This window comes from Gastrolobium bilobum, unplaced genomic scaffold, assembly GCF_033153095.1.
Source record: "Gastrolobium bilobum isolate Gb01-03AN ecotype WA unplaced genomic scaffold, APGP_CSIRO_Gbil_v1 utg11839, whole genome shotgun sequence".
NCBI lineage: Eukaryota > Viridiplantae > Streptophyta > Magnoliopsida > Fabales > Fabaceae > Gastrolobium > Gastrolobium bilobum.
Genome location: NW_026897141.1, coordinates 76,152 through 137,099, shown reverse-complemented (window position 1 = coordinate 137,099; position 60,948 = coordinate 76,152). Strand labels below are relative to the sequence as shown.

The 60,948-nt window shown below is 34.8% G+C and overlaps 3 protein-coding genes across 3 annotated transcripts; all 3 read right to left on the bottom strand.

Moving 5' to 3' along the window:
• Positions 1-8,643: 8,643 nt before the first annotated feature.
• Positions 8,644-26,132, bottom strand: LOC133304461 (protein CHROMATIN REMODELING 4). The gene is made up of 11 exons (XM_061504498.1): positions 25,994-26,132; positions 24,750-24,990; positions 20,135-20,236; positions 19,238-20,014; positions 18,009-18,116; positions 15,112-17,889; positions 14,373-14,530; positions 13,393-13,507; positions 12,335-12,417; positions 11,086-11,740; positions 8,644-10,988 (listed from the first exon to the last, which is right to left on the bottom strand). Exons 2-11 carry the CDS (start codon positions 24,981-24,983, stop codon positions 8,946-8,948), a joined length of 7,053 nt encoding a protein of 2,350 aa, XP_061360482.1. The 5' UTR covers positions 24,984-24,990; positions 25,994-26,132; the 3' UTR covers positions 8,644-8,945.
• An 11,518-nt stretch (positions 26,133-37,650) lies between these two features.
• On the bottom strand, positions 37,651-41,911 carry LOC133304472 (aspartate carbamoyltransferase 3, chloroplastic). The gene is made up of 6 exons (XM_061504514.1): positions 41,884-41,911; positions 41,155-41,718; positions 40,934-41,073; positions 38,954-39,127; positions 37,979-38,215; positions 37,651-37,884 (listed from the first exon to the last, which is right to left on the bottom strand). Exons 2-6 carry the CDS (start codon positions 41,699-41,701, stop codon positions 37,777-37,779), a joined length of 1,206 nt encoding a protein of 401 aa, XP_061360498.1. The 5' UTR covers positions 41,702-41,718; positions 41,884-41,911; the 3' UTR covers positions 37,651-37,776.
• A 16,780-nt stretch (positions 41,912-58,691) lies between these two features.
• LOC133304470 (uncharacterized) lies at positions 58,692-60,023 on the bottom strand. The gene has a single exon (XM_061504510.1). It carries the CDS (start codon positions 59,909-59,911, stop codon positions 58,949-58,951), a length of 963 nt encoding a protein of 320 aa, XP_061360494.1. The 5' UTR covers positions 59,912-60,023; the 3' UTR covers positions 58,692-58,948.
• Between the last annotated feature and the right edge of the window lie 925 nt (positions 60,024-60,948).

The window sequence follows — 60,948 nt, the reverse complement described above, 5'->3', positions numbered from 1 at the left end:
CATCATTTTGTTCTTGTTACCACCCTTGGGTTTTCCTTTGGATTTAACAAGACTCTTAGAAAAACCTGCACCGACTGCATTCTGTCTAGCAGAGCTGCTAGACGCAGCAAACATGTCATTAAGAGTCTGAAGCATTTCTACTACATTCTTAATCATGTACACTTGCTTCTGCAAGTATTTGGAAAGACTGACAATAATATAGCAGCGAACTACCATATATGCCCTTTCCTAATCTGAGAAATGCATCTTAGTTTCCTTAGACGCATCCTATGCAGGTTGCTATGGCCCTCGCATTGTCAGGACAAATTTTAGCTTCCATGTTTTAGAACAATATCAAAAATTTGCTTTTCACTTATTCGTAGTTGGTACCATCTAGAGGTTTTCGACTCAAAATCATTTCTAAGATATTTTCTGAAAAACATATAAAGCACACAATTACAAACAAATAATGCAATAAACAAAGGAAGTGCGAGTAGATTCTCATAACTACTCTTGTTTATTGTTAACAATCCTTCAGTTTATCTTTACAAGGCTTACGATGGGCAAGTCACTTGTAAAAACCAAAATTGTTATTTGGGCCTTCAGTGCCATTGCCAGAGCCTCGATGGGAGGGTTGACAATTTTACCAAAGTTGAATGTAATTAACCATTGTTTAATTTCAAAATTATCCTTAGTGTCTAAGCATTGCCGACGATGGGTCGTACAATACTTTACTAAAATTTTGAAATTATTAATATTTAATCTAGTGAAATCTGATTATCCTTATCCGATGGGGCTTCAGAGATAACCATTTCACCAATAAACCCACAAATAGAGCCCGCAGGTTTTAAAATTAATTAATTTTTAAAACCTTCACCCATTCAACATTTTTGTTTGAGAATTTTCATAAGCCCAGTCGAATTCATTGTTTAATTTCAAAATTATCTTTAATAACTTAGTATTATCGACGATGGGCCGTACAATACTTTATTAAAATTTTGAAATTATTAAGGCCCAATAAAATCCAATCATGCTTATCCGTTGGGGCCTCACATGATTATTTTATTGATAGGCCCACAATGCGCCTGGAGGTTAAATTAATTTCTTAATTTAAATCTCCTCCCATAGATATTTTAGTCCAATCTAATAAAATCCAATCATGCTTATTCGATGGGACTTCACATGATTATTTTATTAATGGTCCTATAATGCGCTTGAAGGTTAAATTAATCTCTTAATTTAAATCTCCTTCCATTCAACATAAGCAACATTTTCTAATTTTCAAGAATTATTTAATTGAGAGTATCCTTTGTTTGATTTCAAAGTAAGAGCGCCGATAAACGGGCACTAAGCTTAACATAATTTTGAAAGCATTAAGGTCCTGAAATCCGGTCACTTTACGTCAGTGTGTGCTCCAAACAATCATGATACATGAAGGTTGTATGCAGCGTGTGTTATTCCATGACCATTTCAGAAAACCCACAAATTACTCGCAAAATAAAAGAATTCTCTTAGGAAATTTTCTCTAATTATTTTTCTAGATTTAAATCATCCAAATAGCTGACTTAATTATTAATCTAGATTGCAACAATCATAATAATTATCATTTATGAGGATAATTTGAAATCAAAATAATTTCCATAACGATTATTTGTCTTGATGTTAATTATCCAAAATTAATTAATTCAATTATTAATCTAGATTTTAAATAAAAATCATAATAATTATTAATTAATTTCTTAGGGTGATTTAAAATCAAAATAATCTCATAATAACTATCATACTAGTCGCTGAAGACATAATAGCTATTATGCTCATGCAATCATACAAGTTATGCAACAATATGACACCACATATTCTATATGGCATGTTATCGCAATAAAGCATGTTATCAATCATATAATTTATACCAATCAATAAAAGCGTTAAATAATAAATCATAATTACTTTAATGCATGGTCTTCCTATTTTAAAGAAAATTAAATTAAATTAAATTAAATAATACAACTTTGGAATTCGACTTTCGCCTAGCCCATAGTATCTGTCTCAAGCCCCTTTAGGGTTTCATGGGCCCAAAAGCCCAAAGACCCAATCCTTTGGCGAGAAACCCTAGGACGCGAAAGAGAAACCCTAGCCGACAGGTCTGCCGCGCCGTCACCCGAAGTCAAATCAGGCTGAAACTCCAGGGGAAGGACCACCACATAGAGACGAGTGCACCGCCGCCGGAACCACCCAAAAAGGTGGCCGGACGCTCCCTCACTCTCTCATTCTTTGCCGGAGAGTGGCGGACACTCTCAGCCTCTTGTGGAGGCGTGTGGTAGAGCGTGGAGTCTCCGATGGCGGTGATCCACCCACCGTTACGTTAGTCTTTCTGTCCTCTTTCCAACCATATATAGATCTCCCCATTCCGAGATCGATAAGTCCTCGAAAAGTCTTCGACAGTACTGACTGCGCATCTTACTCGCGGTTTCTCGATCTTGAACTTTTACAAAATATTGGAAAAATACACAGAAATTCCGAAAATAAATAAAAACAACAAGGAGGAAACCTAATCATATGGGATTAGCCTCCTTGTTACAAATCGAGAAATACACGAGAGACCCTAACCATGGATTAAAGCATTTTTACCGATTAAAATTTAAACTTTATGAAAATGAATTATAAAATACACATGCTAGATTCATACCATAATCCTAGAACCCTAGGTGCCACATTTCAAGAAGCAAAACTAATTACATGAATAGTGAAACTAGATTCACATACCAATGTACAGCCAAGGCTCTGATACCAATTGTAGGAAATCTTAGATTTATGCGGAAGCGGTTTAGGACCTAGTACATTGGTATGCTTACCGAATCATCCTTGTTTCACAATTACCTTTCGATGCGCAGGTCTCGTGTAGAATCTTCCCTTGTAGGATTCCTCTTCACGAACAGCTCACCTCAGCGCCGCAGCACGAACAACCTCCGTGAAGCTGGACTGTGGCAGATCTTCCAAACTATCTCTCGAGGAGGAAACTATCTCTCGAGGAGGAAGGGGAAGTGTGTGGGCACTGATTAGATTCTGAACTTGCCTCTTTCTCACAAAAAGGACCTTGGAAGCTGATGACTTAAGAGGAACTATTTATATGAGTTCCAAGAAACCCTAGCTCATTGGGCTCTAGGTTCCTTGGGCTCTTCTCATACTAATAACCCATTTAGGCTTTAGTAAAAGAGCAAACCCAACAGTTACCCCTTGTGGTATCTTTTCTATAGACTCTTGCAAGCGTGCTCGTCCTAGATATATCTACCAATTCTTGGTTGGACATTCTCGATCCGTTTGAATCAATCAAATTGTATTTTCAGCATAATATACCTGACATTAATAGGCTGTTGTGCATGCTAGATCAATGTAATTCTTATCATTAGCATGTAAAGATGAACACACTGCTATCATAAGGCTACATGGATATCGAAAAGCGGTACCCCCCACTGGCAAGTGCGATCAGGAAAAGAAATAACCATAACTTGACCACCTTTCTATGGTGTTGGTTGAATGATTCTTGGACTTGAAACCTAGTTAAAGAAGGGTCATGTCTTTTAACTCAATGGGTTGGTACTTTTTGTAAATTAATTACAAAAGCTTGCCACAAAACCTTTGCGTAAACATTTCCTATAACCATCTCATCACGAGCTTCTTGACCATTTCACAAAAAGTATGAAATTAATCTGTTGTGTATATGTTTCATAGGTTAGTCATCATATGACCATACTTGTGTCCTTCAACATCATATGCAATACTTTATTTCTCATTGGGGATGCAATCAATCCATGCAGCAACCTACGAGCTAACTTGTAAAAAAAATTCATACCAATATCAAAATCAATCCTTGAAGTGGTTTAGCCTATAAACAACAATATGAATGTTACTAACACATGAATTTATGATTGAAGTTACTTGCACTGTTAACGTATCTATACCTAACTTCATCAATTGTTTCTACATTCTTGATTTTTTTATTGAAATTACTTGCAATATATCATATGCAAAACACATGATATGCTTGAAGAGGTTGCAAACCAAGATCTTGATTATTCACCGCAAATATCATACTTGCATACTGATAAAAAGTAAGACATAAACATTTTCTTTATGTGACGTGCATACATATTAGTGCCAAGAAACATGACCAATTGTCCAAATTCTCACTTTACACAATAACAAATGCAATTGCCAACACATAATTGTTTCCATTTGCTGTTTTTGCAATCAAAAGTGTCTCCCAATATTTACCGTATAGGTGAGTACCATCAATTTGAATAAATGGCTTGCAACAGTTAAATGCATCATAACATTACTTGAATGTCTAAAACACCTGACGAAAAACTGTGACTTCTATCAAGTTGATTATCAACAAAATGGTCATCAACGTCAAGCTTATATACAAAGCCATGTAAAAATTACAATATGTAATCCAACCATCTAGATAGAAAGGCATAAGACTGATCCCGAACTTCAAAAATCTTGATGATTGCTTTTTGTTTGGTCTCTGTGCCTTCTTATATGATTCATGAAAATCGTACATCGAAGCAAAAATCGTCCTGTATTAATCCATTTTTAACATGTGGCTCTTCCCTTATCACTTCTGCAAAACAAAATACAAATAAAGCATTACCTGCATGTCAAACACAAATAAAGAAAGTGTTAAGACAACTACAAACATATACCTATGATCATTGAACAAATGGAATCACAATCGAGTTGTTTGTGATCTTAAGAAAAAGAGACTAGTTAACACAAGTGTGGTTTCCATTCCATTTATCATTAACCCATTTAATGTCTCTCTTTTGTGAGTGTGCCCTCACCCTCCATGGACTATCATCTTTATAATTTTGACATATCATAATCAATCTAGTAGTGTCACTTTTTTCCACAACAGTTGTTTGATATATCTTCATACAATATTGCTTTATTGTGCCATATGTACATCATGCTTGGACTCAAACTCTTAATTCTTATGCAACTCTTGTCCTAATTTCCAGTTGCTCTGATGCTCCCCGTCAATGTCAAGCCTTTCTTGATCTAGGTAAGCATAATTAAAAGGGTTCGCTTTTTCTACAGTCAATGTAGATAAGTTATCTACATTGAGCCCAAAACGATGTCATTTTGAGGCGAAAATCAAAATATTTTTGTAATTATAATTTATTTCAGGGTTATAATAGTCTTTTTCATTATAATTTTTTAATTTTCTAACTCAAAACGACGTCGTTTTAGCAGCGAATGTAGATAACTTATCTACATTCACTTTAGAAACATTAAAGCCTAATTAAAATATGTATAATGTCTATTATCAGCCCAAAATGGAGTATTACTACCACTAATCCGTTCACATAGATCAATCACATTCATAAACTAAATAATGCAAATAGGTTCAATGAATGATAGATTTCTTACACCAACCTTCCACTAAATGTTGACATCCACCAACAACTCCTGGTGACGGAACCTGGGGCTTATTGTGACATTTGTCGGGATGACAAACATACATGATTCAACATCAAAAACACCATTCACATCGGTATTCAATGAGTCACTATCCAAAAGTACATTTTTTCCAATTTCATCCTTATCATTGTTTATGCACTAAGTAGGATCGTATTTGTCTTCCTCGACTGTCATTTGGCTTAAAATTGCTAGAGGTGGAAGGGAGGAGACATACTCTCTTCGTTGTCAAAATATGGGTTCCTATTTTATTTATTGATTGAATTGGAGGCAATGAAGGCACACCTAAAGAGTTTTCACCTGAGTCCACTTACGCATACAAATCAATAAATCTTCTTTGTGACTAACTAAGAAATGTATCTACCACTTGCGTCACATCATCATCGTCAGCAACTTCTATACCAAGCCATTATCAATCACTAGCATTATGTTTAGTCATCAAACGAGAAACAATTGGATTGTCTCTTGTGGATTGTCTTCTTTAAAATATTATAGGTACAATGAGGACTGATGCACACTTGAATCATCTTAAAAAATGAGACATTCGAGATCGTAGTATTTTCTACCATTGTGGTACACAACAATCATTAATGATTCATGATTGGAACTCATTTTTGGAATTGTGTGGGGTAAAACAGTGACTAAGATTATAGAATAATTATACTATAAGAGTATAGGTATATAGTTGACAATTAATAAGTTATCAACTATATTAGGGGAGGGGGTCTATATAGGGGATGAGGGTAGCTAGGGTAAGGTTGGACGGACAAATACCATTGTGCCACATAGCAACATCCTATGAGCCCAACTGGGTGGGGTAGCATATTTAGGGTGTTAGGTAAAAAGGACGACCACAAATTTGTCATGTGGTGCAGCGTCCAAGTCTCACTTTCATACACAATAGAACCTATTACCGTTGGGCTAGTTCTTGTTGTGTTTGACCTAATAGCAAGACTATGGCCATGGCAAATTGAAAAATAATTTTAAAAACATGATATTTTAATATTTAGATTTTCAAAATGTGGCAAATGCTTTGTTTTCCTTCTTCACACTATCTCCTTAGGTGCCCAAAATTCAAATCATATTCACATCATATGCTATTACATTGTTTTTTATGTTTAGTTAATTGTCCTTCTTTATTAAAGCTAAATCTATTTTTTTGGGTTAATAAATGTTAGCTAAAGTGTGTTGTATTATACAATAAAACTCCGGTTGCCTCATTTTTATTTTTTCAGTATCGACCTGGTAATTAAGATTTGGAATTATGGTATAGGTACATAGAATTGAACCAGACCAATGCACACATTGGACTATATCAATTTAAATTTTTAAGAAATAAAAATAAAAGTATGTCAAATAATTTTTAACAATGGTTAACTCCATAAGTTGGTTTAACTATAAACAAGCATGTAATGTATGAGTAAGCAGAGTGTCATATGTTTAAAGTTTACCTAAGTTAATTACTTGAAGTTTAAGAAGAAAAACAATAATAACAATAGTCAACATTTTTGCATATCAAAATGATATTATGAGAACTAAAATTTTCTTCAATTTGATTAATCATTTCCTCTCTCGTTTATTTTGAAAATCTTTTGAACTTGAGATTAATCTGTGCTCAAAACTCAACCACTAACCAGACTAAGAATAGTTGGGGAAAAGTGGCCAAAGTGCCACTGTTAGAAAAAAAAACACCAAAAAGTCACGCCAACAGTAAATTTTGCCAAAATGTCACGTGGCATATTTCGCTACACTGTGTAGCGAAATATGTGTGCAAATAATTCGCTACTCGGTGTAGCGAAATATGTCGCGTCAGAATGCACAGAATAAAAAATGCCACGTGTCATACAGGGAGAATTTCGCTACACTGTGTAGCGAAATTCTCCTTGTGTGACATGTGGCATTTTTAGTTCTGACGTGGCATATTTCGCTACACCGTGCACACATATTTCGCTACACAGTGTAGCGAAATATGCCACATGACATTTTGGCAAAATTTACTATTGACGTGACATTTTGATATTTTTTTTTGGCCAACAGTAACACTTTGGCCACTGTTCCAATAGTTGGAGTCACCGAAAGGAAAAGCACCAAAACGCGCGTGATAGGTCGTCAGAGCTTATATACACATTTCCCATTAAAGAGTCACTTTAGAACATAATTAGTCATTGGAAAAGTCATAAATGGCTCTTTAATTTTAAATTGGGAGTCAGAAGACAGATATGGGATTTTGATCTGAACCGAATGAAATTATTTCAGTTTCTCCGTTATCTAATACACCATGATGTAGGAATGAGTTAAGAGAACAAAAGTGTACAAGTATGTTAGGAGTTTCTACATTGTTATTATTTTCATAAAGGTCTATGTTTCACACTTGACCAATTTTAACAGGGTCAACTTTTTAAATTTAAATTAACAATTTGATCAGAACCAATTTAATATTTTGATAAAGTATATAAATTTAAATATTACGTATGTATAAGTCATAAAATTTTGAAAATATAAAATTAAAATTAAGTTATATTTTCATTTTTTTATGTTGAAAATTTATATTGATATAAAAATATTAGTGTAGTGTATTACGTAAAATGTATTAATTTAAGTTAAAAAGTTTTATAACTCATCATTAAATTTCGAAAAAGAAATATAAGTTTTAAAATATTATAATTTGACTAAGTCAAAATATAAACTCAATATGAATAATTAAGATCATCTCACAAATAAGATATAAGAAGATTCAATCTCGTCAACATGAATATTGTACCATTATGGCATGAAACTTAACTAACAATAAAAAAATATGTTGCAAGAAAAATATTACTAATATTTCTCAATATAAAAAGGAAAACTTCTTAGAGACCCATTCAATTCAATTACACGAGTCACAAACATTTTCAGCTCTTCTGTATCATTAATTTTAAATACGGAATACATTATTATCTATTTTTATTTTTTTAAAGATATTCCAATCAGTTCATCGCTTCGCGACTAATTTGATTCAGAGCAAGTCCCGAAATCAAGACTTTAAACCCCTCTCAAAGGTTTTAAATAAATAATACATTATTATTTATTAAATTCTCAAAAACAACACTTTTGGAGTTAAAATCACTCGAAGTTGGCATGACCTCCAATCCAAATGCCCGTGTGGTTGGACACAACATGTACCATGTCACTGTAGTACTAACGTTGTTTCCATCGTACTTCAGAGTTCATACTAATACAAGGACAATGGATTGTAAAAAGGGATTATTATATGTTGTTCCAATTGCAAAAAAATGTCACGCCAGACAAAAGGGGCAACAAACAATACCCAGCAAGCAACATTATATTTCATTTTACTTGGAGAAAAAAACTTTACATGTTCTCAACAATCCTATATTTGCTAGTTCACTCACTGTCATACCTACAAAAATTCTAGCGCATTGATGAAAAGGCTTCAGCAGCAAGAAAGAATAAGGTCTCATTTTTTACCTGAGACACTACTACAGTTATGTTTCCTGATCTCTCACAGCATGATCTGAGACAGTTCCCTCAGATGACACCTCCCCTTCATCCGGCCGTTCAACCCGTGAGGGATCAGACTGAGTCTTGCTGGAATCTCCACTGTCAGGGTTTTCTGCTTTTTGCTGTTGAGGTGAACACCAAACTTTTGGTGAGATCTGCCTAGGTTTCTTATTTCTGAAGGTACCTTCTGAGTCTTTGAATTTGGCTCTGCCAACCGGCCTTGGCAATGGAAGCTTGCTCTCAAGAAAGCTTGAAGTACCAGAAACTGATGGAAGATGAGGGCCAGGAGCAACACATGATGCAACCAACTGGAGCACTTCAGGCGAAGGAGACAGTCCTGAGCTTGACTTTTTCGACTGGTGCAGTGACGAATGTGATGGGTCTGCCACTTTTAAATTTAGATGATTGAGGTCAGATTCAATCTGCTGAGGTCCTAGAGTTCCTGTCTGAGAAAGTAGAGGAAATGATGGGCCCAAAGGAGTTGAACTTGAAGCACCATTATCAACAAGGTGGCTGCTGTGTAAGTTCCTGCTGGTTCCAGCAAAATCTGGAAGAACCTGGTCGAACTTATGTGATCTTCTCTTTCTCTTCTTGAGACTACATCTGGGGTCCTTTGGTAGGGAGAGAGGTGGTCCAGGAATCACAAATGGAGGAATTGCAGGCTTATCCTCTCCATATAACATGCGAACTGATTGAGCAATGGCTGATACTGTGGGTGGCAGTTCAGGATCAGGAGGTTTGGCAGGGGAACTCACAGTCACAGCTTCTCGTAACCAGTGGGGAAGCTTGTCTTTTGAAGTACTATTTCCAGCTACTTCCACCCCTTTTGAGTGCAAAAAATCAGGTCTAATGGGGTTGGATAACAATCCTGAGCTACTAGATTCACCATTTACTACATTAATGCGATTATCACGCATATCATTGGGTGATCCATCCAGAAGTACAGGCAACTTTCCACGATTGGTGTTTCCTTGGTCATCCTCCTTTTGTTGTATATCAATGCTGCCTGAGCAATTCAAACCTAAAGAACCCAAGCTACTGGTTCCAAAAGAATTGAGCAGAAATGGTCTCTCAGTCAGTGCATGGGATGAAGTCCCTGGTCTATCAGATGTTTCAGCAGAAGCATCTTCAGGAAATTTTGCTCTGCTTTTATCATAACTCCAAGATGGAAGAGCTGCAAAGTGATCATTTTGCAAACTAGCACGATCCAATGTTCTGAAATGGGGTAGACTGGATGCAGAATCACCTATCCCTAATTTCATCTCAGTCAGATGGTTTTGAAATTTTGGTGGCAAAAGAAATTTGCTCCCATGCAAGGCCCTTTCCATCATTCCATCAGAGATTGGAAAATGTGCAGATTTAGCAGCCTTTGTCATCTTGGATGATCTTTGCACAGGAAAAGCTGGCCCCTGAAAGACCTTTACTTGTTCCTCTTCCCACCTCACTGATAAATCTTCAGATGTTTTGTACTTTGAAAACTTTAACTTGGGATCTCTGAGCATAGTATCCCAATTACCCCTGCCATGCCTACGAACACCAATCCAGAGGGAATCAAGTTCGTCTTCAGACCACCCATCTGATTTTGACTTCTTTTTCAATAAATTACTTGATCCAGATCCAGATCCAGTTCTCATCATTATGTTTTCAAGCACCTTCCTATGGTTTTCTGGGAAAGATGAGAATGTGGTTGGCCTTTGTCCCAAACCCAAGGTGGGGGGGAGCGCATCCTTGTCTTGCTGATTATATCTGAATAAATCTTCAGGGGGAATTTTGAAAGTAGGTAATGCTGGCATTGTTGGAAGGTCTTGCATAGATCCATTCAAAGCTTCAAATCTGCCTCCTAATGACAAATTAGGCAAGAGGTCCAGATGTGAATTTGGCATGCTCTTAGATGTTACTGGAAATCTGCCCAGCAATCTTTCATCAAATGGCAGGTTTGGCAGGGCCATCTTCTCCTGAAAAGCAGAGAATCTAGCACCTGAATTTTCAAATGCATCAGATTCATTTCCATGCACAGATGGTGGAAACTGCAAAAAAAAAAAAAAAAGGATGAATCTATTATGACAGATGCATAAAGCCAACCACAATTGACAATAAAATCCACATGGCATTAAGAGAGCATACTGGAACAAATGGGAGACTGTTATCGGGGATGCTATATTTGAAACTTTGCTGTAAATTTTCTGTTGATGCATCTGACAGTCTGGTATTTGTTGCCGTTTCCTTACTTCTGACCTCAGCATCCATGGATGTTCCAGAGCAAGGGGCAAGACTGAATGGAAACTCTTGTCTGGTTCCATGTCTATTTTGTCTCCAATTCAACTTTGAAATGTTACTTTCTGATGATTCTATTTGGTTAGCATTAGGAGCACAAAGTCCCAAAACAGGCAACAAACCGGTAGTAGGCATAGAGTTTGTCATGTTCAGCCCCCCCTTACTATGGTGATTTTGATGGAAAAAGTCGGGTAGAGAATGGCCTGGATTATTGACAGAAACATCAAAGGGACTGCTCAATATATGTTGTGGAAGCTTGATCCTTGATAAGGAGTCAATGTTGCTATTTTGAGCTTCAGAAAGTTGAGTAAATTTGCTGTCCTCTAAGTTGATAGAAGGCCCCTCTTTAACTGAATGCATTGATCCAGCTCCAAGACCTCCACCCTTAGCATTGGCTGGAGAATGCGTGAGCAACTCGGTACCTGGAGGTCCCATAACAGGATGTGATCCTCTAACTGCATTCCTCCGAGAAAGCCGTTCCTTCTGCCGAGCACGGAGTTTAGCACTGTTGACCAATAGATAGTGTAAATATTCAGCATTGAGGGACCATTTAATCATAAAGCTAAACACCATTGCATATAACAGCACCAGCCAGAGGACATGGTATCTCGGTCCGTGTGTTTGAAAATTACCAACTAGAGTGAATAATTCAAAACTCAATCATCAGTACTAAAGGAGGAGTACCAATATACCATGTATGGCTTAATGTTTGAATGTTCAAACTACCATGATCACTTCATCGACAGCATGCAGGACTTAAGAGCTCAGGTAAATCATTTTCAAAAGTTAAAATTACAGTATCAGAGGTTTCTATTTACATATGCATTATTTTTTCTATAAAAGAAACTACCTAATAGAGAAAAGAGAGGAGGAAATCCTTGACAATGTACCAGAAAACTCAAAGAAAAACACACTCCTTAATACAAAATGCTTTCCAATCCCCCTGCATACTGTCAAAAGAAACCCCCTTGAAAGAAGCCTAAGCAGACCACCAAAAAGAATCCATAAAAACAAACTAACAGTACTGAGGAAATTCATCTCTTATAACCTCATTTAATAACTGTAAAGTAATATAGAAATTTCGAAAAATAAAACATACAATTTTGCCTTCAGGGCCCGTCCTGCTGGTGTATATTCACGCTCAGGCTCTGGTTCTGGCTCTTTTTCCTCCTCACCGCCACTCTGGTTCAACAAGTACACCAAGAGAAAACATTAAAAAAAGAAGAAAAAGAAAATAGAAAGACAGAATTTCAACCAGGAAGACTCAAAATGTAGAGAAACTAAAAATACCAAAGCTAAGGAGGTAAAACAGATGACCAAATCTCAAATTTCAATACTGGCATAATCAAGCAAGCAACCCTCAAATTGTGAACAGGGGCCTATTTATAAACACAAACTAATATAATACTAAGCTGGAAATAAATTGGGACAGCAACACCCCTGTCCAAATAAAGAAAGAAAGTTCTAATTTGCAAGATCAAAATTCCCATATCAAATGGAACACTACCATCCAATAGCTATGCATGTTTTTGTCAGGAGAGTCACATGATTACACTGAGAAACCAATTCCACACTAGCTATAAACTTGAAGGTGCCAGACATGTTTTAGAAAGTCATGAACAATGTTAGCAACTGGCGATTCCAATCTGTAATCACAAAGCTAATTTTTGAATCATATAAATGCTTAATGTAATAATTTTAAACTAGAAATTAACTAAACGACTAACCATAAGTCTCAAAAATTAAATTGTAAGTCATAACAAAGTCACATTAAGTAACTGCATAAGGCCTATGTTTCAAAAACCAAAACAGAAAAGAGATATTTAACTCAGAAGGCATAAAAATAGCAAAACGCTATAGACCCAAAACTAATATCTGATGAGAAAATTTAGTGATTTGGAAAAACCAAAAATAATTCTTCTAAAAGCATTTGATCGTTGAGAAAGCTGGAAGCCTAAAACCCAACTTAACAAATCCTAAATTTGATTAGCTTATTTATCTGATAAAGGCATATTTGAGGATATTTTGAGATTTTATGCATTAACAAACCCTTATCATCATCTCCTGCCAGTGGTATCAGAACCAAATACATAATTAGAAAATCTAAAGCTTATTAACACTTGGGCTTTACTTACAAGCATAAACGAAGCAAATTACCTCACTCATTGTTTCACTTGTGTGTGGAGCATATGCTTCCCTATAAGAAACAGCTTTCCTCTGCCGCTTCCCTCGACCAAGAACTGCTTCCTCCTCACTTTGATATTTCTCCCACCTACAAACCAGATTTAATGCACAAGAAAATTTAAGCCAAGACATAATAGTCACAGCACTTAATAGCTTTATGTTGTCAAAATGCAAGGCAATGCCCTTGGTTTACCTAAAATGTTCTAATTTTTATATTTCTTATAATCATAGCTCCTTTACCATCATGTGCTCAAAGAGTTCATTGCTTGCTGTTTCAGTTCTCACAAATAATTATATGTTAGGACCAAGTTGGCTTGAGCCAAAAGGAATATCATGCGAAGGGCATGTCAAAATGCAACCCACTCCTAGGCCTTCTGCCTTCATTTGACCACTTAAGCTTCTATACAAGAAAGCAACTTTTACTAATAGAGAAAATTAAATACAGAACACGAGGATCAGGAAAATTCCTCAAAGAATGTAAAAGTAGGAAAGTGAAAAAAAGAAAAAATACATCACCTCAAAAAATGTACCTAATTTCTCGGCATATCTGATATACAGAAGTCCTTAAAGAAACCGTGAACAGAAACCAAAATAAACAACACCTACGCCTTATCCCACTATGTGGGATTGGCTTAACAGAAACCCACAGACACGAGTAAAACTATCTTTTATACTTATATCATAAAACTCTGGTTTGCATTTCCGGTCATTTCTGACAAGGAGGGATTGTCCTCATCCACATTTAAGAGTGCTCTTCAGCAACAAAGGGCAGCTCTCACCTTTTAAGTTTTGAGTTATGTCTCAAAGTTCTTAATGGTTCTTAAAATGATATTTTTATTCTTATTAAATAGGTGTATTACTTATCCAGCCAACAATTATTCATACAAAACTTCAAATTGTTAAAAGTAAAATATGACATAAAAAGAGGATGCAACCAGATAGAAGCTCCTTACCTCACACGCAGTAGTCTGTCCCATTCATTTTCTTCATTGCCAATCACCGCATTATCCTCTTTCTTCTCAGAATTTTGTGTACCCATATCATCAGTCCCTTGAGGAGGCGATTCACCCACTACATGTTCTTCGGTTGGTTCATCATTCCACTCAAGGGCCTGGGTAAGTTCGAAAATTTCAATCACGATAAGTAATCTTCATTATAACTAACTCTGCATAAGAGCACTGAGATACAATTTAAGAAAAAAAAATGAAAAGCGAAACTTAGCCATTCAATTAACAAAGAACCAAATTTATGAGAGAAAGAAACTTGTATCATATTAAAAATAAATGGAATGAATATACAGAGTATTAAGCACAAAGGGAACAGAAACATCACCAAGTTCCACGATTAGATTGTACACATGTTAACCACAGATGTAACTTCAAAGGACTACATATAGAACCAAGTACAACCATTGAAGATAGAACAGGCAAACTTAAATCATTTTTTAATCATTCAAACTACAAATATGGTTTTACAAAACAAAGATATGTACGAAAGGGAAAAGAATAAGCTACAAGGGAAAGAGAGATGGGGGGATGGGGAAGGTCCTTGTCTAAACACATACATGCAAAACAGATTCATGTCACAAAATGCACCATATGACTATGTTTATTGGTGAGATTTTAGGTTCAAGCCAAAGATTAAAGAAACAATTATATACTTTATCAAGTAGATGATAGTCAATTACTTCACCTTTACTGAACCCAACATATCATTCTCAGAATCCCCTTCAGCAATATCAGTAGAACCATCTTGAAGGTTTGACCGATCAAGCAATTTTAAAATTGCATTTTCATCCCACAGAATCTTGCTGCTGCTATCTGTACACTTATCCTTGTATACGTCTCCCAGACCACCAGTCCTCTTCCGATGTTTATGTTCTATATCTGGTACTGCCTCATCTCTGTTACAATTATTATTTTCACTTATATCTTTCCCATTCAGGCCAGGAGAATCATTGAAGAGTTCTTCAGTTCCCCATTTTATAATATCTTCCACTTCTTTTTGAGACCCAGACTTATTTACAAAAAGTTGATCAAGCATCAGTTTCTTCTTAGCAAGCTGCAAGATGCGCTCTTCAACACTAGCACGAACAACAAGCCGGTATACCAAAAGTCTATTTGATTGTCCAATTCTGTGTGCTCGATTCATCGCTTGGATATCTGCATGAGGGTTGAAATCAGAATCATAGATGATGACAGTGTCAGCTGTTGCCAAGTTTATCCCAAGTCCACAAGAGCGAGTGGATAACAAGAAAACAAATCGACTTTTGTCTTGGTTGAAGCGTGCAATCGCTGCCTGACGATCACCTACAGAAACAGAGCCATCCACTCTCTCAAACGTTTTAGGCCCAAATTCTATGGTCAAATAGTCCTCCAGGATGTCAAGAAGCTTGGTCATTTGTGAGAAAATAAGAACTCTGTGCCCTTCCCTATGTAAAATCTTTAGCATAGAATGCAAAAGAGTCAACTTAGCAGAAGCCTTTATTCTCATTTCATGAAGGAACTCAACAGATCCAGAATCAGGCTCAGTTCCAGGTATGAGATATGGATGATTGCAGACCTTTCTCAGTTGCATCACGATGTTCAGCATAGATTGTTGGGCAACCCCTTTCCCAATATTCCGCAATATTTGATAATTCTTTGTAAGCATTGCACGGTAATATTCAGCTTGGATGGATGACAACTCAACAGGAACCATCCTTTCTGTCTTGGGGGGAATATTCTGCATGGCATCCTTTTTAAGTCTACGAAGCATATGAGGAGAAACAAGTTTTTTCAATTCATCAACTTTCTCCGCAGTAGTAAGATCATTAAATCTCTCCTCAAATAAAGATAGAGAAGGAAATGAAGCAGGCTGTAAGAAATTAAGCAAGTTGTACATCTCACCAAGGTTGTTCTGGAGTGGGGTACCTGTCAACAGTACACGATGTTGAAAAGAGAATGAATTCAGCAAACTGAAAAGCTTACTTCCTGAATTCTTCAGTCGATGGCCCTCATCAACAACAAGAACTTCCCAAGGAACTCCACGCAAATGAGAAGAATCAGCAAGAACCATTTCATATGTAGTTAAAAGCACATTAAATTTATAGGCTTCTGTTCTCTTATTCAATCCACTTGGATCATTTGCATGCCATTCATACTGGCGAATAATGGCTCTTGCTTTAGCACAGCCATGATATTCTACAACATTCACATCTGGAGCCCATAATGCAAATTCAGCAAGCCAATTAGGCATTGTGGAGAGTGGTACCAAGACCAAGCAAGGAAGTGAAACTTTGAATTCAAAATACAATGATGAAATAAAAGCACAAGCAGATACTGTTTTCCCAAGCCCCATCTCATCAGCAAGTATCACATTTTTGGACTTATACCAGCATTTCCGCAACCAGTTCAGAGCCTCAAGCTGATGGGGAAACAAAGAACCACCTTTTAGCTCCTTAGGTTGCTCCGTCAGATTAAATATATCATTTTGATTGTCATTGCTTTTTCTACTTGAATTTTCCTTCGATGCATCCCTTTCCAGTGTCAGGGTTTCAAGTTTATTAAAAAGTGTAATCAGATGAGAAGAATTTTGAAGCACTTGTTCATCTAAACTTTCCCAAGTGCATTCATCATAAGGTAGTCCAGTCCATTTTACAAATGCTTCAGATCTTCCATGTTTGGAAGTACGAAGAGCAAGCAACCGCTGAGGCTGCTTCCAACGCTCCTCACAAATATCTATTATCGCCATCCCATACTTTGCCTTGTAATTTTCTAGTTTTCTCTTTGCAAGAACTTTTAACTGGGATTCAGAAATCCAACTATTATGAATATGAGACTTTCCTACCCACTTAACAAAAAATTCATAGGAAACTTTCTCTCCATTTGGACATGCAGATTCAACCACATTAGCATCCTGAACTTTATTATCAACACTGCTAGTCATTCCCTTCTCTACTTCCACTTCTTTTTGTTTTGCTTCCAGAGAGACAGGTGTTTCACAATTTTTTGCAAGCTCACTGTTATCCTCACTTCTTAAAGCAACATTGATACTCTCCTCTGTCTCCACCTTGTCATTTGTTTTTTCCAAATGTTCAGCAGATACAGCAGAATCATCCTGATCTTTACCATCCCTGGCACAGGAACCTGAATCATCAGTGGCTTTAATCAATGCATCTATGGGATTTCCTTTCTTACTTTCCTTTGTCATTGATCTTCTGTATACGTGAATTTTTTCCACTCTATTAGTGTTTTTCAATAATCCTTCTTTATCAGAACTTTCAATGACATTTTGAGGATCATAAATAAGATTTTCAGCTGATTCAACATCCAAATCATTATCACAAGCAGAATTATCCTCTAGTAGTCTGGTCTGGTTTTCTGATATTACCAAATCGCCAGTAGGTGAGTCATCCACAACGTTCAAAGATAAGTGTCGTAGTGAGTTGGTGTTCTCACCCTGAATTCGACACCCTAGAACCCGATCAACCTGTGAGGCAGATATACAAGTAAAAATAAGTCATGATAGTCACATACGAGAATACCAGGGAAGGCATCTTTGTTAGCAAAGAAATGCAAAACATCTGACAAGCTCTTCTAGATGGTTACCTGCAGAGGTTCAACAATAGCACTGTTTTCATGCATTAAAGTTTCACCCACATGACTTCCTGCTTTGTCTAGTTCATTTGTTCTGTCTTTCATTACCTGAGGGAACTTCTGCATCCAAGCAAAAGCAAATTGTACGTACAGTTAAACACATGCAATAGCATCTCAACAATAATTGTAAATATATTCTAGATCCAAGCTAGTATATCAATATAAATCAAGGATCAGATAGTAGGATTAATATATTTTACCACATTATGCTGCTCCGAAACCTATCAGATTCCTATATTTAAACCAATGCAGCAAACCTTTCATGCTTAGAGAAACACATCTTCTTTTTAATCCTATCCTACAGTCTGTAACTATTATAGTGAGTGACCTGTACTGTTGTAACATACTCCTGATAATATTCAAAATTGCTCTCCTAATAAAAGTGAACGTATTTACGCAGATCATCTCATTCAATAGTTCTCTCCTGTATCCTAGTCATTGGTCAACTGCTAGCTCGTTGTCAGCCTGAACCACTCTTCCTTATTTTCATATTCAAGCTTTACTTTCTCCTAATTGAAAGCTTATAGCAGCTTAGGAGATGGAAAGAAGGCATAGAATTGAAATGTAGGTTGCGAATTAGTAAATGAAAAGAACTTTGAAGATTGAAGGCAAGTCATGCCATTTAAGGACGTTACAGTTGCAAAATGCAACACATGAAAGACCTTTCCTGTGGCCCATTTGAGTCATCGTAATTTAAGGCTACAATCATTAGCTTTTTAATATGTAGAGATCATAAATGCATTCTTAATGAATTTGAAGAGATGTATTTAGTGCCACCAAAACAGAGTGATAATTTAAAACAATCATGCTTTAACAATAGCACTATATCATTTAACATAATCTACCATGGTCCGGGATTGATGTCAAGAGTTAAACTACAATTTTTAAGAGAATGTAAACATGAAATTTAAAAAGCAGTCAAAATTAAATATTTAAATTTAGTAATAAATATATAAACAATATAGCTCTGTACATAAAAATGTCAATAATATTATGCCAGTATTTAGTCATTGTAAATATCAAAATGATATCTACACTTAAACTAACAAGTAAAATAAACTATCTATAGCATAACAAAAAAAAAATGAAGAACTTTATCCAGAAGTAAATATATTTAAAAAATGTTTTACGTGTTCTTAAAAGTAAAATTCCAACAAGAAATTAGAGAGAGAAACAAGCACCTCATCTTTCTTCTGGGCATCAGAATTCTTGTTGCCAGCATCTTCTTTTGATATAGATGCAGAAATGCTATGGGTTATAGACTTCTGCTTCTTGTGTACTTTATTATTTCCAGACTTGCACTTTATAGAAGTATTGACAATATTGACAATTTTTTTCCCCTTTTCAGTCCTACGCATCTTTTGACTAGTATTATCATTAACAACTTTCTGCTTCCTTTTTCTCACTTCCTCTCCACCAGCAGCAATAGCAAGAACAAGTGTTTTTCTCAAAGGCATTTTATTACAAGATATATCACGCTTCCCCTCCAGCTGTCCATCATTTGCCTCTATATTAGTAATTTTAGGAGATAAAACTTCCTTAACAGGTGAAGTTGACTTCCTGTCCGTAGGGGAGACTGTTGGGGACATGTTCAATTTCTTTTCATCAGCATCCACACATGATGAAGTTCCTTCCAAGGAACACCCAAGAGATGGGTCAATTGGCTTGTTGCTAAAAGCTGCATCTAATGGGGATGATGAAGGTTTCTTTCCAAAGAATTTGACCCCCAAAGTTGCAATAGATTTTCCTTTGCTGGAGGACCTTTTCTTAGAAATAAGTTTACTTCCGAAAATTCCAGATACTTTGTTCAGGTTAAGTGAGTTAACTCCACCTTTTGATTTTGCAGTGACAATCTTTGTTCTCGCTCGTTTTGAAATTGAATCCAGGTGGTTTATGGGCTTTAGTTGATCATTTCCTTCAAAGCAGGTTGGACATTGCCACTTCCCCATAGGGATGCGCTTTAGGAGATAAAAAAATAAATGATCGAAAACAAAATCAGATAAAAATAGATCACGAGAATCATCATAGCTTTTTAATTGATAAAAAACACAGTATAAAACCAGCTCAAATGAACATACCTTAAGAGGAGGACTAAGACACTGTAAATGATAAGTGCGAGGACAGCTATCACAGCACAATAAGTTGCCACCAAGATCACAGACCACGCATTCAAAGTAATACTGGATCAAAAGTTTTATAATATCACAGTTAGAGTAGTCAAGTAGAAATAATAAATAAAACCAAAAAAAAATCCATAAATTGGAATCCCAAAAAGTATTACTTATAAATAATCAAAATATTATTAATCGAAAAAATATAGAAGTATGAAAACAAAGGATAAGATGTGCTGCTAAAAAATAAAATACACGACAAACAAAATAAAATGAAATTATTGAGATGACAATGACATCCAACTCCAATCCAACGCGACAATAAAGGCTTTATCCAGACCTTAATTCTTCTGATGTGAGGGCTGACAATGGTCGGAAGTAGCTCCAGAGATGGCCAATTGTTAGCACAGTCATTAAAGCCAAGGGGGGAAAGCAATAAAAAATGTTAAATCCAAATTAAGACATAACACAGTTGGAATAGGAAAGTACCACTGGTTTCTGCACAGTGGCTGAGAATGGAACTGGCAGCAGGGACTTGCTGGAATTGAGGCACTCCTGGAAAGGGAAGAAGATTAACTATTAGAGACACAGGAATGGTGTGAATCGCAGCCAATAGAGAGCACCAGCAGTATGGTTCTTGGTGGGTATAGGTGTTTTCTGCCTCCGCTAAAGATGAGGCAGTTGCAGAGCATATATTGTGGTGTTAATGTTGACATTGAAGGTTCTTCATTCAATGGAAAGGTAATTTGACATCTGGGTATTGGTATCACAATGACAAGAAGGATGGAAATGAGTTTGACATGTTTCTGTTACGCACCAAGGTCGTCCTGTGGTATCCAATTAGCATTTACTAGCTTCCATTAATGAAATAATTAAATTGATAACAATTAGTCCTTATTGGTATCAATTTTACTGGCTTTACCTTTTTAGTATTTCAAATCCTTGTATAAAAGGCCAAATGGCTGAATGGAATAAACAAAAAGAAATTACTTCCTTCCAATTATTCTCTCAACTTCTTCTCTCCCCCAATCAATCTGTCATTCTCATCTATCTCTCCTTTCTCCTCTGTCATTTCTCTGCAACTCTGCCCGCATCTAGAATTACCCTTAACAATTGGTGACTTTATGGACTCTTGCCTCCACCATGCCAGCAATCCATTCTCAAGATTATGAGGCTTAATTGCAAGCAATGCAATAGGCACTTCCGTCGAACAACTACACCAGGGTTTTTTGAACTTTCAAGCCCACCAACTTACAACAAAAAGTCTCATGGACAAGATAAGCATGATCAGCACCTCTTTGCCAACCTCTGATAGGAACCACCAACACTACCACCATCACCAACCAATCCAAGCATCGAGCATCCTTGGCAGCATTCCACACAAGCCTACACCTTTGGATTTTGCACCATCGCAAGGACATACTCTCCACCTCACATTACCACGTTTCTCCCAGAGTTACCATTGGGTTTAGCTTTTCAATGAGGAGCACTATTTTCAATATCAAAACCCACAGAGGAAAAACTACAGCTGACTGCAATGCATCTTGATGTGCTTGTGGGCACTTGGTACCAAGGTATGGCAATTGATAACCTCTTGCCATACTGGGATGCATTTGTTCAAGCCATTTATCACAACCTTGGTCCCTCTAAGTATGACAATCCCACCGCACTATTTTCAATATCAAAGCACGCACCCAAAGGATCAACTATTGCTAACTACAATGCATCTCGATGTGCCTTTGACCACTTGGTACCAAGGTATGGCAGTTGATAACCTCAAGCCCAATTGGAACATATTTGTTCAAGCCATTTATCACCACTTCGATCCATCCGAGTATGACAATCCCACCGCCCTCCTTGCCTAACTGCCTTAGGCTGGCTTCATTCTCAATTACCAAGCTGCCTTCGAGAACCTCACCAGCCAAATCAGTGAACTCTCTTAGAAGCATTTGCATAGTTGGTTTATTTCCGACATGAACCTTTGAGCACGTATGGCAATTCAAGCCCATCAACTCGTGGACTTGCATGACACATTCGCATTAGCACAGATGTATGGGACCCAACTCAGAAAGCCACACCTTAGCAACTGGCCATTTCAACTTTTGACCTCAGCAACACCAAGCCTAACATCCTTGCCACCTCCTGGTCTTGTTGATGACTTCCTATGAAACACCTAATGTAACACCCTCAATTATATATATATATATATATATATATATATATATATATATATATTAGGGTGTTCACCTAATAGATGAAGAGATGCACGCACGACGCGAAAAGGACTGTGACTTAAATGTATCGAAAAGTTCATCCGTGAGAAAAACCTATCCCTTTTTATATTTGGAAGGTCTTCTCTGCATGGAGGACAACTCACTATCGCTTGAACGAATCCACCTAACCCATTCACAAGTTACGTCCCAACTTAAGGACAAGTTGCGTCTCCATGGGAGAAGGAATGTTAAGCACCGAGGTCATCACATGATACCAAATTAGCATTTATTACCTTCCATTAAAAATGATTAGATTGATATCAATTAGTCCTGCTTTGTATCAATTAGGATTAGCATTTATTGACTTTACCATTTTAGTTTTTCAAATTCTTATTATAAAAGGCCAAATGGCTTCATGGAATAAACAAGAAGAAATTAATTTGTTCCAATAATTCTCTAAATCTCTTCTCTTTCTCCCAATCAATCTGTCGTTATCGTCTCTCTGCTTTCTCCTCCGTCATTTCTGTACAATTTTTCCCCCTCTAGAATTACCCTTAACAGTTTCTCTACAAAATTTGCCAACATCAGCAACTTTGTAGAGTGGAATCAGCGGTGAGAGAATTGGATTGACTCTTGAGCTTTCTTTAAGCTAGGATAGCTTGAACCGAAGAGAGGGTATCGCTGCACACCCACTAAGGAGATGCTTTCATGGCAATGCAAGACAAGTTGCATGATTCTCAAAAATTTTGAAGCAGTCGGAAGTGCAGTTCTGAATTAAGCACCCTAGGTCTTAAAAGCATCCTTGATGCATTCAGAGTCATTACCGGAGGGGGCAGCGACTTCAATGTGCTTCTTGCAGTACTCAATGACCTAAATGAGGGTGTTTTGTTATCATTCAGACCAAGGGAATCACACTATCTGCTTTTGGATTGCTCCTGCCTCCTCCTCCTCGAGAGCATCATTGTCAACAAGTAGAAGAACAATCGAAAGGATGAACTAGGGTAGATTTGAGTAGAGGACTAGTTGGGACAGTGATTTCGGAGTTTGGGCTAGTCTATGGAGGTAGCGGTCAAAGAAGATGCCTCACATTACTTATTCACTGGTGAGGAATTTCTGGCCAGATTTCAATAACTGGCTGCAGTCTTCCGGTAGTTGACTAATTTTGGGCTGGCAAACACAATAGTTGGGTCATTCTATGCAAACAAGCCCTCCTGTTGTGCGGGTCAAGGATCAATATGTGCAGGAGAAGAGAGAAAGTAGCCCAACACCCATGAGAAGAGAGAAAAACAGGCTCACTTAACAACTGAGGAAACAGAAACTCCAAAACGGCTGCAGGTAGGAGGAAGAATTAGGGTTCTGGTGGCCGGAATCAGCACACAGCCAAAAGGACAGAAAGATTCGTGAGACAGACACCAGAGAAGAGAAGTTGTTTTTAGGAACTCAGCAGTGGATTGGTGCAGGAACAAGTCACCGAGGACGGTACGCTTTCATACCATATGAAAATTTACATTGTACGCTAATGTGTATCTAGGCTGCACACTGATCCCTTATTTATAGTATAATTACAAGCATTAAATGAGATAATTATTAGCTAACTTGCAACCTAATCACTAACTTATTTACAGTGATCATCATAATTTTAGTAGATTATGTATTTACACAAGTGTTAAATCTAATACATCCTATTTCCAATTACGAACAAAGACAGACTTCTCATTGCTTACCCCTTTTGGACATCCAGAGGCCCCTCAAAGGAAAATTTGAGGTAACAGAAGCGAGAACAAATCTAGCAACAATCATTTAGAATAAGAAAGATAAACATAGCCAACGTAGATTTCAAAAGAAATACTATAAAATATTCAAATTCACAAAATGAACACTCTTCATTAGCCAAGGGCTTATAGCCAGTATTAATAGCAGTAAAACATTGCCTCCCAAAAGGAAAGAATAAATAAAAGTCCAACACAATCGTATAATATCTTAAATTATAATAAAACCTAGCTCCCAAAAGACAGCATAAACAAAAAGCTAACATAATCCCATTATATCCTAAGTTAAAATAAATAGGAAACAAAATAAACCACTCCCCATGAAACCCTAACTTGTGATGGTAGGGGCGACGGAAATCCTTATATCCAGCCTTACCTTTGTATTTTTACCATGTTTCCTGATTTCACATTATATCCATCATCCTTTCTCTACATAGATTGGGTTTCCAACACTTACATCAGAAGAGAAGTATTCCGAACATGGAAGTATAAAAGAATTTCACCCATGGAACTTTTCTTATTTCCCCCCCTTTTTTTATTAAAGGGCTAACTTAAGGTAAACTTGCCTTAAGTAAAAATTAGACATAAAAGGTAACTCACCCCATCATTCCCTTTCTTCTTAGACGAAAATTGATCAGTAGCTACTTCATTCTTCCGCATACGTTTAGCTGAAGCATTCCTAGAAGATTCAGATGTTACTGAATTGTCTTCTTTACCATTGGACTGTTCTTTACCAGAGGATTGATCCAGTCCTAAAGGAAGTTTTCTCCGCTTGCGCTTTAAAACCCAGTTCCTGCTAATCATTTTAGGTGCTGATGATTTGTTTTCCTTCATCGTTATCCTACATAAGCAATCAACACTTTGACCATAAGCATGTCATGAGAAAATGAAAATTCAAGGCATCATAGCTTTTAAAACAGCATTAACCCTTTTGCTCATACCTGTTCATTACACAGCAAACAGAAAACAACAATTACAGGGATGAAGTGTAGCACAAAGTAAAAAAAAAAAAAACACCAAAAAAAAACCGAAATTGCGTCATCTAAAGCTGAGAAATATTCGCATTTGGTCACATGAGGCATCTTCCAGGAGAGATTAACATGAATAATAGCATTACCTTCTATTATGAAAACCATGAATCAATAGCCTAGATCAATCCCATTCCAAATGTTAGGCCACCATTCAACAATTAAATTCATAATAAGCGAAAAACCCTTCAAAGAATATTTCCTAGGCCTAAGACCCACCATTTTCCCCAAAAACAAATATAACATATACATATAAACAGGTAGACAACGGTAAACTACTTGAGATACCAAAGGACTAACAATTTAGTTAGTATACATATTCATTCCAGAGTCAAACTAGGATCAGATTATTCATATCAGCATGGACAGACTACAAAGGAACACTGTCATTGAAAAACTATTGAATGTGCTGAATCTAATAAAGCACATACAACAAACAGCTAGCCACTGTAGGTTCTAGCAGACCACAAAAAAGAAATGTCTAAACACCAACAATTAAATCCAAACCGGTCAAGCATTATGCACATTCAACTAACACCAAGACCCATAATCCCCTTCAAGGGACTACTCAACTCAGAAACCAGTTCAAAATCCAAGTGACAAGCTTGCTCATCAAAATTGCAAACTTTACAGCAAGAATCACAATCACAGACCAAGTGGCTTAAGAATCAAGAGGACTTAAACAAGACACAGCTGGAAAAATTGAACAAAAAGAAAAAGATGCCCACAAAACCCCAATAAACAAAAAAAATTCCCAGCAAAAGAACAACAAAAGAAACAGCAAACAAGAGAAGAAAAATTAACATGCATACATACCAATAATCTCGGTGATGGATCAGATAGCGATATGCAGAGGGATTGCATGAGATTGGAAGATGAAAAAGGGTAAAGTGGGTTTGCAGAAAGGAAGGGTATTAGGGCATGGGATGCGCAAGAAGATGAGAGAAACGAGGAGAGAGAGAGAGAGAGAGAGAGAGAGAGAAGGGGCAGACAAATGAATAAATAGAGAGAGAAAAAGAGATAGCTGTTGTTGTTGTTGGTGTTGTTTGTTGATGTTGTCATGTAGAGAGAGAAAGTGTGGTAGAGAGAGAAAGACACACAAATACGGATTCGCCGGGTTCATAGGACGGGGTTACGCTCTGACATGGCAGAAGAGAGAGAAAGAGAAAGAGATGAGAGAGAGAGAGTGTATCACTCTTCCACTCTAACAATGCCACGTGGCATCACGCTCTTGTGTTGCATTCTCAAAATTCTCACTCACTCACATTGCTCTTTTTTGCATTTGCTTGATCTAAAACAATGATTATTTCTTCTCTCTAATAAGTTCTTTGATTTAACACTCTCTCATGATCACCGCCCTCATTCATCAATTGCTTGCTGCATGTTTTCATGGGGGTGGGTGCCCTTTAACTTTTTGCTTTTTCTTCTTTTTCTAAGATATTGTTGTAGGACTATATGCCCCTTTAATTTTTCCCTCTTGTTTTCTGTCCTCATGTTAGTTTTAAAAAGTTGCTATTCTAATTAATATTATCAAATTAGGGCTTTTCCCTTTTTCGTTTTTTTTTGCCTAATGTGTTCCGGACAAATAGAGTAACGAATTTTGTTGAAATCATAATCAGATACGATTCATTTCTTATGTGATATACTAAATAAGATTTTTTTGTCAAAATAACAATAATGGTAAGTCAATTATATTATTTATACCATATCCTCTTTTTGGAAAAAAAAAAATATTCAACTATTCTTTTTCTTTTTTTGAATACAATATTCAACTATTCTTTTTTTAAATTTTGTCATCAATTAATTTCTAATTTTGTTGGGCGTATGTAAAGAGTGGCTCTCTTGATTTTATTTTATTTTTCATTCCCTAAATTTCAACTTGATACTTCTTAATTAAGGAAAATCTCCAAGCATATTTTTTAATCACTTTAGATAAACATTCTTTTAATTTAGCGTTAAAGTTAAAAAATAATCTTTGATTGATTGATTGCTTAATTTTTTTCGGTAATTAAGTTGATTTAATTCGATTCAAGTACTATTCGGTGGATATTGGAGGCTGCTCTCCAAATATCATTTTCTCCATTCAAACACTTGAATTTGAAAGTTCTAATTCAGAGTACAAACTTCTTGCCTTACATTGATTGTTTAGATTAAATGGAGAGTCAACGTGTAAATTTTACATGACAAGATCATATAAATTTTGTGTGTATCTTTTCTCTTACAAGCATTAAATAGATGAGATCCTATCATATAAATTTTACACATGAAAAGATTGGTTTTTTCACCCTTTTGCTTCTTATTAATTAATTAATAATCATTTTGTCCCTGATTCGAAACTATCTACCAATTTGTCCATCTTTAATCGACTACCTTGCATTTTTAATAGACTAAATGGCCAAAACAAGCAAAAATGGTTGTTGGGAGATTTAATCGACTAAATCTCCCTATTTAGTCGACTAAATCTCCCAACAGACAACAAAGAAAAAAAAGTCAGTATGATTTTTTAATCGATTAACTAGGGAGATTTAGTCGATTAAATCTCCCAACAACTATTTAGTCGATTAAAAATGCAAAGTAGTCGATTAAAGAGGGGCAGATTGATAGATAGTTTCGAATCAGGGACAAAATGATTATTAATTAATTAATGAGGGGTAAAATGGTCAAATAGCCTGAAAAGATTTATTCCCATTTAAATCTCATTTAAATTTTCAAGTGTCTTTATAAACTTACTATTGGTTTTTAGCCATTTAGGTATTTTTGTCATTTTAAATTCTTCATTATTTTTCTTTTATGCCCTAAGTCAATGTGCTGTTTTTACTTTCACCATAAATCACTTAGTTATAAATTTACTTTTACCTAAAATTAAGATTCTAAAATCAAATTTACAAAAATATAATACAAACAAACATTAAACATTATATTTGGCAAGAGAAATTAAAAGATAAACTAAGGCACTATGTATAAGAGTGTAAAGCATTGTCACTAGCTCAGTGCACCCATTTTGAGCCATAAAACCAACACACATATTGGCCTCACAAAGGATATGGGTGATCTTGACCTTTGCTTCCTCATTCAAGAAGTCCTAAAGTCATCAACACTGCCCTATGATGGTGAAAGCCTCTCATCTCAACGTGTGTGCCAACCAAAATACTTAATTAAGGAATCAAACTCACACAAGAAACATGAACATAATTGGAGACCAATGAGAATAAGCAAATAGAGATTGGTACTTAATCGAGTTTTTTATTTCATTTTTATTATAATTAAGGATATGGGTGATCTTGACCTCCCTATCATTACTCACTTTGTAATAGTGAAAGCTCAGTTTCCACGAGTGCCCCAACCGAAGTGATTCTAAGGAATCAAACTGTAACACCCCCAAATTTCTAACAATTTTAACAACAATAAAATATTCCTATAATAGAGAAAATTTTCAAAAAAAAAATAACATTTAACTATTTATTAAGATCTTATATCTATTGCGGAAGCTAATCTAAAACTAATTTGGAAAAATGTTACCGCCGCACCTGTACAGGGACAAGTGCAAGGCTCTTTATTACATTCATAAATATAACAATAAAATCAAAAATATGTCTTATACATAATATTTAGGATTAGCAAAAAATCTCTGAGTAGTTATTCTCACTGCCCACTTCTAGCCCGATCCTTTGTAACTTGATTCAAAGGAACTCTGCTCCCCCGCAGCCACGCAGGATCATTGCAGTCAAACAAACACAAAAGTCAGCAAAACTGGCAATCCAAATCCGATATACAAAAATAAATAAATAAATAAAACTCATAATAATCCAATAAACTAATATAAATCAAAAATTCAAATCAAACATCAACTTGTTATTAATTATATTAATCTTTATTTAATCCATTTAATCCATTTAGAAAGGGCAATTATCAACTAACATATTCAGCACAACATTAATCATAATATTACATAAATGGTAATATTCACAATTCAATGACATTCATCATAATCAGATCAAATAACATTTTATTATTAATCATGTTTAAGTTCATTGTACTTAGTGGGAAGAGAACCATGGTAGACCCGGGAAACCCTGCCAGTCTACCCTGTGACCCGGGAAACCCTGCCAGTCACAAACAAATCACATTGGCCATAATCAATTCACATCTTCCTAGTGTGCACACCTCTTCCCAAAGTTGCTACTAGTATCCCGGGAAACCCTGCTAGACACCACTTTGGGAAGAACGGATATAATCTTTTTCACATCAGTTTCACATCGGATTGTGTTCATCACTTTGGGAGGTACCATCCTATAGCTATCCTCCCACTATTAATTTATTTCAATCACACACAATCAATCCAATCATGTAACAATTCTCCTAATTGAAAAATTTCCTCAAGTATAATATACATATCGATTTAATCAAAAGTATAATTTCCAAATTCAAATTTTCAAGAATATCATAATTATAATTTCAAATATTCAAGAGTACAATTCTAAATCAATTATCCAAGAGTACAATTTACAAATAAATTATCATAATTTCCAGATCAAATACTAAATATAAATAATTGTATAATTAACCTAAAAATTAAACCCAACGATGTTCTCAATAATATTCATATAATTAATCTAAATTTAATATAAAACGAACGTAAGAGCACCTAGAGATTAAGATTACATATACCAAACTTCATATCAATATAACCTATGACTCTCTAGGGATTAGGATTACCTGGTCTCCGTTTTCGCTAACTTCTAAAGGGAATAATTTGGGGCAGAGAACCCGGTTGATAATCAGAAAAATATAAAAAAAAATGAATATAATTAAAATAAACTTTTTGGAGTGAGAAGAGAGAGTAGTAGAGGAGAAATGTTAAAGAGTGAATTGGTTTGGTTAGGCTAGACCTCTATTTATAGTTGAAGTTTTGGGCTTGAGTATGGATTTCGTGCAATTATTTCCTTATTCTTCATTGATGTATCTGGCTCAGATATTGGCTTCATACACTATTTTATTATTAATTTCTTATGGCTCAGATTACAGCTAACTTATTTGCAAGGCTGACTCATTATTGAGTCATCATATCTAATCAAATTACCAATCAACATTACCAATCAATCATTACCGATCGAACATTACCAATCAATCATTATTAATCAATCATTATCAATCAAACATTACCAATCAACATTAATACATAAATCATCAATTAATCATAATTTATCATCTAATATCTTTATATATATATATATATATATATATATATATATATATATATATATATATATATATATATATATATTAAGATTATTTTATTATTAATAATTTAGAGTATTACAAAGTATCAAAATTCATTTATATCGCACAAAATCATTTTATCAAAAGTAAGGTTTATATTATCATTTGTTATCTATAACCATCAAATATATATATATATATATATATATATATATATATATAAATATATATATTATTACTACTAATTTATTATATTATTATTATTAATTTATTATTATTATTATTTTATTAATAAAAATATAGGGTATTACATTCTACCCTCCTTAAAAGAAGTTTCGTCCTCGAAACTTAAAAGTTTGAGTTCCTCAAATTAACTAAAAGGCATAAGGTTAAAGTTAATAAAAATATGGGGTATTACATTATACCCTCCTTAAAAGAAGTTTCGTCCTCGAAACTTAATATATATATATTTTTTTTGAAACCCCCTTAAAAAAAAGTAAGCAAACAACAAAGAGTCATGCATAACCAAGCAAACAAGAAAATATAGAATATAATAAATTTAAAACACTACAAATTAATAAATTGTTAACTTTAACCAAATTTTTTTTTCCGAAACTGAATATCTTCTTTAAATAAATAGAAATTTTTATTCATATATTATTTTTCATTTGTTAGAAAAAAAATTTATCACTTCAAGAACAACTATAAAAGAAAGCTAATTACTTTTATAAAAATAAGAACGAGTTACTAAAGATAGCGTATAAAAAATAATTAAAGAATAATATCAATAATAATTTTAAATCACAAAATAATTCCAAACATATAATAATCAAAATTTCAAAGAAATAAATCATATTTAAAGGACAAGAAAAATAACCCTTCACTACCCAGCTCTCTCGATTTATTTATTTATCTTATGTCCTATTATTTTATTTCCTAATTTTTTTTATTATTATTTTTTTTTTGTATTTATTTAACTCAAGGATCTTTGATCCCTCGAGTCAGTATCAAAAGCAAACCCCAGCCTCAACCAGGGGCTCTGATACCATTTTGTAACACCCCCAAATTTCTAACAATTTTAACAACAATAAAATATTCCTATAATAGAGAAAATTTTCAAAAAAAAAAAATAACATTTAACTATTTATTAAGATCTTATATCTATTGCGGAAGCTAATCTAAAACTAATTTGGGAAAATGTTACCGCTGCACCTGTACAGGGACAAGTGCAAGGCTCTTTATTACATTCATAAATATAACAATAAAATCAAAAATAAGTCTTATACATAAAATTTAGGATTAACAAAAATATCCGAGTAGTTATCCTCACTGCCCACTTCTAGCCCGATCCTTTGTAACTTGATTCAAAGGAACTCTACTCCCCCGCAGCCACGCAGGATCATTGCAGTCAAACAAACACAAAAGTCAGCAAAACTGGTAATCCAAATCCGATATACAAAAATTAATAAATAAATAAAACTCATAATAATCCAATAAAATAATATAAATCAAAAATTCAAATCAAACATCAACTTGTTATTAATTATATTAATCTTTATTTAATCCATTTAGTCCATTTAGAAAGGGCAATTATCAACTAACATATTCAGCACAACATTAATCATAATATTACATAAATGGTAATATTCACAATTCAATGACATTCATCATAATCAGATCAAATAACATTTCATTATTAATCATGTTTAAGTTCATTGTACTTAGTGGGAAGAGAACCATGGTAGACCCGGGAAACCCTGCCAGTCTACCCTGTGACCCGGGAAACCCTGCCAGTTACAAACAAATCACATTGGCCATAATCAATTCACATCTTCCTAGTGTGCACACATCTTCCCAAAGTTGCTACTAGTATCCCGAGAAACCCTGCCAGACACCACTTTGGGAAGAACGGATATAATCTTTTTCACATCAGTTTCACATCGGAGGCATAAAGCCCAAAAGTTGTGTTCATCACTTTGGGAGGTACCATTCCATAGCTATCCTCCCACTATTAATTTATTTCAATCACACACAATCAATCCAATCATGTAACAATTCTCATAATTGAAAAATTTCCTCAAGTATAATATACATATCGATTTAATCAAAAGTATAATTTCCAAATTCAAATTTTCAAGAATATCATAATTATAGTTTCTAATATTCAAGAGTACAATTCTAAATCAATTATCCAAGAGTACAATTTACAAATAAATTATCATAATTTCCAGATCAAATACTAAATATAAATAATTGTATAATTAACCTAAAAATTAAACCCAACGATGTTCTCAATAATATTCATATAATTAATCTAAATTTAATATAAAACGAACGTAAGAGCACCTAGAGATTAGGATTACATATACCAAACTTCATATCAATATAACCTATGACTCTCTAGGGATTAGAATTACTGGTCTCCGTTTTCGCTAACTTCTAAATGGAATAATTTGGGGCAGAGAACCCGGTTGATAATCAGAAAAATATAAAAAAATGAATATAATTAAAATAAACTTTTTGGAGTGAGAATAGAGAGTAGTAGAGGAGAAATGTTAAAGAGTGAATTTGTTTGGTTAGGCTAGACCTCTATTTATAGTTGAAGTTTTGGGCTTGAGTATGGATTTCGTGCAATTATTTCCTTATTCTTCATTGATGTATCTGGCTCAGATATTGGCTTCATACATTATTTTATTATTAATTTCTTATGACTCAGATTACAGCTAACTTATTTGCTAATTCAAGGCTGACTCATTATTGAGTCATCATATCTAATCAAATTACCAATCAACATTACCAATCAATCATTACCAATCAATCATTATCAATCAAACATTACCAATCAACATTAATACATAAATCATCAATTAATAAATCAATTAATCATAATTTATCATCTAATATCTTTATATATATATATATTAAGATTATTTTATTATTAATAATTTAGAGTATTACAAAGTATCAAAATCCATTTATATCGTACAAAATCATTTTATCAAAAGTAAGGTTTATATTATCATTTGTTATCTATAACCATCAAATATATATATATATATATATATATATATATATATATATATATTATTACTACTAATTTATTATTATTATTATTTTATTAATAAAAATATGGGGTATTACATTCTACCCTCCTTAAAAGAAGTTTCGTCCTCGAAACTTAAAAGTTTGAGTTCCTCAAATTAACTGAAAGGCATAAGGTTAAAGTTAATAAAAATATGAGGTATTACACAAACTTACCCAAGAAATAAGGCAAAGAATCATTCCTACCATCTTAACTAAAAAAACAAATGAGGATAAGCAATAGGGGTTGATAATGATATATACTTAATCATGTTTTTTTTAGCAAAAAAAAAAAAATTAAGGAAGAAAGGGGAAAACGTAAATCATTAAATTATTATTATTATTTATCTCCGTATGGTTCATTTAACTATTTAAAATAAGGTCAAATAAAATAAAAGCTAGTATTAAATGGTATAAGTAATTCGCCTTAAATTATGAGAGATATGCTAAATCCTCCTAAAAGATGATATAATAATTGTCATTATTATTCGTTGAAGATGAAATAATACTAAAAGGGAAACTTCTAAAAATATTAGATTCACGTGCCTTTTCATCTTTCTTTCCTCCGTAAATAATTTAGAAGATTATTAAACTAATTCTATAAGAGGATTTAATTTTAATACTCTATGTGTAATAGTGATCATTAACTTTTACTTAGTTGGCTAAAATTTCCTAATACCATCCTAACCAGTGTTATTAAACTTGGACCCGTAATTGATTCGGTTGGGATACTGAGCTAATAGGTCCCTGGTTTAACCAGTGAATCACTGATTTAATCACATGAATTAAATATATATAATAAAATATAATATATAAAATTGAAAGTACTTTAGCTAAAATTAGAGTTGATTTAGTGTTAAGTGCTATAAGTAATAATCTATATGGTCTAGGTTCAAATCTCATTTATGGTATTTTTAAAGTATTTTGTCCAAAATTTCACAAAATCGATGCAAATTTAACCCGGTTCAAGACCGGGTTTCATACCAAATCGAATACATGACATGTTCAATACCTAAACCAGACCGGTTATAACACGATCCTAACTCATAACTTAGTAACCGGTTTACGGGTCAACTGGCCGGATCGGTTTTAATTTTTATAACACTAATCCTGACTCATAACTTAGTCACCAAATATTAAAAAAAAGAAAGAAAAAAAAGAAGAAGTAAAAGTGTGAGCTACAAAATGGATATGTTCTCCTTTTTATTAAGGGAAAAACATTTCTCCTACAACAACCAGAAGAAACGTTTTCTAACGTCACTGACCCTTCAATATTTTTGTGCTTGGCTTTTTTGTAAAAAAAAAAATGAGTCCCACCATTTCTTTTCTTTGCAGGAAGTTTTATATTTTTCATGTTACATGAGAAATATAAATCTCTTTTATTAATAACACTCTCAAACCAAATCAATAATAAGAATGAGTTGCTGAGAAGAACGGAGCCAATATCTTCGTGGACAACGCTGTACTATATATATCCATTGCTCATCAACCCCTTAAGCATTTGTTGGAGCTAAAAACTTATACTTAAGCACAACATATGGCTAACTAAGTTGATGAGATTTTATTAAAAGATCCAGTATTTAAAAGAAATAATTAAAAAAAGAGTTTATGAGTGTCCTACAACAAAACTTTCCCTCTGTTTCCAACAGACACAGTTAACAGTGTGGCCCATATTTTAAACAAAAACAAAAAATGAAACACGTGTTTCTATAGCATAACATAAAAATCTTGCAACATTATACTTGTTTTTTCTAAAAAAAATAAAATTAAAAGCAAATTGTAGTTGATTAATAAGCATGCAAGTGATAGGAAGTTTTCTGGAGTAGATTAGGTGTTCATAAAACGTCAGAAAAATATTATATTGCATTTGAGCAAGCTGCTTACAAACTTCACTCATTTTACAATTCATTTCATAATTGACATTATTGAATCCGCCATCGACTCGATCGGAATATTAAATTAGTGGATTATTAATTAAATTGTATGACCCAAATAGATGTATATAATAAATATTTTAAATAATACAATTTAAACAACAACTAAATATAATCCAGTGATACATATTATCTAGGGGTGTTCGCGGTCTGGATTGGATCAGTTTTGGAAGTAAAAATTATCCGATCCAATCCCTTCGGTTTGATCATATATTCATTCATTCGGTTTGAATTTTTTTTAAATCCGATCCGATCCAATCCAATTTTTTTCGGTTTGGATTGGATCGGTTTTCGATTTTTTGAAAATCCTAAAATTTATTTCATTATTATTGTGGAAATAACATCTTTTGTATATATTGGCTTTGTAAAAAAAAATTGAAATACAAAAGCATTAGTAAACTATAATATAGTTTTTTTTTTGGCAATGAGATATGAAGCTCTACAAAGATAAATTTTTGTTGATGAGATGTGACTAGATTTTTTCTTGGGTTTAGTTGATGGGTTAATGGGTCTTTAGGTTTAGAAATTTTTAGGCTATGATTAGGGAAAGACCCAAGTAGGTAGAGGAAAATTAATATATTGGATCGGTTTTCATCAACCCATCCAAAAACCGATCCAATCCAATTAAAATTTGCGGTTTTTTTCCGGTTTTTGATTTTTCGATTTTCGGTTTATTCGGTTATCGGTTTTTCGGTTCGGTCATCGCGGTTTGAATCGGTTTGGATCGGTTGATGAACACCCCTAATATTATCAAACGAGTGAAGGTAGGCTAGTGGTAAGTGGTAGCGTCACTTACTCCCATGAGTTAGGCTCAATTCTCCGCTTTTTTTTCAAAAGTAAAATATCTAATTTTAAAAGTTTGGTTTACCAGAAAATTCAAAATAATTGGGATTTTTTAGGAGATTGAATGCAGTTACTAATTCAGGATAAAAAATTGGTACCCATTACTACTGGATTGATTTCATAAACAATTCAATACTTGAACCGAACTGATTGATGGGCTAGTTTTCAAGTCAAGTTTGACTGGTCCGATTTTATTAACATTGATTGACATTGTAGCTTTTTCAAGGTTGCAGGGGATCATACTGTTCAAATTGACCTATCACTTATGACTTTTAATCTCTAGATCCTTAGTCAATTATGATGGCAGAATTGTCAAATGTCAACAGCCAACGTTAGCCATTCACTTCTTACCTATTGGGTTAATGCTTACCCTTCTTCAGACAAGGGTTCCGTCTTACTGAGCTTTGAGACTATTTTTTATGTTCTTTTATTTAACTTTTTCGTTTTTAATGCATATAGAAGATTCAAAATTAGAGGTAAATTAGAGGCGACCATTTTTAACATGACATGTCAACAACACATCCTAAATACAAGATGGAATTTTTATGTTCATGTCAATCCCTATTCCTGTTTGAGTCGATCCACAATTGATTTGTTTAAATGAAACAATTACATATTTATTCTCACTTACACCACTTTTATTTATTAACTTGAATTTATTTAAATAATTTTTATTCAAAAAGTAAAATTAATGAATTATTTACACGCTGTCAACCCATATATTAAATAAGTCGTGTTAGTAGAATGTTCCACAAGAATAGTTATTCCTATTATGTACAAGGTATTCATATTTATGTGCGAATTGCACCCATGTTACAATCTCCTGATCTGCACCCATGTTTAAGTCTAAATGTTAGAATGACAGGACGTACAGTTGCATATTCATTACATCTGTTGTGTATTTTAAATAACAGTAATAGATAATTAAACTCACATTCATGTATGTTATCCTCCCATGTTCACCAAATATTGTAATTTGTGAATTTGTGACACTATAGTTTCTAAGAAATTTTAAACCATAATAATTAACAAAAAAATAGGATATTCTTAGTGCCAAATATTTCTACTACCAATCTACTACTACTTTTCAGCCGACAATCTCTAAAAAGTTTACGAAGAGAGAAAAAAAAAACTTTTAATATACTCCCGAGAGTACATAGTTATATTAGAGTGATAGTAGATTAATAGTAGGGAACATTTGATAGTAAGAATATCCTACTTCAATTAACAACGATTTTCACTTTTTTGTCAAAAAAACAAAAAAAAAACAAACAATAATAATTTAACTTTTGCAGGGGCAGAATTGTATCTTACAGTGGATATCAAAAAGTAAAATTAGTAGTAAGCTGTCAAAAACGTGAAATTTAAATTTCTTTACTAAATTTCTAACACCCATTATAAGATTAGAAAGAATAACGAAAAACAAAAGGAGAAAATCCAAAATAAAGGACATGACAATTGACAACAAAAAGCAAATGATGTTCAGCATCTTCCATACATTTTTGAAGAAGAATGCAGGTTTTACCACCCAACAAGCAATAGTTTCAAAAGAGCCATCCGAATGTATAGACCATATTTGGCTTGCCTGAAATAAGCAGCCCTTGGATCAGCATCAACATCCACTGTGATCTGCATGAAATCAAGACCAATTTTGTAAATCATGTAAACTCAATGCTTATGCTCCTAGAGGGTATCCTCACCACATTTGATATAGCATGCTTACTTCATCAAGTCTTGGAAGAGGATGCATAACCACTGCATGTCTCTGCATCACCTTGAGAATATCCTGATTCACAATATACTTGCCTCTAGCCTCTTCATAAAGGTCAATTTTGTCCCCAAATCTTTCTTTTTGAATGCGAGTTTGATAAACCACATCACACTCGGAGGCCACTTCCACTAAATCAGCACTTTCTTCCCAATCCACTCCCTTTGATGTCAAATAGTCTTTTATATCAGCCTATAAATGTAAATATCATTAGTGAGAGACCAAGGTTTTGCTTCCTAGATATACAAATGGAAAGGTTAAAAATGGCAATATATCTAGACTAATATGTGTCAGAATACTTTGTGATTTTTTTTCCCCTGTTCCTATTTCGACAGCTTCTTGGGAATGAAAATAGGAAGGTGGAAAGTGGAGAAATGGAATATGGATATGTGTTTGGAGATACATGATATTCAAACACATTGCCATTTTATCTCTCTTCATTTTCTATATACCAATTTTCATTCCCCATATGAAGCACACACCTCTCAAACATATTATCTGGTCATGATGAGTGAAAATCAGCTTTTTGACCCTTCTAATGCAAAAACACACATTTTACCGATTTAATTCTTTTGTCAAACTATTTACCAATCTAATGCGAGTGAAACGCGTATGGGGAGTGTGCGCGTTTAAGTCATTGATCACCTCCATGTGCAAATTGTGCAAAAATCAGCATAATGCAAGATGCACAGTGTGCGTACAAGGCACCCCATGCACATTTTGCAGAGCACGAGACGAGGCAGATGCGTTTTGGCTTTTGTACAAGTCTAGCATGGGGTGATGCGATACTTAAACGCTTACACTTCCCATGCATGTTTTATTCACATTAGATTGGTAAATAGTTTGCCAACAGAATTAATCCGGTAAAATGTTTGGATTCTGCATCAGAAGGGTCAAAAAGCCATAAAAATCAGAATGTTCAACAATTACCTTCATTTTAACCACATTTGGAGAGACAAAATAAATCTTCACATCCTTGTACTTAGCAAGCAAGTATGCCAATGAACGAACTGTCCTCCCATTAGCAAGGTCTCCCACAAGCCCAACTTTTATACCATCAAGCTTTCCAATCTCTCTATCGATGGTATACACATCTAAAAGTGCCTGAGTAGAGTTTAAAAAAGTAGCAAAGCTTTGAACTCAACTTATTATAGAAGGAGTACTTCAATTACTCAGTCTGTCACAAAATAATACAAGACCTTGAATGTGCATCTAGAAATATTTTCCAGCTTTACAAAGATAAAAATAAAATGCTAAAAAAAAATGAACACAGAATCTGTAGAAGTATAAACAAAAGGTACTTAAAACCATTGCAGGTGGTAAGTTCATAATAGGTACAAAGTTAAGATCCACTCAAGATATGAGTTCAAGCTGACATTTCAGTCCTCTATATAAAAAATAGGGCACATTACATTTAGACTCACCTCCCTTGAGATATCATACTAATACTATGACACTCCACCATATGTTTCTCTCAATATTACAGCCCACCCCAATTGACTAAGTTGACTACTAATTATGTTAATGGAAATATTCCCTTTATCCCTGAATTTAACAATGAATAACACAAACATCTGACTAAGTTAAAAAACAATGATAGGGAGATGATTAAATGCAATTGGAGGCAGCATGCATTGCAGACCCATTGTCATTGAATAGTTTACAAAAGAGATTGGAAGCAAAAAGCCAAGCGTCGCATAAACAAAAATCATGTTCTATCATTCAATTTTTTCATTTCATGGTATTTTATTTTGGTTTTCATCATGTTGATACCAAATTTTGGTTAGCCTTCTGTGATTACTTAAAGATGACCCCCAGGTAGAAAATGATGCAACTTTCATGTTTCTCTTACAACACATTGAAATTTGGTATATGTGGTTTTCAATTCTTGAGCAAGGTTGGAGAAGGCAGTTTTGGCCTTGTCTACCAGGTTATTTTCATTCCTCTCCTGCAGTGTACTGAGTTTATATGGCGTTGAAATATAATTTCAATTTGAATCTAAAAGCTTAATGCTTATGGAGACATGTGCTTTTGGATTTGTTCAAATTTTATGGAATAATCACTTTTTTCAAAAGTTTTCTCAATATGATTTTGATTATAAGCTATTTTGAACACAAAATAAATTAATCCAAACACACATGAAGACTAATTGTGGTTCACTTGTATGGGGGTTGATTCTAATGTGGCCATGAGAGTGCTTACAACTGAGCAGGAATCCATGTGGGTAGAGAAGGCTACATTCTCATATCAAGCACAAAAATCTAGTCACTCTTCAAGGGTATTCTCTGGAAGTAGCTCACAGATATTCTCTCTGCAGCAATATGGAGAAAAGAACAACAGTCTTCATCACACTTTCTTAGGTACATTGGGTATTTTAGGAATTTGAATCCAAATAAGTGAATGCATTAGAGGATAACAGAAGACCCAAGAACAATTTTGTTTGTTTTTGCCTTTTGGTTGATAAGTATATAGCAAAGCAAATAATTTTCCGTTTGCTTTTGGCTTTTGAGCCACTCCATGTTCTCTGTGTACATATCTCACTTATCAAACTGAACTTAAGTTTCATACCGGGTAATTAGTCATTTTTGAGAGTCAGTCAAAAAGTGTATAAATTGAAGAGGGTATTTTATCTTAAAATAGGATTGTGTATAAAGGTTATTTTCTACTTCCTATATTCCTTTTCAGTATGAATTCCAAAAGTAAAAACTAGAATTAGAACCTGAGATTCACACTCTATCTTCTAAGGTAACTCATTCAGAAAGAGCCAATCATACACCTCCAGTACCTATTCACCAACCTTTTATTTTAAACAAAAAAGAAAGGCATCCTTAATAGCTCTTTCAGGAAGTTACCAAAAAAAGTGATTGTTTCCCCAAAATAAACTAATCCACCATGGCATATCATGCATACCTGGGTTGGATGTTGTCCAGGACCATCCCCTGCATTGATTATTGGAATGCCAGCTATAGCTGCAGCTCTTCTGGCCGCACCACTTTCAAAGTGTCGCATCACAACTATATCAGAATAACCCTCAACTGTTCTTATTGTATCTGCAAGCAAACTACCAAGAGAACCTTCAGGGAAAAAATCCACAAAAAACTTGAAAAAGGAAGTCAAGGGAAGGAATTCACCTTCAAGTGTCTCTCCTTTAGCTGCAGATGAAAATTCTCTAGCATTTTCAGTTGTTAAAACCTCTCCACCTAGTCTTCTCATGGCAGACTCAAATGAAAGTCTAGTTCTAGTAGAGGGCTCATAAAATAGGGTAGCCATAAGATAACCCTTTAAAAGCTGGCTATCAGGAGAATTCTTTTCAACGTTCTCCATATCCCTTGCAACTTCAAAAATGGCTTTCAGAATATCTCTATCAAACTGTTGAGCTTCAATAACATCATCAAGTTGAAATTTCTGCCCAACTGAAAAGGAAGGTGCACGTTCAGTTTCCAAAGCACGGCAATGGATTCCATCTCTTTGCCGGATTTTTCTCATCTGTTCCCATTTTGATGACTTATTCATGCTTAAAATTCTTGAATTAGGACAGCATATTGATTTTAAATAACCAGGTTCCATATAGGGGATTTTGCTATCACAGCAGACAAAATCTCTAGGGCATTTTGATATCTTCAGAGCATGCACCTCCCTATGCATTGAGCAGGAGAAAAGAGAAGATGAAGCAGCCATTGCAGATAAAACTAACCCTAAACAAGCAAAAAATCATTAGTTGACTAAATAATTATTGTTTGCCAAACCAGTTATACCTCAATAGGCACAAAAATATCAATTAAAATCTTCAGGATAAACAATTTATAATATAAAAGTCTAGCAGAAGAGGAAAGATAACAAATCTCTGGAAAATAACCAACCAGCACAACATAATCAGAGAAAGGAAACTCTAAACTTCGATTTTTTTTATTTTTTTTTTGGTAGACCTAAACTTCGATTTTAAAATCTCAATAATCCAACATAACATATAAATAAATTAAAACTAATAATTAAAACGGCTAGAATGACAATGACTAAAGAGAAAGAAAGTTTTCAGAATGTAGGCACAGTAAAACTGTTGAGATATATATTCCCACATTGGTTGTATGAGCAACTAATGTGAAGTTTATAAGACCTTGGGCACTCTCACCCTTTGAGCTAGCTTTTAGGGTGGTGTATCCCAAGGTTCTTCACATGGTATCAGAGCCTCGCCGCCCCCACTTTCTCTTGTGGCGTTTCTTAGCACAGGTAGGCTGGGCCTGTTGCATTGTCCACTCTTCAAGCCCAATGGGCTCTCGTGTGAGGGGGCGTGTTGAGATATATAGTCTCACATTGGTTGTATGAGCAACTAATGTGAAGTTTATAAGACCTTGGGCACTCTCACCCTTTGAGCTAGCTTTTGGGGTGGTGTATCCCAAGGTTCTTTACATGTTGAGATATATAGTCCCACATTGGTTGTATGAGCAACTAATGTGAAGTTTATAAGACCTTGGGCACTCTCACCCTTTGAGCTAGCGTTTGGGGTGGTGTATCCCAAGGTTCTTTACATGGTATCAGAGCGTTTGAAATCTCACCGCTCCCACTTTCTTTGTAGTGGAATTTCCGCATGTAGGTGGGCTTGTATGTTGTCCACCCTTCAAGCCCAGTGAGCTCTCGTGTGAGGGGCGTGTTGAGAAATATAGTCCTACATTGGTTGTATGGGCAACTAATGTGAGGTTTATAATGCCTTGGGCACTCCCACCCTTTGAGCTAGCTTTTGGGGTAGTGTATCCCAAGGTTCTTCACAAAAACAACAAAGCATTAAGGTAAAGGATTTATGTAAAATACATATGTAAAGCATTGGAGCAATAAAAAACTAAAAGAAAGAAAGATAAATCAACAAGCAACTCTCCAATCCACATATTATATGGAGAGACCCCTCCAAAAAAGTCATTAGCTAAGCACTATAATAAAGCAACAAGTAAAATATCATATAAAATTGGCACTGCAGCATAGATTTTTATCTTTGAAACTTCTGGTATTTCTTTCCCATCATAAGCACCCAAAGGAACATGATCATAATTACCTCTAATTCTAAAACAACAACTTGAAAAAGGGTATTCGAATATATTATAGAATTGTAAATAATGTGTACAAAGGGTTCTCTATTTATAGAGAATATTTGACCTACTTTTAACCTAATGGGCTTGGCCCAATACAACAAAGGGCTTGGCCCAATACAACAATAAATGACTAAATAATAACTAAATCAATATTATTTACAACACTCCCCCTCAAGCTGGGAATAGATATTTATCATTCCCAGCTTGCTAGTAAGTTCTTGAAATCTGTCTGAAGGAAGCCCCTTTGTTAATAGATCAGCTAATTGACGCCCAGTGGGAATGTATGGAGTGGTAATCAACCCGCTATCAAGTTTCTCTTTGATGAAATGGCGGTCGACCTCAATATGTTTAGTCCGATCATGTTGAACTGGATTATGAGCTATACAAATAGCGGACTTATTATCACATAGCAGCTTCATAGGTCCCTCACATTTTATTTTGAGATCATCAAGTACAATTTTCAGCCACAGTAACTCACAAATGCCTTGAGCCATAGCTCGAAATTCAGCTTCTGCACTTGATCTGGCAACCACATCTTGTTTCTTACTTCTCCATGTCACCAAGTTACCGCAAAGAAACATGCAATAACCAGTGGTAGAACGACGGTCAGTCACGGATCCAGCATAATCAGCATCTGTGTAGACTTCTAAAGATAGATTGCCATCACGTCGGAATAACAATCCTTTACCAGGAGTACCTTTAAGATACTGAAGAATTCTCTCTACTGCCTGCATGTGTTTTTCTTTTGGATCGTGCATAAACTGACTGACAACACTAACAGCATAAGCTAGGTCTGGTCTAGTATGGGCCAGATATATCAATTTCTCAACTAGCCGTTGATATTGTCCTTTATCAACTGGAGGACTCTCTTCTTCATAGCCCATCTTGTGATTCTGCTCAATAGGAGTATTAGAGGGTTTACACCCGAGCTTTCCTGCTTCTTTGAGAAGATCAAGAACATATTTCCTCTGGCTGATAAAAATTCCTTTGCTTGAATGAGCTACTTCTATCCCTAGGAAATATCTCAGTTTCCCAAGGTCTTTGATTTCAAACTCAGAGGCAAGCCGTGTTTGCAGAATCTGTCTCTCCACAAAATCATCACCTGTGATAATAATATCATCAACATATACAAGGAGCACAGTAAGCTTCCCATTTTGGGAGTGCTTGAAGAAAAGAGTGTGATCTCCTTGGCTCTGTCTGTATCCTAAGGTCATCATAACCTTAGTAAATCTTCCAAACCAAGCACGAGGTGACTGCTTCAATCCATACAAGGCCTTTTTTAATCTACAAACTTTATTTTCCCCCTTCACAGAATCAAAATCAGGCGGGATTTCCATGTAGAGTTCTTCTTCTAACTCACCATAGATGGTGGGATGAAATGTAATCGTGATTGGAAGGATCACAGATGACAAACAAGAGAGATATTAGTTTACAAAACAATAATATTTGAAATGAGACCGAGAAAGGGCAAAATATAGGGTTTCTGCCGACATTTAATCGATTAAATATTGTTCCTTAATCGATTAAATGTCCCAAAATTTAATCGATTAAATTTCGGTCATCACTTTTCCTGCATTTTGACCATTTAGTCGATTAAAAATTCATCTTAATCGATTAAAGGGGGGCAGGATGGTGGATAGTTCTGGGGGAGGGGCAAATTGATTATTAATTAATTAATTAATGAGGGGCAAAAAGGTCAAAAAATCTGTCTCGTAGAGTTGAACATATATGCATGTACCAATTCACATATATGCTCATCCACTCATCCACCACTAGGGATATAAAATTGATAATCCACAAAATTGAAGGTCGAATATACTTTTGCCCAACCCACTTAGTTGGATGGGTTAATCCACAACTTTTTAAAAAATGTTAAAATCAATTATAAGAAGGGATTAATATTTCTCGAGGAAGGTTGTATTTACAATCATATCTTAATAATTGATTTCTGTTAATTAACTGTTATCATTTATTACGAATTAATAATTAATTAATGAGTTTGATTTGAGAAAATAATAACCATTGACTGGCGAAAATCAACGGTTAAGACATGGTTGTAAAATGTTATAAATGAAAATAGGTTTTAAGTACAACCTTCATCAATATTTCTCATATTGTAGGAAATGAATTTTATCTCCTACACATACATAAAAGTATGTGTGACTCACATTATTTTTTCTCTCTCTTTTACTCACATAGCCTCACATGGGTCTCATACACTTTTTTTTGTATGTAAAAGATAATTTTATTTCTATCAACGTAAAAAAACATTAATCCCTTATAAGAATTGTTAATGATGGTTTAGTTTATCTGTTTTCAGTTTTCATATTCTAAAAATGAACATATAAGTACAAATGTATTTGGTTTGTCATAATGAATTTTTTTAAAAATGTATTTCTTAAATGGGTTTGATTAATCTCATGTTAAAAGAGATAAGTTATCTCATGTCACAGAGATAAATTTGTGAGCTCCACCATCTGAAAAATAAAAAGAAAAGAAAAGAAAAAAGTGGCACAGTTATCGAAGGGTGTGTAGGAGAGAAAGTTATCACATGTAATAAGAGTAGTTTTTTCCTTCTTAAATTATTGAAGCAATCTGAAAACATAAAAAAATTGTTTTCACTTGTTTTCTTCACATAAATGCCAAAACTGAAAGCATACTTTTGAGAACACGGTGGCATAATTGTAAGTAAAATGAAATGTCTTGTTTTTTAAAATCTTCTCTCGCACTACTTCAACTTTTCTCTAAAATGTGTCTTCTTTTGCTGCCATGGACGTATCTAATTCGTTCCTTAGATTGTATAATTGATACTTTTATTCATGAATATATCTCTAGAGGACATGAGGTTCTAAAATTTTGGGACAATATGTCAAACGCTTTTTTTTTTTTTTTTTTTAAGTTTGCTAAGTGGCTATTGCATTAAGGTAATAAGGTGGACACTTCTGCCATATATGCTCTTTGGGTGCGATAATTTGTATTGTGCCATGTCTTTGTTTGCTAACTATCATTTAATAATTTGCCTAATATTTATTATGTTAAAGAAAATAAAGAGTTATTATAGACAAATAGAGGAATATGGTATTTTTGGTAAAAATTTATGGTAGCGCATAGAGTTTGTTTTATGGTTGCAACTACAGTTAAAAAAAATGCCTTCCTATATGCTTATCTTGTTTTGATATGTGTTGGTTATACTAACAATAAATATGTACAATGTTGCTTCAACGTATAAACTGTTTAGGTAATCGAGGTGAATCTTTTTCCCTCGATAAGGTATAGTATATCAATGTTATAGCGATTTATGAGCAAATATATAGACCTAAGTTTGATGGAGAGTCCGTGTGAATAGTGTCTTAGACGAAAGCTAAGAATCAAGGGGAATTATTGGGCTCGATGGCTTTAGGTGAAGAGAATTTAGCATCGTAACAACTAAAATATGTCTTCTCTGTTCTGTTTGAAAGATAGAGATGTTCAGCCGGTGGCTGATATATTTTATGTAGGATCTATTTGTCCTTTCTTAGGTATCTATGAATGAGATATCTTTGATGGTAGGCAGATCACTGTGCACAATAATAATCGACATAGTCAAGACGTGAGGGGTGTGCACTGTGACAAGCTAAGAGAGAGGGTCTAGAGTGTGTACCTTATTGATTTAACCCCTTATTTATAGATGGGTTACCTCAAGGAGTGTATTTTTGGGCCTCTTAGGAATATTGAGGCCCATGTCCAACTGCTTAGCTGTCTGAATAGGATTGTCATTAATAAGAGATTCCCTTTCTTTTGTGCTATCTTTTATTGGTCCTTCTAGAATATGGGCATTTGTCAAGTCCATATCATTCTCAATAGCTAAAGAAGGATATAAATAAATAGAGAAGATCCTCTTATGATAAATAAGAGAGTGAATCATAATTGTTTGTCCTTATGGGCTCCATTTGATATGAAGCAAACACATTCACATGATACATGAAATGTGAGGTGTGTTGTGTGTAAGAACCCGCACCGTTAAATAAAGTATTTAATTAATTAATTAGGCAAAATTAGAAAATGATTCCATAATTGACCCTAATAATTATATTGAGGCTCTAATAATTATAGTAAGTGATTAAGAATGCTGAAAGTCTCTTTTTGGAAGAAAAGTGCAGATACGGGTTCTGCTAGTCGGTATAAATGCGTACCGAAAAAGTATCCCAGAAAATTAATGTAAGTGCATGATAATTATTAGAATAATATGTAGGACTTGTAAAATGAGTTTCAAGTCCAAATAATGAGCACTAGTGCCAGAAACTGATACTGGCTATGAAAAGCGCGTACCGGAAAGGTGCTCAGAAAAATATTATAAAATATGTTAATTCTTGAAAAAATGTGTAGTTTCAGGTTCCAAAGTTTGGGATCAAAATGTTAAGCGTAGCAATTAAAGCTAATACTGCGTGTTAATCTTTAAGTGGGCTTTATATACCCTCATTAAGGGCACATTGCCCTAGATAACAGAAATCCCTGCGTGAATAGTGTTGGTGGCTGACCAGAAACTCAGCCCTTTGGTGTTCTTCTTCCTTTTCTTAAGGTTCAAGGCCATTTCCTTCTTGATTCTTAACCTTTTCTCTTGTAAACACATTGGGTGAGTGTGAACAATCCTTGTGAGAGAGAAAGAGACTTCATTTCTGAGTTTGGCTTCTGTCTTAAGAGGGTGAGCTTGCTGTTTTCACGTTTTGGGAAGGAGGGAGCTTTCTGTAACACCCCGTATATATCCGGCAATGTTATCATAATATCGTATTAAGCTGCGCTTAATTAAAAATGCGGAATTACTTTTTCTTTTCAATTATGATGCCATTAACATTACCAACTTGCTTAATAATCAATTAATAAAACATCTCCTGTATAGAATTGCAATAGAACAGCTAACTGAAATACCTCATAACATAGATAATATAAGTGTGGCTCTAGTCATGGAACTACAACAATGTAGACCGGACCATCTAACAGTTTATACAACTCCAATCTAAAAAGTACTAACAGAGAGTGTCATGGACAATCCCCATGCTCACTCAAATAAGGCAACATGCCTAACATCAGTCTCAACAACAACATAATGATAAAAGGCATAAAACATAATCAGCATCCAAATCCAGTCATGCTAACACAAAGCAGTAAAACATAATCAGCTAAGCTCCGGCATCCTGCCGCCTGAGGCATCAGTACTCATACTACCTGATCCTGAAATAAGCATTCCCCAAACGTGGGGTAAGATCTCTAATCTAGAAATCTCAGTAAGTCAGTGAGTCCTCAAGGATCTTCCACCCCAAGCTCACTTACATGTGCAATATAAGTTCAAAAGCAGTTTATCATTTATCATTTCTAAAATAATGCAATGCAGCAGATAATCATGTCATGTGTGTCAATACTAATCTACTGGCCAGAGACAGTGCAGGTATACGTCTATCACCTACACACCGTGCAAGTACCACTTGCATTCACCCCGGTACACCGTCTTGTATGGCGCTACATACTCAGGCTTCCCGTCAAGATGAAACAACAGATGCATATTAAAAGCCATTACATGTAAAGTCCAATCAACATATCAAATATCCAAAAGCATGTACACAACATGCATAAACCATACCCCCATGGGACATGGTGAAACCACAACATGGCTAAACCGAGGACACGAAAGCTTACCTTGCAAGCTAACTCCAAAAGCCAAGAGTCCACAACTCAAAGTCCAAACACAGCAGCTTCACAATCTGTTATGGACTAATACTATATCAATAACATGTACCACATGCATACAAATTAAAAACAACACCTTTTCATTACGCTTTAACGTCTTGAGGCTCCATACCAAGCCATAAGCCCTTAACCACTTGATTCTGACTTAGTTTAATTAAAACAGAAGTTCAACTTCATCATTCTAGGGTCCACAAACCCCCAATAGCCTACTGTCCTCACAGCACAGCTACTATTCTTCGAAATCCCAGAATATCCGGATATTCCTCGGGGCCATATCCGGATATGCAATATCCGGATATCTCACTGGACGTATCCGGATATGCAATATCCGAATATCCAGAATCCCATATCCGGATATCTAATATCCGGATACTCAAAACCCATATCCGGATATCACATATCCGGATATTCATCGGGCACATATCCGGATATTTCACGACAGAATGCAGAAAATGCATTTCGTGAAGATATCCATCCAAGGTTGAGTTTTTAACGATTTAAAGCACCTAAACATGCATTTCTAGGTGTGTTCAACATTACCCAACAACAAGTTATCATCTTTAAGCCTTAACATGCATCAAACTTCCATTTTTAAGCATTAAACTCATGATCAAAGGTTGGTATACATACCAAAGGCCAAAACAGAAGAAGAGGTTGCTCTTTGGAGCTCACAATCAGCCCCTCAAGACTGACTCAACAAGGTGCACGAAAATGGATCAACAAGCTTGGACCTTTCAACACAAAGGAAGCTTCTTGGACCTCACAATGCCAAAACAAAGGCTCCCACAAACAACCAACCCAAGTCAGCCTCAAAACCTCACATACAGCAGCTCTCTCAACTCAGAAAAGACCAGCAATGGAGTCCCAAAGCTAGCTCTCACCCTCACCAAGTGTCTCCCAAGTGAAAGTGTGAAGAAAATCAAGAAAGGAAGTGTCTTGGACCCAAAATGGAGAAGAAACCCCACAAGTCAGCCAAGCTGATCAGCCACCCTCAACTCTCACGTTCAAAATCTGTTTTCTAGGGCATTGTGCCCTTAGAAATGGGTATTTATAGCCCAAGCCACTTAAACACACAATATTAACTTTAATTGCTACGCTTAGCATTTTAATCCCAAACTTTGGATTCTGAAACTACATAATTTTCTAAGATTTATCATATTTTTCATATAATTTTCTGAGCACTTTTCCGGTACGCACTTTTCCAAGCCAGTACCGGTTTCTAGCACCAGTTCTCATTATCTGGACTTGAAACTAGTTTTACAAGTCCCACATATCATTCTAGTAATTATCATGCACTTATTATAATTTTTCGGGATACTTTTTTGGCACGCATTTATACTGACTAGCAGAACCGGTATCTGCAGTTTTCTTCCGAAAAGCGACTTTCAGCATTATTACTCACTTACTATAATTATTAAAGCCTCATAATAATTATTAGGGTCAATTATGGAATCATTTCCTATTTTCTCATAATTTATTAATTAAATTCCTTAATTAACGGTGCAGGTTCTTACACTTTCCTTAGGTGTTGTGAAGCTTCAAGGAGCTTCCTTGTTATGTAAAAGAACCACCTTTGTGTACCATTTTCGTGTACAGTGAGAGACAGAACCTTGGGAGTGCCTAGTGAGCTCCAAGGGCCTCCTTGTTTTGAGTTTTGAGCCTTGGTATGTTGTATAAACCTTTGATCTTGAGTTTTATGCTTAAAAATGGAAGCTTGATGCATGTTAAGGCTAAAAGATGATAACTTAACGTTGGGTAATGTCAAACACACTTAGAAATGCATGTTTAAGTGTTTATAATCGGTAAAAACCCAACCTTTGAAGGATATCTTCACGAAATGCAGTTTCTGCATTCTGTCGTGAAATATCCGAATATCTGCCCGTGGAATATCCGGATATTGGATATCCGGATATGGTATCTGGATATGTGATATCCGGATATGAGATTCTAGATATTCGGATATGCACAGTGGGATATCCGGATATTGCATATCCGGATATGTACCCGAGGAATATCCGGATATTCTGGGATTTCGTAGAACAGTAGCTGTGTTGTGTGTACAGTAGGCTGTTGGGGGTTTGTGGACCCTAATTTGATGAAGTTGAACTTCTGTAATTAATGGACTAAGTCAGAATCATGTGATTAAGGGTTTGTGGCTTTGTTGGAAGCCTTAAGACGTAAATCGTTAAGGAGAACGTAGTCTTTATGTTAATGCTTTTGAGTTGTATGTTGATACACTTGCTGGTCCTAAATCAGATTGTGATCTACTGTGTGTTGGACTTGAGCTGTGAGGACTCTTGGCATTGGATAGTGAGCTTGCAAGGTAAGCTTTCGTGTCCTCGGTTTAGCCGTGTTGTGGTTCCACCATGTCCCATGGGGATATGGTTATATGCATGCTGTGTTACATGCTTTTGATGTTTTGAAAATGCTGTTGAGCTGTTATATGCTAGTGCCTAGGGGTGTCAATATGGGTTTTGACACGCGGGTCGACCCGCGACACGACACGAAAATTCGTGTTCGGGTTGACCCGTAAAAAAATTCGTGTCGTGTTCGTGTTGGAAAAAATGACACGCAAAAAATTCGTGTCGTGTTCGTGTTTATGAATTCGTGTTCGTGTCGACCCGTATTATTTTTAATTATTATTTTTATTATTTTTTTATTATTATTTTTTAATTTTTTATTTATTTTCGATCTATTTTTTTAATTTTTTTTGTCAATTACCGTTTTGTCCCCTATTTTGCGTGTTATTCGTGTCGTGTCGTGTCGTGTTAACCCGCAAAAAATTCGTGTCGTGTCAGTGTTGAAGATTTTGACACGAATGAAAATTCGTGTCGTGTTCGTGTTGATGTATTCGTGTCGTGTCGAATTCGTGTCGTGTCAAATTCGTGTCGTGTCAACCCATATTGACACCCCTACTAGTGCCTTTATGATATGCATGTGGTGTTCCACCTATACGGTAAGCCTGAGTATATGGTACATACAAGATGGTGAGGCTGTGGGTGAGGTGCAAGCGGTGTTCCTTGTACTACATGTAGGTATAGACGTATTCCTGCATTTCTCTAGCCAGTAGAATAGTATTGACACACATGCCATAGATATCTGTTGCACTACATAGTTTTGGAACTAATATTGATATAAATGCTTTTAGAACTTATATTGCACATGTAAGTGAGCTTGGGGTGGAAGATCCTTGAGGACCCCTTGTCTTACTGAGATTTCTGGTTTAGAGATCTCACCCCACGTTTGGGGAATGCTTATTTTAGGATCAGGTAATGTTGAGACCTCAGGCGCAGGAGGCCGGAGCTGAGTTAGATTTGCTGTTATTTATGCTGACATGTTGGATGCTGGATTTGCATACTGCTTATATGCTTATAGCTTCAGTTTATGTTTATGGAGTTTTATGTTAAGACTTGTTGTTTACGCTGTTTATTTGGTGAGCATGGGGATTGTCCATGACACATAGTATTGTTTCGTCTTGAGTCTTTTGGGAGTTGTAATAATGTATCAGGATATTGTCCAGATTACGAGATGTAATGTCGTGATTTAGATACACACTTTATTTAAATATTGAGGTATTTCAGTAGATGTCTTATTGCAATTTACATACAGGCGATATTTTATGAAATTGATTAAGTAATCAAGATGGTAATTGATAATGACGTCATAATTGAAAAGAAAAAGAATATTCCGCATTTTTAATTAAGCACTGCTTAATACGATGTAATGATAACACTACCGGATATATACAGGGTGTTACATTGTGTAGAGGAGTGAAATCATCTGCAATGAAAGTTTAAAAATCTCAATGTAGGAATATAGTGGTGTAACCCCTTGTATGGGCATCAATGACCAATCCAATGGGCTGGGCTAGTATGATTGGTCCCGAACAACATACAATTTTATTTAATATTTGTCTTGTTTTGCTACATAAATGAATTATGGACCAATCACACAGTCATTAAGGTATTATGATTACCAGTTTGGTTTAATTTTGGGGATAACGACCATTTTGACACATTTTTGAAAATTATTTGTCAAAATGCTAGGTTCAAAACTTTTTGACCAATATGTCACTCTGTCAGCACCACACGCTCTGAGCAGAGATGGGTCGTGAATGACACGTGGTGTCAAATGCGTGGTCCCAAGGACTCGTCTCTGACAAAAGGGTGTCCTTTACACGTTTTGCATCACAGCAAATCCTAGACATGTCAGGTGGAGAAGCATGTAACTTGCAAGCATGCCATGTGTCACGTTGTGGTACAATCCGCCTTTACATGTAGCGAGTGATTGCTTATATATACCTACACGGCCTACTTCTTATTCCCAACTCCTTATTATTTCTTATTACAAATCTCTCCATTTAAATTGCTCTCAAATTTTAGTTTTTGGATTTCTTATTCTTGTGAGACTTTTAAACAAGTAAGTTTTTCCTTTTTTTCTCACTATTATTTTTGTGTGTACTACTATAGAATAAAAACCCTAGAAAATGAATTATTAAATTATAGTAGATTAAAATTTTAAACCCTAGGACGTTAACATGTAAATTTTTGTGCTCCACATTCATAATTATAATATATGTTAAAACCTTAGGAAGATCACATTTGGTAAAAAAAATTATTTAGCAACTTAACTTAAGTTAATTTGAGACTTAATTTGAATATACATAATTAAGAATTATTAATTATTTATTCAAGCTAATATTTATTAATTTATTTAAATAACTAATACTTATTCTGAATTTGAAAACTATATTGTATATATAATATATTACTTGAGGTTTTAATAAATATATGAATATTTTTAATTAGATACATGGATTCCCCTTCCGGTTCACCACCACACGACGATGACAAGAAACAAAATCATACTCCCCACAAAGCCTAGTTGATCCAGGTCCTAGGTGGGTATCATCTATCTGTATGATCAGCTTGCAATAGTTAAAGACATCACAACTCTGCTTGAAGGTCAAAAACACCCTATGGAAAACTTTTCCACTTCTATCTAGCCGCCCAGCTTATAAGCAAAGCTTGGTGAAAAAGCAGCATGTAATTCAACCATTTTGGCAGGAAAGCATAAGACTCATCCCAATCTCCATAAATTTTCACAATCACCTTTTGTTTTACCTTCCACGTTTTCCTATATGATATATGAAAACCATGATTTGTTGCAATTCATTTTTGGATTAGAGCAATTTTAACATGCAGCTCCTCCCTTATCATTTTTATAATGTAAAAAAAAATTAAATTAATCAAAAGAATCAGATATAAAAATAGGTGAATCATACATATTATATATAAAAATAGATATACAAATACCTATGATCATTGAAAAAATGAAATTAGAGTTCAATTGTTTGTAATCTTGGGAAAGAGTTTGGTTAACACATATGTGTTCTCCAACCCATTTGTCGATAACCCAATAGTTGCCCCATTTTTTTACATGTGCCCTCACCCTCCAGGGACAATCATCGTTGTGATTTTATACTATGATCAATCGAGTGGTATCACTTGCAACAATGATGCTATGACTTCATACAAAATTGCTTTATTGCCATCTGCACATTGTGCTTACAGTCAAACTCTTGGTCCTTATATAACTCTTGACCCATATGCTAATTAGGTGCTTGTTCTCCCTCAATTGCAGGGAACTCCCGATCTGAGTGTGCCCAATTATTATACATATAATGACTTGTATTAGCCCAAAAAGGAGTATTATTATGACCTATATAACATCATATGTGCAGACATCAAACAAATGCATAATAAAAATTAAACTTCTAAAAATAGCTACTAAATCTTTTTCCTAACCTTCCGTGTTCCAACAATGCCTAGCGAAGAAATCGGATGCCATATTATGGCAGCCGAAGATGAATCGAAATCACCCTCAACGTCGGTGTTCGATAAGTCACTATCCAGAACAAGACCTTTTCCCACCTCTTCCTCATAACTATCTGTACACAACGTCAGATCATATTCGTCTTGGGCGGTAGTCATTTCACTTAACATTGGTGAAGGTAGGGGTGGATGGGTGGGGATAAGACATACCTATCATCAGGATCAAAATGTGACTCCCTATTAATGTCAACAGACTAAATTATAGGGAGTGAATGCTCATGCATAGATCAGAGTCTAGTTTTGCATACAGTTGAATAAATATATGTCATCCTGATTTAGAAATGCTTCAACTACGCATGTCACATCATCATCTTCAACAATCTCCACGCTGATCCATTTCCCCTTACAGGTGGAGCATCTAGTAGTCAAGCAACATAGAGATTGACTCTCTTGTACTCCTAAATTCTTGTGGATTATCTTCTTCAGAGTATAATAGCTACAACGGGGACTCATGCAGATCATTTTCGTATCTCCTTCAAAAATAGGACCATAATACTTCCTCTCATTGTAGTATACAAGGTCAATTAATGAATCACTAATGGCACTCATTCTAAAAAAATAAGAGTATAAGAGTAGAAAATAACACTGTACACATAACTGATGAGTAAAACTATAGAGGATATTTGAAAAATTTGTGTTGGAGAATACGAGGCGTGGGGGTGGTATATATAAGCAAGGATTTGCCATAAATGAAGGCGATTATACCACAACATGACACATGGCATGCATGCAAGCGACACGTTGCTCGTCGTGATGGGTCTAAGATCTGCTCTGTTGTAAGACTTGTCATGGCCACACTTTTGTTAGAGGCAAGTCCTTGGGACCACACGTTTTATGCAACGTGTCTTACAAGACCCGTCTCTGCTTAGAGCGAGTGTTGACACCATGGCATATTGGTCAAAATGTTTAAACCAGTGACATTTTGGCAAAAATTTCCAAAACAACGTCAAAATGGTCATTATCTCTTAATTTTTTCCCGTTATTTTTGGTAATATTTTTCATAGAATAAACCTTATTTGTTGCTTTTAATGTAGTTTTTACCTTACCTTTTGATTGCACAATTAAAGTTTTAATTACATATCCAATGTCCTAAATATTTTACCAAACACAGAATGGAAATTACTTAGTTAATTAAAGACTTCTTATATATATATATATATATATATATATGAGATAAGATCATTTGACACTGGTGTCAAATTTTAAAATTTGTCACCAAATCCCAACCGTTGATTTTCGTCAATCAACGGTTATCATTTATTGGGAATTACACTTATTAATTAATTATTAATTCCAATAAATAATAACCGTTGATTGGCGGAAATCAACAGTTGGGATTTGGTGTCAAATTTCAAAATTTGACATCGGTGTCAAAGGATCCTACCCTTATATATATATATATATATATATATATATATATATATATATATATATATGGTTAATTGGATGGCAAATCACTTGACATAAAGATTTGTCTAGTCGGGAAATCATAATTATACAAAGATGGATCAATAATGATAAAAGAAGAGAGAGAATATAATATCTATTTCCGATCAATTAAATAAAAAAAGTAAATATCTAAAACGACATAACGACATAGTTTTGAGTGACAGATGGTCAAGTGACATGACAAATAATTAAACCATATATATTTTAATTTCTCCGTCAGTCCGGTTCGAAGAGAGTAGCATACAAGCGCCATAGGGGTTATTTCAGCTTAATAAGATCTAATTTGGTTATCCTGTTTCAAACTCTACCATTGTTATACTATATTATGCTTGGGAACTGTTGATTGGTTTATCTTATAGTGTAAATTTTTAGTGTATTGGATTCTTAGTTGAAGGGAATTTTTAATGCATTAAAGGCTAAAAAACAAATTTTCAAAACCTAGTGGAGGTATATTTTATTTTTATTATAGATCAATTTTATCTTCTTAAGTTTAGATTGTCTAATATGCCTGACTATCGTGTCACGATTAAATATATGAATTGAGTCTTGAGATGCTTTGGATTACGCACTATAAAAGAAAAGCCTTTTCATTTTAAAGTTGATGTTAAATTACTCTATTAGAATGCAAAAGCAATTTTCGAATACTTGTTGCACTAAACATAAATTTTATTAAACACTTTTTTTTAAAGAAAAAGTAATTTTTTTTCAAAGTCTTCCAATTTTTTTTTGCTGATTAAAAGCCTTTTTTGTTCTAAAGAAAAAAAGTTAATCTAAACATTCTCTAAATTTTTTTTCTGAAAATCTTCTCTGAATTGCCACTTTTTAATAGGATTATTTTTCTTTTATAAACCACTGTAATGAAGTTTATGTCATCTTCTCGAAAGGCACTTTTCTAACTTCTTAGGTAGTGTTTGGTTGAAGGTTTATTTTGGGATTGATGGGAAAGTGTAAGTGGATATTGAAAAATACCACGTTTGGTTCAGGTTTTTTCAAAAAATACCAGGCAAATAGGATAGATGGGAAAATGACTTTTGTGTTGATTTTTGGATAAAATTCACTGTTACAGAATACCACTTGAGATGTGGTATCATGAGATAACTGGGGAAGTGAAAAAACAGGTGCAAAGTTTCTCCCGAACATAGATTTTGCATATTTAAATAAATTTCCCTGGTAATATTTGGGTCAACCAAACAACTTTTTTTACATTTTCCTACCAAACTCACTTTCCAACCATTTCCCTATCAATTACATTTCTCTAGTAAAAAAAAATTTCTCCCTAACCAAACACTACCTAACGAATAATTCATTCTCCATCTTATATTTTTGGTATGTCTATTCATCCATAGTGGAAAACAGAACAATTGTACAAGTTGGGAACAAAATAGTTGGTGAACATTGAAAAGCCATGAAACCAGTATCAACACTGCAGCACTTCAGGGATTATGCCAGTGCCAGATTGCCATAGCCAGTTTGCAAAATGTTTGAAGCATCTCAAGTTTATCAAACAGAAGAACCTACCACCATCTATATCACTTCCAAACATTGTGACTTCACAGATAATAATAAACCCAACATTCCTTAGGAACAGAAAGCTCTACCCTGACTAATCTCACTACAATAGTTACGAGGGGAGGAAATTAATGATGGCAAATGTACCTCAAAAAGGCATAAGAAGATATAAACAACAAATCAAGATCAACCATTTTGACAAGCTGCCATTTAAACTTATGATTTATGAAGATGGTGGATTAAGAGTAGCAAAAGCAGACAATCAAAATTAAAACAACTTTGCAGTGTACATACCCTTGCGCTAAAATGGTTATCATATAGAACTATCCACTTTCACAAGGCATGATAAACAGCCCCAATGAGCCAATTAAAAAATTTTCCAGGTTTTTTTTCTCCATTTCAGTGTTTCACCAATATTAAAGAGGAGGATTAAAGACATTAAAGGAGCTAGGAGTGGACTTCAAACAGGATCAATACCTTGAGTTACAGCTGAAAATTGACATTATCAAAAGTAAAGAATAAGAGATTGAAAACCAAGAATCAGCTGTTTTATCTGAATTCAAGCGGTTTCTCTCCTTCCCCCATTCTCTCTCTCTCTCTCTCTCTCTGTCTCTCTCTCTCTGTCTCTCTCTCCTGGCAGAGTTGCCTTACATGAAAGTCAAGAAAGAGCACAAAAATGTAAGTGTCTTTGCTTCTAAGGCTAAAAACTCAGAATCTTCAACTTGCGTGCGTCTTCACCCTTAGGGGTAGGGGGTGTCAATAAACTAATTAACTTACAAAGCATCACATAAAGCCAAATATTTGTCTAAAAATGTCTTGTTGTAACCAATCCCACAAGCAATTGAACCTGGCACTAATTATACAAGGCAATCAACTTGCAGATACAACACTTAAAAAAAATTGTCAAAATATAGCTTCAATCTCAATCATCATGTGAAAGAAAAAGGTCTACAGAGCCAAATAGATTTTGTTTTTCAATTCAATGCTAATTGAAAAACTTCTACACAGGTGAAAACAATATGTCAATACTACCACAATACAAAAATGCAGTGATGTGCAAAACACTACTGAGCTACTGTTAAACAAGGATTGAATCAAATAGCTTATTTAAAATAACAGATTGATACACTACACAACATCAAAAATTCAACATACAATCTATCATTAGTCTTTCCCACTGTGTTTTACACTATTCCATTACAGAATAACAAAAGAAAATCAACTTACAAATCAAACCCAATTCTCTTATGGGTGTACAAACTCTCCCGGAATCATACATCCAAATTTTCCATTTGAATGCTGCTCTTAAGAGGCACATATTCTCCAAGGTAGCCACCAAGATGGTCATGCAATGCACTCTTATCAATCCCTTGATGGTGGTAACTCTTGCACACATAGTAGAACACACTCTGCACCAACAACCCAACAAGATTGACAATCACCAAAATCCCCACCAAGAACCCACCAACCACAATCCTCGAGAACACCCCATAACTATCTCCACCGTGCACCACCACCACACTGAAAACTCCTCCAATGATCCCACAAATAATCAAATACCCAGAAACCAAAACAGCAGCATACTTGGCCCTACCCTTCAACAACTCATAGCTCTTCTTCATTGCAGCAAAACCATAAACCGGTTCCAGCACAGAAACCACGCTGGCCAAATGCCACATCGCGGTGATGTACACATGAACAACAATGAAGAGCAAGAGGATCACAACAATGGCGAAAAACAGCAAAAGGGAATTCTGGGTATCAACGGCTATGATGAGAAGCACAAGTGAAAGGACAAATACAAAGTTGTAGAGGATCATCAAGAGGGTGACCCAGATGAAAGTGAGGAACAATCGCTTGAAGACTTTAGGAATTGCAGAGATTGTGGATGAAAAGGAGACAGCTTTAGAAGTGTAGAGGGAGGCAACGGTGAAAACAACAGCTGCAGTGGAGAGGAGAGAGAATGCAAAGAGGAAGATGAGGTAGCAGAACTGAATAACAAGGAGAAGGGTCCAATCATGGCTTGTTTCAGAAGGGTCAGTGAAAGGGGATTGAAGCTGAGAGATGAGAGGGTGGGTGAAGAGAGAGTGAGCTAAGATTGCAAAAGAGAGAGGGAAGATGAGGGTGAGGGTGATGAGGTAGAAGGTTTTAGGTGACCTTTTTGGGATTGAGATTGATTCTCTAACGATTTCTGGGATGTTCAAGAATTGAAGCTCTTCTGGGGCAAGATCCATTTTTCTGATCTGAGCAAGAAGAATATGGAAGGAAGGAAGGAAGCAAAAGAGAGAAAGAAAAAAAGAATCAAACTTTTGTTGAGAGCCACCGAAACGAGAGAGAAGGAGGATGGATGGGTCACGATTTTGTTTTCAGGGGAGACACGTTTTCTGTTTTATAATAAGATGGATCCAGCCAGATGTTGATTGTTGACCGCTCCACCCACTGTTCATCTTCATTTATTGTTTATCCTCTCTTTTTTTGTTTTGTTTTTTTACAGTACTATAAATTCGTGTTTGAATCATCTTCATTTATTGTTAATCCTCAATATTTTTTTTAAGAATAATAAATGTTGAGTTATTTATATTTCTAATAATTAATTAATACTAGTAATTTATGATATAATTAATATTTACATTGAATGATGTAATAAAATTCGGGATTAATGTTTTTTTTATCTCATTGAAGATAATTTTATATACATATGTGTGAGGTAAGTGTGAAGAGAAGCGAAAACAAAAAAAATAGTCTCACACACTTTTCTATTTGGGTAAGATATAAAATTATTTTCTATAATATAAGAAACACTAATCTCAAATTTAAAAATGTCATATTAGATGCGCATGGAGGTGTGTCCAAGCCGAGCCTAGCTTTTGTCTTAAATAATTAAGTCTGTGTTTACAGTGTCAGTCTGGTAAAACATTTTACCTGTTATAAATATAATTATTGGCATGTGACCTGGCTTATTTACAAAAAAAAAATAAAAGTCTGGTTTATCCTGTTAGTTTATTTAAAAAAAATAAGACAACAAAAATTTATGCAAACAAAATATACAATTAATTGTTATCAAAAAAAAAAAAATATACAATTAATAACACTAGTAATTTCATAAATAATCATAAATTCAATGTATATCCAAACAACATAATATGAAACAAAACAAAATCATTCAAAAAGTCCGTTTAACCAATAAAAGAGGGTGAGATGAATTGAAGAGAAAGAGATGATCATTACAAGTAGTACAAAAAATATAAAGTAAAAAAATAAAATAATATAC

Bases quoted from the DNA above. Each gene is read 5' to 3' on its own strand.
- LOC133304461 (XM_061504498.1), bottom strand. From the start codon at position 24,983: ATGAAGGAAAACAAATCATCAGCACCTAAAATGATTAGCAGGAACTGG. The intron at 20,237-24,749 runs GTGAGTTACCTT...CTTTTGATCCAG, and splicing joins AGAAGAAAGGGAATGATGGG to TATTACTTTGAATGCGTGGT. The intron at 18,117-19,237 runs GTGCTTGTTTCT...GCTTGGATGCAG, and splicing joins ATGCCCAGAAGAAAGATGAG to AAGTTCCCTCAGGTAATGAA.
- LOC133304472 (XM_061504514.1), bottom strand. From the start codon at position 41,701: ATGGCTGCTTCATCTTCTCTTTTCTCCTGCTCAATGCATAGGGAGGTG. The intron at 39,128-40,933 runs GTATGCATGATA...AACTCTACTCAG, and splicing joins CTGGACAACATCCAACCCAG to GCACTTTTAGATGTGTATAC. The intron at 37,885-37,978 runs GTAAGCATGCTA...GATTTCATGCAG, and splicing joins CTCTTCCAAGACTTGATGAA to ATCACAGTGGATGTTGATGC.
- LOC133304470 (XM_061504510.1), bottom strand. From the start codon at position 59,911: ATGGATCTTGCCCCAGAAGAGCTTCAATTCTTGAACATCCCAGAAATC.